At 43.7% G+C, this 70,919-nt stretch overlaps 3 protein-coding genes across 5 annotated transcripts; 1 reads left to right on the top strand and 2 right to left on the bottom strand.

The window, feature by feature from the left end:
• Positions 1 to 19,475: 19,475 nt before the first annotated feature.
• IMPA1 (inositol monophosphatase 1) lies at positions 19,476 to 31,091 on the bottom strand. 2 transcript variants are annotated; one of them, XM_066623915.1, is made up of 9 exons: positions 30,975 to 31,091; positions 26,969 to 27,037; positions 26,148 to 26,281; positions 24,873 to 24,977; positions 24,589 to 24,634; positions 24,356 to 24,464; positions 23,828 to 23,936; positions 20,239 to 20,390; positions 19,476 to 20,021 (listed from the first exon to the last, which is right to left on the bottom strand). In XM_066623915.1, exons 2-9 carry the CDS (start codon positions 27,029 to 27,031, stop codon positions 19,903 to 19,905), a joined length of 837 nt encoding a protein of 278 aa, XP_066480012.1. In that variant the 5' UTR covers positions 27,032 to 27,037; positions 30,975 to 31,091; the 3' UTR covers positions 19,476 to 19,902. The 2 variants fall into 2 exon arrangements, with proteins under 2 accessions (XP_066480012.1, XP_066480013.1); XM_066623916.1 differs by lacking the exon at positions 30,975 to 31,091 and adding an exon at positions 30,836 to 30,967.
• A 2,811-nt stretch (positions 31,092 to 33,902) lies between these two features.
• ZFAND1 (zinc finger AN1-type containing 1) lies at positions 33,903 to 42,246 on the bottom strand. Of its 2 annotated transcripts, none has more exons than XM_066625161.1 (8): positions 42,190 to 42,246; positions 39,041 to 39,083; positions 38,572 to 38,611; positions 36,639 to 36,766; positions 36,456 to 36,547; positions 35,355 to 35,476; positions 34,223 to 34,378; positions 33,903 to 34,131 (listed from the first exon to the last, which is right to left on the bottom strand). In XM_066625161.1, the coding sequence occupies exons 1-8, from the start codon at positions 42,242 to 42,244 to the stop codon at positions 33,961 to 33,963; spliced, it is 807 nt and encodes a 268-aa protein (XP_066481258.1). In that variant the 5' UTR covers positions 42,245 to 42,246; the 3' UTR covers positions 33,903 to 33,960. The 2 variants fall into 2 exon arrangements, with proteins under 2 accessions (XP_066481258.1, XP_066481259.1); XM_066625162.1 differs by lacking the exon at positions 42,190 to 42,246 and adding an exon at positions 41,964 to 42,108.
• A 4,556-nt stretch (positions 42,247 to 46,802) lies between these two features.
• On the top strand, positions 46,803 to 66,528 carry CHMP4C (charged multivesicular body protein 4C). The gene is made up of 5 exons (XM_066624186.1): positions 46,803 to 47,129; positions 61,533 to 61,710; positions 62,114 to 62,222; positions 63,785 to 63,893; positions 65,504 to 66,528. The coding sequence occupies exons 1-5, from the start codon at positions 46,925 to 46,927 to the stop codon at positions 65,566 to 65,568; spliced, it is 666 nt and encodes a 221-aa protein (XP_066480283.1). The 5' UTR covers positions 46,803 to 46,924; the 3' UTR covers positions 65,569 to 66,528.
• Positions 66,529 to 70,919: the final 4,391 nt, after the last annotated feature.

Raw genomic sequence — 70,919 nt, 5'->3', positions numbered from 1 at the left:
ACATTACAGGGTTACCTTTCACATCTGGTAACCCGAGCATGTGCCATTGACATGTAACAGGACCCAATTCTGAAAATATGTACTGTTCAATGAAAAATAATCAGTCAGCTGGTACAGAAACATAGTGCAACACAGAAAGGAGAAGCTGTCAATACTTCCCCCTCCTATTTTCATGGCAAAAATAGCTCCCCAAAGCAATGACCACTGTGGGGGTAAATTGCTTCTTCAGTGGGAATTTTGCACTTAAAACAGTGGAAGGAAGCATTAACTCCCCCTCATGGCATACTGTACTGTGTTGCAGGGATGAAGGCCCTCCCACTTCCATGGCCAACTGGGTTCTTCAAACTATGCCCAGTTCACTTTTAGGTATCTTTCCAAATCCTATCTAGAGATGCTGGAGACTGAACCTGGGACTTTCTACATGCACAAGCCATGTGCTCTACCACTGAGGTACAGCTCCCATAAAATAGTAGTGGAGATTCTTGCACACTTCTGCCTGCTGCCTGCCTACTTCTAACACTACCAGAATGGCTTTCATCCTGTGCAGATACCATGGAAATATGTTATCAGAAATGCTGAACTAAGTAGAAGATCCTTGACTTTATTTATTGAGCGTTTTAGAAGGAGTTGCCTGTTCCTAGGCAAGGTTGAAGCCCTTTAAAGATATTCTCTAAATCAGAGGTATAGAAGCAGGGAGACACAATGCTTCAGAGATTTAGCCACATCTCAGTAGCTCCAACTGGTGTAAGCCAAAACAATACACACATAAAGCGAATTGATCTGAGATAGAAAATGGCTTCACTTCCATGAGCCACTTACAGATAGATCAAAGACTGTAGTCCCCTGCTTCAAAGTCACTATGATGTGGACACCTGCCACATGTAATTAAACCTGCCAGTAATTAAAATATGGAGAGTAGATATTCCTGCTCATCACTATATGATTTCAATTATAGGAGTGACTCTTAACCCAGGAGAGCCATGGGAAAGTCTTCGGCACGGTTAATTGGAAGTAAGCATCACTGGGTTCAACAGGAGTTACTCCCAAGTAAATGTGTATATGCTTGCGACCTCAGTTTGGGGCTTACTCCCAAGCAAACCTATGTTAGAATGGAAATTTACATTCTGTTTTACTGCAAAGCCTGTTATGAATGATTCTTGAAATGTAAAAGAAAAAATGAACATATTTCTTATATTATGATATACTATACAATGATCCTATCTAATTTTGATAGGATCCTATCCTACTAGGATTTTTCCAATGGTCAAATAAGCATCTACCAGCTTCAGCAGTCTCCTAAGTGGAATGTATTATAACATGATACAGTTAATTACCGTGAGGTTAGGCAGCAGTCTTGGCATGCTCTTTCTCCTCCCTTTCCTCCACAGATCAAGTTAGGCTGCAATCTGATACCCACTTACCTGGGAGTAAGGCCCTTTGAACTCAGTGGGACTTACGTCTGAGTAGACATGCCTAGATTGCACTGCGAATATGGCAGCTCACAAACCACTGAAAATGCACATCACTGCATTGAAATATAGGTGTAGATCTCAAATTCATCTAATAGCTTGCAAAAATAAAAAATGTATTGCATTCAGGTGGGGCCTGGGGGAGCCATTCTCAGACCCCCATGGATGCCAGAATTTGCAGATAATCAAATCCAGGGGCTTCCCCAAGCCTCAGAATGCCTTATATGGCATAAAAACGATACTTTTGGTTTCCCTCGGGGAAACAGGAAGTAGTGTCTTTTTGGCCTTTGTGGCCATTCTGAAGTCTGCAGAGGCAACTCCAGTCACCTCCAGAGGACTCAGGTGGAGCCAAGTCTGACTCCATGTTGGTGGGGGACCCACACTGAGCTAGATCCACAAATGCAAAAACTGTGGATATGGAGGCCCCACCTATATATGTGGTTATTGTTGTTGTTATTTTGCTTAGTCACAGCCCATCTGAAGGTGGCTAGTGATTTCTAAATATCAAGTCCTTCCCAGGGACCAAAGATATTTAGAGGTATTTGTGTAAATTGTGTGCAGCACTTCCAATTAGAACTGCTTTTTTGCAGCTCATATTTTTTGCAGCTTTCACTTACACCAAAGATATGCAGGTGTTTGTCCACATTTTTCGGTATGGCATCTGAAGCACCCACTACTGATGGCGCAATCTTCACCTTTCTTTGCCAGAGCCGCTCCACCTCAATCTGAAGATCTTTGTACTTGGTTACCTTTTCATACTCTGTGTCTTCAATTTGCTCATCCCCAGGTGTTGCCACATCTATAATCCACATATTATCACATTATTATTAAGCAACAGAACAAAGAGTGCTTTGATTTTATGGGAGGGACCCCTATGCCAGAGAGCAACCTTAGGTCAATGAATGCCTTAAAGCATGAATGAGAATTTTGCACTTCTCTCGCAATGGCACCAAACAGATTATCCATAATAGCCTGCCAAACAGTAGCTCACTAGACTTTGACAAGATCCAGTTGATGACTATGTGAATTGCAAACATCTACCCAGTTAGAGCCACTGGGATTTCAACTGGTATCTTGTGTGTTCAGCCTATGATGAGGGCATTTGACTCCATTACCACATCCTAGGAGAAGGCTGAAGCTCAATGGGTGAGCAGGTGCATTGCATGCAGATCATACCAGGTTCAATTGCTGGCTTCTCCTGGCCTGAAACCCGAGTGATTGATTTGGCAGTACCGATCCAGGCAGCTTCTTGTACTCATACCGGCTTAAAATATCTTATCAAAGATACATTCTGTGCTTATCCTGTTTCTCATACCTACTGTGCTTCGGCTGGGTGTGGTTACAATTAGGCTAGTGCTTATATAATGATTGTAATTCTTATATATTCTTGTGGGGCTTGCGTAGCGCGTTGTGCCACATGTATACTTTTCCAAAAGATGAGTAACTCTGGTAAGAAATGCTAAGACAACCTTAAGAGCCAGATAAAATGTGACATATTTAGGAACTTTTCACTTTGGAAAGGAAATGGCCTCACTCAACTTTGTTCCTACATTTTGTGCCCTTCTGGCTCTCAGCTCTGACTCTTGCTTGTGTTTTTAATTTTTTCTCTTCTCGTTAGAGGGGAAATGAGATTTCAGTTTTACTGCTGCCCTTCTAAAGAGGAAAATGATGATGGCTATTATACTTTGAAACAAACAGCTCTGGTTGATGTGGCCCAGGGGATAACATTGTTAACAGCAGAAGTGTTCTATTTCTTTTCTGGTAGGCCCCTGAGCTTCAGGGCAGGAAGAAATTCAACAGATGACGCTTTTCCCTTCATGTAGTTGCAGTAATGGGGAAAGCTTTCACCTGCAATTCTTCCTCCTATTACAAAAATTCTAGATAGGCATGTATGTACAAATGGGCTAGCAAACCTAGGGCACAATCCTGCCTCTGGAGTAAGCCATGTTGGCACACGGAGGTGCGCAGACACATGGACGCTGAATCCAGCCTCCATGGTGGCTTCCTCCATGCGGCTTGAGTAGGCCCGGTTGGGCCAATGCAAGGCTCTGGGGTGGGTGGGAGGGAGGCAAGAGAGAAGCGTTCCTGGGCAGGGGGAGGGCAGGCAGCGGGTGGCCCTAGGGGCAGGTGGGCAGGGAGCGGGAGGTGGGGCTGGGATCCAGCAGTTATGCTGATCCTAACCCCTGTTCCCTGGGAGAGCAGAGTGGTTTCAAGCCGCTCCGCTCTCCTCAGACTTGTGGTACAGCAGGTGGTGCAAGTCTGAGGAGACCTATAGGGGAAAGGGCGCCGTACCTAGGGATAAGGGGAAAAGTTTCCCCTTGCCTCTGGCTAAGCCGCCTTGGGTCCCTATCCTATGCTGGATACAGTGCAAGCCTCTTGGCTTGCCTGTTTCAGCACAGGATAGGATTGTGCCCCTAGTTAGAAAAGAATATTTGTGCTATGTTTTCCCATATGTTACATCCTTGTTGTTGTAGTTGCTGCTTTTAAATCCTTGCCATGTCTACTTAAAACAAATTATTAGAGTTTCATCCACATGCACTTTGGTGGTTGCTAGTACAAAAATTAGTTCTTTCTCCACTACTGTTTTTCAGTGTTCAATGGTTTCTGCTTTATATCTCCTATATATCTCTTTTGCCTGGTTTTTGGAAGCGAATCTTCTGAAAGATTCACTTACATTAGATGTAGATGTCAGACAATCACAGTACTACCACCAACACATCAAGGAAACTGAGGACCTATGTTTATTACAATTTCAGGGCATGACACCTGCAGAGAAGCCCATGCTGGTGACCAGCTTCACCAGTGCATACAAAGCCACTCACAGCCCAATCCTAACTTGCGCTGGAACAAGCAGGCCAGCTGGCCTGCACTGTATGTAGTGCAAGTTTCAGGAAGCCAGAGGTTCAGCCAGGGACAAGGGGAAACTTTTCCCCTTATCCTGAAGAGAGCCAGTGAAGTCCCATTGGGGGCAACTCAGATCTGCACCACCTCAGGAGGTGGCGCAAATCCAAGCAACCTGGTATTGGCCCGGATTAGGAATGGGGTTAGAAACAGGGAATAGGGTTAGGATCCGGCATAAGTGCTGGATCCTGGCCCCGCCTCCCACTCCCCGCCCACTCTGGGAACGCCCACCTACCCCTGGGAATGCCCGCCACCTGCCCTCCCCCCACCCCGTAATGCCTCCCTCTCGCCTCCTACCTGCCCTCCCCAAGCGCCTCCTAGACCCCTTTGCCAGCTGAGCTCAGCTGACACAACTCACCTTTCCCTGGGGCCCATGTTGGTGGAGGGAGGCTGGCACTCCTCTGTGCGCTGGCCTCTCTCTCCTTATGTCGGCACAAAAGTGCTTTACGGCACTTCCGCAATAACGTTGGGCCGGCACAAGGGACTTGGGTCGGTCCAAGGGTGCCCCTTCAGAAACTGGTCTCCAGAATCATGCGGCTAAAATTCACATGACAGAGGTTTGCCTGGCATGTAAAAAGTTGAAAAGCTCCTGCCAGTGTATGGTGTCAGGAGCCCGTGCCCTAGGAGGGGTGGGAAGTCAGTTCAGTATGCTGCACACATTTCAACAGATATCAGGAGGAACACTGACCACTTCCTGAAGGACAATAGTCCAGTTACAGAGCACATGCACAACATGATGAATGTCCCAATTCAATTCCTAGCATCTCTAGGTAGGACTGGTAAAGATTCCTTTCAGTCTAAAACCCAGGAGAACTGCTGCCAGCCAGTATCAACAGTCAGGGTGGCACTGGGTATTATCATTGCCACTGCTCTGAAAGTATAGCTGCCTGCCTAGCTATAGGCATGAGCTCTTAGTCAGTACCCTCCTGGCCTACTCCTGATGCTATCTTGAAGACGATATTGAATTAGATGGAGCAATGATCTGACTCTTAGAAGGGAGTGGCATATGTTCATTTCTGTTCCTTGACAAGAAATCTATGGGCTGGAGAAGGTTGCTGCATCCCAACTGAAGTAGCTGACTTGAACCTTTTCCAGACAGCACATTTGCTGCCATTCACTTGGAGCAAATCTGCAAGCTGGAAGGGCCTTCAGCCTGCAATGTCCCAAAGGTATTTTCTTTATTTTTACGTATCATGCACTAGGGCTGAGCACTGTGGTTAAGCTGTTTTTTCTCCTTACAGCAGCAAAAAAAGAAAGGAGAGGTAATCAAGAGTTGTGGAAACTGCTGTTTATATTTCTAGTAATCCTCTAGAAATAAGAATTCACAGCTCTGTACAAAACTGACATTAACCACCCAGCAGCACCCTTCTGTTCTGAAACAGTTACAGGGAACTGCTCTTTGAGAAATGGCAAAAACACCACCAACATTGTTTAGATTGGAGTGCTATAGATCAGCTGTTTCCGACTTCCTGGTTGTCAGGATCTTATGCTGCATGTGCTTTGAACTCAGTGTTCTTGTTTGTTTGTTGCTGGCTTCCTCTTAAGTGATACAATGAAGGAATGATATAGAAAGCTGTCTCCCAAATTAATGTCTCAAGGCAGCTACTCTGCAGTTGACAGATGCTGCTATTGAACATTCACCTGGCCAATTTAACATTGACAAATGCTGCAGTGTACAAATGGCTTGGGAGCCCAACCCTACAACTTGGGATCTATGGGGACATAACTCAAGCACTTGCTTTGTATGTAGGAAGTTCGGGTTTCATCACCGGCGATGGCTAGGCAGCCTGGATGGATTCCAGTCTGATAAGTTGGCGACTACTCCTTGCTGTCATTTACGGTAGTCAAGATGGCCAGGGCAAGCCTATGCATTACTCAGAAGTAAATCCATTGAGACCATTCCTAATTATGTGTCTATAGGATTGCTGCCTGAGTTAGGTGGGTCAATAGTCTTACTCAGTATAAGGCATCTGTACATGTCCACATGACCTCTGCCACCCTGCCCTTGGTATAAAGTTATAGAGCCAATACAGAAGATCAGATGAGTCCCGTATTGTAGAGTTTTCTCATTTTCACTGAGAAATGGAGCTCTTGTCTTTTGGCCCAGATTTAATGCCAGAAGAGCACAAAAGTCAAGCATTTAAAAGTCATTTCTCCTTTTTTTCTTTCTTCCTCCCCACTCATTCCCATGACAAGTCACATGGAAGATGGAATTTTCCAAGGGTGTCTGCAGCTTATTCTGGTGTCCTGGGTACACTCAAAGGGTATAGCATAAACCATGGAACAATCTGGCATCAAATCTAGAAGATCTGCTTGGACAAACAAAAGTCTCTAGCCACAGGGCAGCAATTAACAATCTGGCTGAAAGACCTGAGCAACGTGTTAAATTATGTTTTAAAATCTAACTGTACTCCAGACACCTGACATTTCTCCAGCTTTGTATGACATCTCTTTGTCCCCTCTCATCCATGAACTGGTAAACAAGTAAAGTCAACTGGGAGCCTGGCAGGTTCTGAAAACAGGTGGAATGATGAGTCTAAAATTCTTTATTTTGAAGGGGCCTCAGAATGCCTTATAAGGGCAAAATTGTCACATCTTTTTGGCCCTAAAGACCATTCTGAAGTCTGCAGAGACCAACGTGGACTTGCACAGCCTCTGCGGGCTTCAGAAAAGCCTCCTACCCAACCAGTCGGGTTCGGAGGGCTGGGGGGGGGGAATCCCAGGTTATCCGCAGTTTCATTTAACCATTCTGGAACAGAATGCCTGTGGATACTGGGGCATGCCTGTATTTGATATTTTACTTTTTCAGCACAAGCCTATGCTTATCTACTCAGAAGTAAGTTCCATTGTATTCAATGGGGCTTACTCCCAGGAAAGTGTGTATAGGATTTCAGCCTTTGTCTCATGTTTAGGAGTAGCTTTTGCCCAAAGGAAACAAGGCAGCCTAGTAAAACCCAAAGTGATCATTACCATGGACCAAGATGTTATCACAATCAGAACAGTGGCTGTCTTTAAAACTTCTGAGATCTCAGGCTGGGCCAAGAGTTTTGAAGAAATAACAATGGATAAAAGGCCTGCCAAGGTGAATATTGTTCTCCGCACATTCTTAAAATTTGTCCCATGAGTTAACCAGGAAATTGAATATCTTGAAAATGGGGTCTGTTAATCATCAAACTGCAGTTGGAGAAAAACATATGGGGCAGAGTGGGTGATAATGAGAATTCTCTTAGTAACTTCAAGCCTAGAGTTTGTGTCCTCTACAACTTTCAATGTATCAATTAACTTCTTCATAAGTTTGCTTCTTTGTGTGTCTCCTAGAGCAGTGGTTCCCAATCTTTTAGCACTGGGTCCCACTTTTTTTAAATGACACTCTATCAGGACTCACCTAGGTTTACCAGACTTTAAAAAAAGATCCAGAAAAACATAATATTTATTTATTTATTTATTTATAATAACCAGAAAAAGACCCTCAAACATTTATCTCCCTATATTTACACGTCTTTGCAAACTGCAGGAGCTGAGCACTTTGCAGGGTAATTAGCAGCTACAGTATCTGATTTTTGAACAGCCTCAAGGCTTGAGGCAATTAGTTATCTGATCTTTCCATCACCCTTTGGGGACCCACCAATAATCAGGTCGCGACCCAACGGTTGGTCCAAACCCACAGTTTGGGAATCACTGTCCTAGAGTATTATAACAAATAATACCAATGCTCTGATTCATGTACAGAAATGGAACGGCAACCAAACTACCATCAGAAGAAAAGTAGTGGTTGGGAAGATGGTGGTGGAGAGTTTTCTCTTCCAATTGGATTCTGCAAATTTCTGTACACAGATGCATGATGCGCTGGATGTAAGGGGCAACCTCCTGGAACCAAACCCAAACCAAAGCACTGAAGATAACACCAAAGCACTGAAGATAACACAGGCCTACAAAAACAAAACAAAAAACTTTTTTTAGTTGCCAAGGATTCTTGAGCAAATTTAGGATATTTAGGGGTGCTGATTCCAAAAATTGGCATTGGTTTGCTTGATTGGCTCTAGTTTTGGGGGTATGGCATAGCCACCTTATATGCCATTTCAAGCATGTTCCTCATGAGAGAGCCAACGTCATTGCTTTCTCATGAGGAAGCTAGCAGCATATATAACTACAATCCTAAACACTTTACTGGGAGTAAGTTGCACTGAATTCAGTAGGACTTACCTCTGAGCATATGTGCCTAGGATTGCGGTATAAGGTGGCTATGCCACACCCCCAAAACTTAGAGCCAATTGGGTAAAACAGATGGCATTTTTGAAGAATAGGTCTAACATTTACGACAATAAAGTATGTGTAGGCCTGTGGAATCGCCCCATGGATACAATTAGCACCAGCATAAGATCAGTGATAGAAACAAATGAGAAACCCAGTTATTACTGTGAAGCAAAAAGATGTCTATTGATATTGTACTACCAACCTTTTTCACTTACCAGGAATGTGCCATGAATGATGTCACCAGTGCTCAATGGTATGAAAGAGTTTGAAGACAGCCTGTCTGCACATCAGATTAAGCTTTGCTATAATCTCACTGAAGCAATGGTGCTTTTCTGCAAAAAGACAAATAAATGTCCTATTGAAAAAGGGTAGTGTGGAATTTCTTCAAATGGTCGTCTGCTCACACCATCATCACTTCAACCTTAACAGCTTAGGTTGCTCAGAATGTGTGTCTCTGGAGGATCCTTATCTACTTAAGAGCATGACTATGTAGTTGCAACTGAGATTTCTGCTTAGACTTACGCCTCTTGAAACACCGTGGCCTTCACTACAGGGTCCATTTAAGTCCATTGCATACTCCATGCTACATTCCCAGCACGGGCACCAGAACCTGTGATAATGGCATTGGTTTTGGAACCAGTGTGGAATATGGAGACTGGCTGCATCACTGATTCCCCTAAAAAGCTTTGATGATGCATTTTTTAGGAAAAGAAGACGTATTGGATCTCTTCTAAAAAGCATGTGCCCTCCTCCTTTGAATGTGACAGAGATTCAGGGCACATCAATGTTCCATTGGGTGTTACTGTGATGAAGAAGAGAAGACCTATAGAAACCTTCCCCTTTCTTTTTTGGCTTGCCATGGATTCAGAATGCCTTTAGGGCACTGTAAAGTCTTTGGAGTTGTTCAGCATGAATCTTAAAGGTTCACTCATTCAGACTTACTTTTTGAGTAAGGATGCTTATGATTGTGACCTTGGAAAACCTTTCAAACCCACAAGAATGCATTCTGAGGACCAAGAGAAACTAGTTTAGTGTCAGTTGTTCTGTGGTGCACACATGAAAATATCTTTGACATAAGGATTGCTGCAGACAGAATGGTGACAAGTTGCTACAGCTTGTGCCTACATATAATCTTAAGGAAGTGCTACCAGGTTATAATAGAGATTCTCTTTGAACAATTGAATCTCCGGTTAACTAGCAGCCCAATTCTGAGCTGCCCGGGGCGCGGGTGTGCAGCTGCGCCGAAAATGGCTGCTGCCGCATCCTGCACACTTCAAGCAAGTTGCACCTCAGGAGAAGGGGACTTTCATCCCCTTTCCCTGGGTAAATGCAGTAGCCCCGCAGTGGGGCTGCTCGATTCACCGCCAACCCAAAAGTCAGCGGTGAATCAAGTGCCTCCGTGTCGGGCAGTGAGCCCAACATGGAGGCTTTGGATTCCAGTCTCCATAGGCAAAGAGAGCAATCCAAATTACATTTAGTGCTTAACAAAGCAAATGTTGCACTAAGATGCTTCTAGCAGTCAAATATCACTTGAGGTCATTACAGTCTCTCCCGCCCCAGTCTCTAGACCAGACACCCACATAGCTGTTATAGCCTGGTGCTCTGAACCTCCCACTATTCTTTTGCAAAAGGAAGATACAGAAGTTAAAACTTTGCACTCTGAATCTGCACTTTGAAACTCAGCAATAATTAAGTGGATCAAGTCTGCAAAACAAGTTTGCCTAGTTTGCAGGCATTTGGAGTCAGCATTTTCATCTCCAACAACAGACTTCCCAAGAATATTCATGCCATCAGGGCAATAGATGACATGGGCTGCTGTGTTGGAGTTAGCCTACAAAATTTCCCCTCTGGAATTCCAAGTATAGTTGCTGTAATCAGATCCCATCCACTGCCAGCTTCAGATGTCTAAAGGTGGCTCTAAGTAAACCAACTAGGAATTAGAGTTAACAGCTCTTGTCATTTACTTTTGGGTCAGCAGAGACAAGATGGAGCTGAACCTCTTATCAATTAACCATTTCAGCAATAACAGTACCTTATACAAGAAGCATTTTTGTTTGCCACCTACATTGAACATAGAAACTCTGTATGTAAAAAACGAACACACTGTTAAGACACCTAGGTCGGAACTCCATTATATGTGAGCATGCAGACATGCAAGCTCCCAGTTAACTTCTGAAACAGTACAGGCCTAATAAGGTGATAGTGTGTCACTTTCATGACATAGTGCAATCTTCTATCAGTCCCATTGAAGGGGCAAGGTCAACCGACAATTTCAGGGTACCAAGTTGTGCTGGTAAAGGAGCAGGCTGAGAAGCAAAGATGGATGTTGTATGGCTCACAGGTAGATGACCACATGCATTAAGCATGCAGTGATGTTAAGAAACACCTGCCTTTCTTATAGAATTTTCACCAATTGAAATGAAGATTTTGTTTGCTTTTTAAAGGGTGTTCACTTTTCTTTCAGTATAAGTGTTCGGCTGCATGGTGGATTTATAATTCCATTTTCATTCCTGATGCTTTAACTATCTTACCTATGAGACCCCAAAAGATGAAATGCATTTGATCACACACACCTTGCAAACTCTATGGTTTGAAAAACAAACCATAGATGCAAAGCTCTCTATCAGGAAATAATCTTCCTCAAGTATACTAGGTGTGTGTGGGGGGGGGGGGGAAAGCCTTGCTGGATCAGGCTAGTAGCCCATCAGATCCAGCAACCTGTTTCCAATCACATGCTCTGGGGAAAACCACAAGCAGGAGATAAAGGCATACCCTCCCCTCTTCCACCACAGTTGCTCCCATGCAACCGATTCACAGGCATATTTGCTCTGAAACTGGAAGTAGAATATAGCCACCATGGTTATCAATCACTGATAGTCATCCATGAAATTGTCATTCAAAGTATGAATGACAAATGAAATTGTCATTCAAAGTAGCAAAATGCTGCAGTCCAAAATGTGCATGTTTCATAGGGGTACATTAAATTTGACAAAGCAACATTGGAACCAAAAGAAACTATCCAGACAAAAGAAAATATTTCTTTACTCAGCGCGTGGTCGGTCTGTGGAACTCCTTGCCACAGGATGTGGTGGTGGCGTCTAGCCTAGACGCCTTTAAAAGGGGATTGGACGAGTTTCTGGAGGAAAAATCCATTATGGGGTACAAGCCATGATGTGTATGCGCAACCTCCTGATTTTAGGAATGGGTTATGTCAGAGTGCCAGATGCAGGGGAGAGCACCAGGATGAGGTCTCTTGTTATCTGGTGTGCTCCCTGGGGCATTTGGTGGGCCGCTGTGAGATACAGGAAGCTGGACTAGATGGGCCTATGGCCTGATCCAGTGGGGCTGTTCTTATGTTCTTATGTTCTTATGTAACCATCTGTAGAACTTTGAGCTTTTTAACCAGATATCCTGGATAAACTTCTAACATGTACAGAGATGTGATTTTTCAGTGATAATGAAATAAGAACTCATAACGCTGCTTTCTGCACTTCTCATTTTTGTAAAAACATCGACCCCAAAATCTGTGAAAAATTTTAAAAAAAAAAAAAGTGAGCCGAAAGGGGAGGTGCATTGGTAATGACTGTAAATGTGGTTTCCAAGTAGCATAGCTGGGGGGGAATGGTAAGTACTGCAGGTGCTACAATGTAAGTAGCTATTTTGGGCTGCAATGGCAATGCGAAGGAGATGCCATTTGGTTCAGGGAGTGACTGTGTTGCTGTCCATTGGCAATTGTTGGTTCCATTGGCAGTTGTGAGTGGGTGCTCATATGGTACGTTATGGTACCTGCAGTACTTACCATTTTGTCCCCCCTCCAGCTATGCTACATTTTCCTACATGCAAGACTGATTGCAATATTTTCTTTCCACACAAAAGATTCTGAATCATCTGCCCTGTGCAGGTCCTGTGAAGATCAGTACAAAGTGGGAAGGCTTTTTGTTGGAATTTTTAGAACACATGGAAGGACCGGAAGAAGCCTTGGACAATGGGAAACCCCCTTGCCTGCCACCAGCGGAGACTGGCAGACTCCATAGCCTTAGTGGCTCTGGTGGTCTTTTTCAATATGCCTTTTGAAAGCCTTATTTCAAAGAGTGATCATGCTGGAAGTATTCTTTAGAGATTATGCTGCCCTAAACCATGTCTGGCAGTCACTGCCAGATACGAAATGTCTTGGGGAGATGAGGAACTCTGCCCTTAGCCTCCCATGACCCTGCCCCCCACCCAGGGCATATTTTTGGAAAGTCGTCATTGTTTTATGAAATAGTAGTCGCTCTCAGACAGAATGAGAGAAAGAAGAATAGATGAGAGGTTCCAAAAAATTTTAACACCTTGACCCACTTCTTAAAATGATACTTCATTGGAACCCACCTAACTTTACCAGACTTTTAAAAAAGAAAAATCTAGAAAGAAATAATATTTTATTTTTAAGTAATAATAACTTGGAGAAAACCCTCAAACATTTATCTCCTGATATTTACATATCCTTGCAAGCTGCAGGAGCTGAGCTCTTTGCAGGGTCCTTAGCAGCTACAGTATCTGATCTTTGAAAAGCCTCAGGGCTTGAGACAATTAGTCATCTGATCTTTCCATTACCCTTTAGTGACCCACCAAAAATCAGGTCAGGACCCACCAGTGGGTCCCAACTCATAGTTTGGGAACCACTGGAATAGTACATGCAACTGACTTGTAGATTTTCTAGTATTTGTTAACAGTTAAACATGTTACAATGAAAACCTAAGCATGTCTACTCAGAAGTAGATTCCAGTGCATTTAATAGGCCTTATTCCCAGGAAAGTGTGCATAGGATTGCAGCCCTAGACATTGTTTACCTTCCATTGAAATGGCTAATTTTTTAGATGAAAGAATAGGATTTGTTCTGGAATCATCTGGAAGGTCTTTGCATGTCTAAATCTTTTCACTGAATCCTTTTCTCAAGCAGCTCTTCAAGGATGAGGAATGGGAGGTGGTACTAGGGAGTACCTTGTACAAGAAGATTAAAATCACACATAAACTAACTTGAGCAGAAAAAAAGCTGCCAGTCTTTCAGAAAAGTCAGCAACATTTTATTCTGCTAAAAATAATGGAAATTGTCTCACATCAACATTTTAATCAGCTTCCCTTTGATTTTGTGGATAATGAGATTTTAAAAACTGCTGGTTTTTATAGTGCAATCTTATGTATATTTACTTAAAAACAAGAGCTACTGTATTCAATGGAATACAGTACTTACTCCCTAGTACAGTGGTTCTCACACATTTAGCACCAGGACCCACTCTTTAGAATAAGAAACTGTCAAGACCCACTGGAAGTTTTATCATGACTGGAAGTGACATCATCAAGCAGGAAAATTTGTAACAATCCTAGGCTGCAATCCTACCCATATTTACCTAGGAGTAAGTCCCATTTGCTATCATTGTTAAAAGAATATACATAAAAAGAACAGGTCTGTAACATTTTCCCAAATGCGGTCACATACCATGGTAACATCAAGCCTAATATATTAAAAATAAAATATTGAAATGAATGAGGACCCACCTGAAATTGGCTTGTGACCCACCTAGTGGGTACCAACCCACAGTTTGAGAAACACTGCCCTAGTAAGTGTATCTACTCTTACAGTCTTTTAATATACAGAAATCAAAGATTTGATTCTGTGACTCTGTGAAACCTCTGTGTTTATCTGCTCTGAAATGCAAGCTTGTACAATCTTATCAGAGTTTATAGAAGAATATGCAAAATATGCATATTTTCTTATTGTTATAAGGCAGAGGTTCTCAAACTGGGGAGTTGTGACACCCCAGCCTGCCTTTGCTCCTTTAAGGGGCAGGGGTAGGGGGAAGGCTGTGATGTGATCCCCAGGAGCGCACCATTGCCAGGGCTTTCTTTTACTTACTGGAAGTAGCAGTAGCTTCATGGTGGTGTGGGAAGCCCTGCAGAAGCCTCCATAGGGCTCCCCAAGCCACGGGGAATGTAAAAATAACTATTGCAACCCACTTCCAGTTTGTGAATGCAAAACTGGGAGGAGTTGCTATCATTATTTTTTACATTCTCTGCGGCTTGGGGAGCCCTATGGAGGCTTCTGCAGGACTCCCTGCACCCCCAGAAGGTTGCTGCTGCTGCTGCTGCTGCTTCCAGTAAGTAAAAGAAAGCCCCTGGTGCCCCTGGCAGCAGTGCCATCCTGGGGATCGCATCGCTGCATTCCCCCCTCCCACACAAAGACTTCCTGAAGCTCCTGAACTCCAGGAGAGATTGGGAACCACAGTATTAAAGATGATTAAGGCAGAAGATCCAGACAAGGACCAGAAGCCAAAGAAGCACACCATTAGTTGCATGTGTCAAGGAATGTGACCCATCTCCTTGAGTAGAGTTCCTGGAGGAAGACCCTGGTTGGGCTTTGACACAGAGGCCTAGCAAAAGCCGGCCCTTTAACAGAGGCAACTAAAAGCCTGTGCTGAGTCACTCAGCAGGTGTAAAGAGTTCCACTGAGTGACCACACACCCAGCTGGGATTGGGTGGGGCTAATTAGCCGAAGCCTGCACGTACACAGGCACCCATTAGCCAGCAGAGCAATAAAAACAGAGCAGCCACCACTGGTAAAATGGGGTTGTTGGATGGCTGGAGGTGGAGCACTCTGTTGGTACGCTGCACACTTTGTGAGGTTGGCTACCTTTGGTTCCCTGTGTTGGAACCCATGCTTGTTGTCTGCTTTGTATATCTGTAAATAGAGACTTTGGTGAAGGAAGCCACTGTCTGTATGTGTTTCTTACCAACGCAAGCTTTGCAGCTGCATCCGCTACACACACACACACACACACACACACACACACACACACACACCCTCCCTCCCTCCCTCCCTCCCTCCCGGGAACTGTGTCAGGCCAAGCAACCTTGGGGAGTGGGAGTGAGCTCAGCCAGCATTTACTCAATACATCAACACTTGTGTGTTGAAGTTCTATGCACTTTCAGGCTCATGTTTCTTGAAACCATAGCAAATCACTGTTGAAATTGGGGGATTAAGAAAAAACAAAGATGCATGGCATGAGGGAAGGCTGAAGGGGTCTACTCTTTAAAGCAAAAATATCCCAAAGACCTTCTTGAGCAAGCCTGGGCTTGCCTGAAATAGCACTTTGGCTCGCTGACTATGAAAATGCTATTTGAATGAAAGAGTGTTTATGAACAGATTTATAAAAACCATTGAACTGAAATTATGTCAATAATAAAATTTGAGAAACTGTCTATTCTGAAACATTTTAGTACACTTCTAGTGAATGTATCAGTCCTAAACTTTGAGAGTCCAAAAGATTGAGAATATTGATGAAGGTAACAGCTGAGAATAGTCACAAGCAGGAGTGTAGTCAGGTGTGAGAGCAGGAAGATCAGGTGGCATAATGCCATGGAACACTTTAAGGACCAAGGGCTTTTTTTTTTTTGCTGGCTCTGCAGCTGGACAGAAGAGCCAGGTATTGCAGGTATTGGGAAGTGGGGGTGGGGGAATGATATGATCAAAGTGACAAGAAAGGTTAATGATTTTGGTGGCAGATTGCTGTGTGAGGGCAAGGGCACTTAGGAGAGACAATGGAGGATCAGAGAGTAGAAGGCTGCAGTAGTGAAAATGAGAAGTGACCAGGGCACAAATTGAGGTGATTCTCCTCGGACTTGCGCCACCTCCCGAGGTGGCGCAAGTCCGAGGAGAGAGGAGCGGCTTGAAGCTGCTCTGCGCTGCTTAGGAACAAGGATTGGGATCCGATCTGCTTAGGAACAAGGACTGGGATAAGAGCTGGGTCCCAGCCCTGCTTCCTGCTCCTGGGACTGCCCTCTTCTTTTTTCAAGAGGTATGAGTTCTGGCTGGTATTTCAGCAGTTGTAGGAACAGGCAATCTCAGTTTTTCCAATAGCTGAGCTCATCCCTGGTGTTCAACAGGTCAAACACTGAATAAGCATTGCGCTTCCTGCTAATGTTGACAATAAAGGGTAATGTTTTGCTCCAGAAGGTGATATAATTTTAACCATTCTTTGACTGATTGAAATTTCCTTTTGCTATTCTGGAGCATACATATCAATCCACACTCCAGGTAAATCTATGCACCAGATAAAATTGACTTGGTTGGGTTTTAGTTGGTATAGATGACACTTCTATGCAGTGCAATTGCTTGTGAGAGACAGCACCTGCACTGCAGCAGCCAACAGAAGAGGCTTTGCCTGAAACAATTTTTTTATGCTGGACTGCAGGCACAATCCAGAAAAGTCTACAACTAAGAGTTAGTGTAGGCCAGTGTTTTTCAACCAGTGGTACAGGTGCCATCAATGGTTCCTGAGGTAGTATCTGGTGGTACTTGCAGGACCCCTGGCCACCTGCTGCCCAGCAGCAAGACCAAGAACACGACACAACAAACAATGGTAGGAGACTTTAAAGCATGCTTTTCTATGCTCAAAAAAGCCCTCCTGAGCTTCTAACCCTGAGCCTCTTACAGGTGTTTGTCTGACCTCCCAACTCAGAAGTAACTGGCAATGATGTCATCACCAGTTATTTCCGGTGGTACTTCGAATAGGTGGTCTATGTGACCACCTATTGTATGGCAGAGGACAAATGTTGAGAAAAGCTGATGTAGGCATAACAGTGAAGGTGCTTGAAATGATCCCTGCATGGTGTCTCCTCTCAGTAGTTGCATCATGGCATTGTTTTTCCATATCACCTAGTCCTGTAGCCTGTGATGCTTTTGTTATTTTCCACCCACAACAAGCAGCTTACAAAGCAGCACGGGCTGCCTCACTTGTGGCGACAAATGCCTTTGGTTTTTTTCTTATGGATGATAAGCCCTTGGACCCAGCACACATTATTATGTAATATTGTTTCTATAAAGAACAGGTGCCAAGGCGGTGCAGACAATGATCTTATTCCTTCAGATTTCAACAGCAACAACTTGAAGGAGAGTTCAACAAGACACAGTTGCAGACATTCTAATTGTCTAGTAAATACAGAGTAACAGCCATGGTGGTGGATCAGTATAACCATAAAATAAAGCAATGTGCAGTATTTCAGTGAACTGAGTCCCTCTACTGGTTGCTGGGATAACAACTGCATACTATACCCCAGAAAAATAGGATAGAATGTCTGCTTAGTTTTTAGGGACTCATTTAGCTCAAGCAAAAGATCACGTATTTGTTCTCTTTTACAAATGGTAAACAAAAGCAAAACTACCCCCTGCACTGAATGGAATGTGTGAAAAACTGTATAGACTGCTTGTATCTGGATATACTCGGGTATACTCAGGTAAGTTTAACATGTGAACAGCCTCTTGGGACAAAAATATGGCTATTGATGGGAGATTCCACATCATACCAAAAGTATTTGACCATCAAAGGTTCAGCTAAGTAAAGCAAGCCTACAATTCAAGTCAGCATTATAAAATGGCACAAGTTTCACTTCACTCAACCCTTCAAAGCTTGGTTGCACATACCTTTTAATTTCTTTCTTCTAACAGAAAGGCCAAAATCAAATACTGTACTTTAGAATAAATAAGCCTGTTATGTGCAGTATCTACACAAGACATAGATTAGCACTCTGGTCTGGCAGATAAATCCCTGAAAGACTCCTGATGAGTCAGTCATTCTACTCTGTTCCAACACATGACACCGACCCTTATTCCACTTTAAAGATTAACAAATATATTGCAGGGCCATTTTAATGGGCCAGACTCTACTTCATGCATCTGAAGAAATGGGCTTTGCCTGACAAAAAGCGTACATTGTAATATATCTGATATATATCAGTCTTGAAAGTTCACAAGAGTGGAGCACTGACTACCTTGTGAGGTGGCAAGAGGACATCATTGCCACTTCCCCTAGCTGCTGCCTCTTTAAAAAGCTTCGACTGTCCCTGTCCCACCTCACAGTGGCCATCGTATCCCAATTTTATTTTTTTTATGTATGACTTGATGTTTTTTATTACTGTATTGTATGCTTTGATTTATGGGAGCCCACTTGGGAACCTCTGGATAAAAAAAATCTCCAAAATAAAATAAATAAATAAATAAATAAATAAATAAAATGTGGTCCCAAGTCCCACTGATTTCAGCATATGCTTGATTCTACCAGTTAAGTGAGTAGTTAAGGACTTTGAAAACAGTGTGCACTGGCACAGCAGTTAACCAGACTGTGCCTTTTAGCATCAATGTTACATCTACTACATCCCTGGTGAACAAGGAGACTTAGCAGGCCAGGTTCAACAAGAGCCTTTACATGACATATCATGCAAAATCCACTTGCATAACTTGGGGCAAACAGTGGAAACATGGGCAGAACTAGATGTTGTGAGAGAAACATCCAACGGCTGGACCATTTTTCCATCGTGATGCTATTTGCATGGGAGAACTGGCAGGGACAAGAGACTGATTAATTCTGTAAATGCCGGCTGATGTTCCCTGGGAAATTAACCCAGTGTTTTTAAAAAGTTGTCCCCACCTGGGACTCCAAAACTGGCTGTGTTTGCAGCCAGGCATGGGGAAAATGGCATGGGGAACCTTTGTAGAGAAGAATCAGTGGACACAGAAGGAATTAAGCACTTCTCCCACCTGCCAGATGATCCCTCCCTGCCAAGTGCTTCTTCCCTTCCTGTTGTATTGACAACATGGGCTTGTGACCAAGTGTTTGCCAAGACAGCATCTAATCTGGGCCTCAGTTTATAGAGTCTTGGTTTCATCTGTAGAGCTCTGAATTATAAAACCATGTTCCTCCTCCTTGGAGAATTATTTGGGGCCCTGCTTTCCAGTTCAGATAATGTTGTTTCATTCAACTACTCCCCCATGGATTTCTTCTTTACCGTATAATCCTTTGCAGCAACATTACACCAGAATGTGGAGAGAATCATTTATTACACTCAGCGTAGCTGTGAGTTGACTGCCTTGTACTGAAACGATCCTTAATCATCATTAAGATCCTTAATCATCATTACATTACAGATGTACTATAACACAATACAGCACATACCATATCCTAAATCTCAATGAGTTATCCCTACTGCAGATATTTTATTGTCAGAGACAGAAAAAAGAAACATTTAAGAACCACTTTCCAAATGTTTATATGCCATTTTCAGAAAAGTTGGAGTGGGAAGGATTTAAGCAGCAGGATTTGAAATATCAGGACATTCATCACCACACTGATACTTTCCTGAAACACTACTCAAAAGTAAAGTATGTGTTTCACATGAAGAACTATTTTTAAGTATGAAGACCAACTGACAGCAATTGTCAATTACAAAGATAGGCCGAGTGCAACATTTAATTTTCCGCATCATCCCTTTGAAGAGGAATGATCTGCAGCTCTTTGGCTATCCGCTTTGCTAGAGCTTGGCTATTTGCAGCAATTATCCGTCTTGACATCAAATCAAACGGTCCCCCTAGGAGGTAAAAAAAGAAAAGGGAATGATTGGTTTGTAGCCTGAGATCTGACTGGATGTTTTTAGAGTAAGATTGCAGCATCTTAGCTGTAGTTTTCAAAACATGGTGGGCATGTCCTATCATACAGTTGGAAAGAAAGCTCCGGAGACACTCATGTGAGGAATATTGACTTTTGAAAATCTTGAAAACTAGGGTAGCATTTGTGACAAACTTTACCTGAGACATCTAGCAACACTCCACCAGCTTCAATAATGATTATTCCAGCCCCTGCCATATCCCAGCAATGAATCCCCATCTCATAGTAGGCATCTGCTCCTCCTGTTGCCACCAGGCACATGTTCACAGCTGCTGTCCCAACCGCTCTAATCCTAAAACAGAGAATGCAGATGGTTGAACAGAGATAAATAATTTATAGTCTTATGTTAGTATGTGCCAGCTAAGATACTTCCAGAATAGGTACAGCCTAGCCACAGTTACCCATGCTCTGATTACTCTTGGACCAGGGGTTCTCAAACTGGAGTGTCATGATGCCCCAGCCTGAGAAGCCCAGTCTCTGGCCCCTTAAGGGATGGGGAAAGAGGGACGGCAGCAATGCAAACCCCAGGATTGCATTGCTGCTGGGGACAGGAAAGGTTTACCTGCAGCCAGCACTGGCGTACTGGGAAGACCAGGAACCTGGGAAGACCTCCACAGGGCTTCCCACACCTCCAAACATCTAACATTAACAAAAACCGAGCTCTTCCAGTTTTCATTGTGAAAGTGCCAATTTTTTTATTTTTAGATGTTTGGAGGTGCAGGGAGCCCTGAAGAGGATTCCCTGGGTCCCCCCAGGACTCTAGGGCTGTCTGCAGGTCAGTAAAAAAAAAACTCTTCCGTCCCTGGTAGCAGTGTGATCCTGGGAATCATTTCGCTGCCTTTGCTCCTCCCCCCACACACACTTACCTCAGTTCTCAGACTCCCAAGGAGTTTGAGAACCTCTGACTAAGATCAAACTAACATGCTGAGTTAAGTGAGACTGCCACAGAAGGCTGTCTGGAAACCACAGGGCAGTCCCAGGATTGCTAAGCGTAATCCATTGTAGGGACCGTCTCTCACCACTACTCAAGCAGCTTAACTAGTTTTTCATCTATTTCTGGGAACAACTTAAGGATCTAGCATATACCTTTAAAGTCCTTCATGGTTTGGAACTGGGGTACCACTCCATCAACCTGTTTCTGGACTTAGAAGGGCATGGGAGGCCCTCTTCCAGATGCCCCCCACTGTCACTTGAAGTGAGGTGGTGAATGACAGGCTCAGTTATGGCATGTTTAAGGTTCATGGAATACATTCCTTATGTTTATGGAATACTCTCCCCAGAAAAGCTCAGCCAATGGCTATCTTACAGGGTGAGTCATAACGGTCTCTGGAATTTTAGTGCATGGGATTTTATTGTAACGGAAAGGGATATGGTAACGTAGTTAATGGTAATGGATAGAGAAATGTTCAAAGTTTTTTACAGACCTTATAAATGCTAGATGTGTCCCTTTGTGACATGGCAAATGTCAATCCTGTAATTCAGCTTAAACTCATGCCAGCATTGCCTGGTCCACCTGAGTGACAGCCATGGTAATGTGTTTCACTTCCATTAAATCTTGGGATGGGACAGTACAAACACTTTGTCCTTAAAAAGTAACCAGGGGAAATCGAGCAAACAAGTGCTATTGAACTATGCCAAAGGACTCTTTTTCACATACGTACTCCAAAACACAGTAAGCCTTCCCTATGCCTGATGCCATCCTGATTGACAGGAACTCCCCCAAACAGCCAAGGAAGCACTGATTCCCTCGTGTGCAAGCATACAAAAAATGGAGACTTTCTCTTTCTATCACCATGTGCTCTGTTTCTGTATCCCTTACTATTATGGTGTTATGGTTCACCAAATTCCCAGAGACCATTATGAGTCACCCTGTATTATCACCCTGTATTATCCAGTTATGCCGGATCCCAACTCCTGTTCCTGTGGAGAACGGAGCGGCTTCAAGCCGCTCCACTCTCCTCGGACTTGTGCCACCTCCAGAAGTGGAGCAAGTCTGAGGAGACCTATAGGGGCCAGTGGCCCTCACCCAGGGTCAGGGGAAAAGTTTTCCCTTGCCTCTGGCTAAGCTGCTTCTGGTCACTATCCTGCACTGGATACAGCGCAAGCCTCTTGGCTTGCCTGCAGGATAGAATTGCGCCCTAAGGGAGACTTGGACCGATGCAAGTCCCTTGTGCTGGCCCAGGAGTGTCACAAAAGTGCTGTGAAACACTTTTGTGCCACTTCTCTGGGAGACAGAAGAGCCCTGGGCCCTGAGGATAGGGCAAGTCGTGTTGGCCAATACAGAGGTCTGGGGGGCATGGGGAGAAAGTGGGAGGGAGGTGTTCCCAGGGAGGTGAGCAGGGAGCGGGACACAGGTCCAGGACCTGACAGTTATGCTGGATCCTGACACTGTTCCCAGGCAGCAGAGGGCAGTCCTGGGCTGCTCAGATTTGCACCACCCCTGGAGGTGGCATGGGTCTGAGTAGCCCCATTGGGACTGCAGTGGCTCTCCCCAGGGTAAGGGGAAAAGTTTCCTCTTGCCCTTGGCTGAGCCTCTGACTGCTTGAAACTTGCACTGGATACAGCATAGGCACGCTGGCCTCCCTGTCTCCAGCACAAGTTAGGACTGCGGTCTAAGAGCACAATCCTGAGTTGCTCTTCAGCCAGTGCAAGTCCCTTGCACCGACGCAGGATTGTCACAAATGTACCATAAGGCTTGTTTGCACTTCCAGGAGAGTCAGCTGGACTAGCACAAGGATATGCGCTGGCCCGCAGAGGCCACATCCATACTCCATGCCAGCCTGAGCAGTTAAGGTTGTGCTGGCCTGGGGAGGCTGGCACAGGGTTTGGGGAGGGCAGAAGGAAGATGTTTCCAGGCAGGGGGAGGGTGGGACAGTGGACAGACCAGGTCCAGGAGGTGGACGGAACCAGCCTCTGGCACTTCAGCAGGATCCTAACTCCTCTCCCGAGAAGCCTGGCATTACACTGGGCTGCTTGGAACTGTGCCAGTGATATCACTGGTGCAGATCTGAGTAGCCCCATTATAGTGGCTGGGGCATTACTCAGGGTAAGGGGACATGTCCCCTTACTTTGAGATGTGCTCCTTCTACCTCCTAACTTGCATTGGATATGGTGCAGGACAGTTGGCCTGCCTATTCCAGTGCAAGTTAGGATTAGGCTGTAAGGCTGAGATCCTATACACACTTACTTGGGAAAAAGTACCACTGAACACAGCAAGACTTGCTTATGAATAGCCATGTGTAGGACTGCTCTGTAACTTATGGTGTAAAACACACCATTTTAACACGTAGGCCTCACACTGTCATTTGTGAGCAAATAACTGCACTATTGCACAGGCCCCTCTGCAATAACGTCCATTCCAGTCATACCTTTCCCTCCACTGCTTATTTCCCAATTCCTATCGCTTGTACTTCTCTTCTTGCTCCTGCATTATTGCCCATGCCTTGAAGAAGCCACACAGTTCTTTGTAACCCAAGAACCAGTAAACATTCTTCTTTCCCCTTTCTGGTGCTTGCTTTTTGATCTTTCCAGGTGGGAAAAACTCCCTTCCTTCTGCAAACAGCTTGTTTAATGGAAGGCCAACATTGGGGGTAAAGAGAATGGTGTCCTTTCTTAGGACCTGGGAATAATCTCACTGGGTTTATGGGCTAGATCTATTTGCAGAGAGGCACTTGACAAGGACACTACCAAGAATGAAACAAATGAAAGACGAACAAGAAGGTGACATACCCATGGATAGGAATGTTGAGAAGTTTCCGCATGTTAGAAAGAACAGTATTTAAAACCTCTGGATCCCGGTTAGATCCCAGCTCTGTCACTAAGAGTGCTTTTGTAATATCTGAAAAGTACATAAAAAGAGGTTATCAATTGTACCTGTAACAATAATTTATATTCAGTCACTGTTGTTCAAAGGAAACAAAACCAATAATGAATGTTTAACATTTTTCATTTAAGAAGTACAGGCATGCCTCCATATCTGTAGGGAATTCATTCCAAGGACACCCCCCACACACACACAGATACAGAGACCACAGACACAGGGAACCCCTCCTCCATGTCCCCCATGTGCCCTCCCATGTGCTCATTAATATGATTTAAAGGTTTACTAGATGAAAAATATTCTTCCTTACACAGGTCACTGTAAGCCTACAGGTTTATAAGTCTGTCGGCAGCCTGACCACTTAAAAACACTTGAATGAGGTTAACAGGAAGCGGTTAACTTACTATAATACTATATAAATGCAGAAGAAGCCTTACCTTGCTGCTTTGACACTTGAAGCTTTTGCCCATTGCAAAATGCCCCCTTTCCTTTCCTTCCTGTGTACATTTTATCTTCTACACAACTATAGACAATTCCAAATTCCATCTGCCACCAGGAAAATACAATGTTTTAGTTTTATAAATAAATACACAAGGCAACATTCTGGAAAGAAGGTGTGATGAAAGTATTTTGCTTTATAAATGAATATAAAAATGAAACTGGAAGTTACCTCTTTCTTCACAACAAAGCCAATTGAAACTGCCACAAAGGGAAACCTTGAAAGCAAAACAAAAAACAAGCATATTGCACCAGTAAACTCAGAGGCATAATTTAAAATGATAAGGAGTGATTGCATAAGAATTGCCTAAGTGGAGAGTAGAGAAATACATCTTTGGAAACTACTCCTAGGCTAGTAAAAGACAGAAAATTTACAACATAGCTTGGAAAATCTTGCTTTAATTTCAGAGAAACAAAACATTCAGATATGAATCCAAACAAGGAGAAGATACATACCTATGTACAAAATTAGTAGTTCCATCAATTGGGTCAATAATCCAAGTGGGATTATCTGACAAGGTACTTCCTGCACCAGCTGCAACAGATTCTTCTCCAATAAAACTAGGTAAAAAAATATTTTTAAAAAATATATTAAAAGCCTCTGTATAGCAGAACAATGCAGATTTTTTGAGCTAGTCTCCAATTTATAATAATTCATAATCACTGTAACTCAGAAAAACTTGCTAACTTAAAAAAGTTAGCAACTTCACACAACTGATATAATTCAGTATCCCAAGCTGGATCCTCTCAGGACATTGGCTGGGTTCAGATACAGTGTGAACCCATGGTTTGTGCTACCCATAATTAAGAATTCATACCATAGTTAGAGCTTGACAATGCAACTGTTACCCTGCACATGCCTGATCTTGTCTGATCTTGGAAGCTAAGCAGGATCAGGCCTGGTTAGTACTTGGATGGGAGACCGCCTGGGAATACCAGGTGCTGTAGGCTTATACCATAGTCTTTCGAGACTGAAGGTTGCCAACCACTGACAACACATAAACTGTTGATTAGAGCAGCCTTCTGTTTCCCTTCCGCTTGGAACCCAGCTTCATAAGTTCAATTCTCTGCCTGGGGTACAGTAGCACATTTGAGACAGAGCAACAGCCAGATGTGTGGTTTGTCAATGGTCTGTGAATTCAGGTATTACCTGAAACCATAGATAATCAAACTACTATCTGTGGACAGGTTAAGGTTCAGATGCGAAAAGAAACTATGGTTTTGTCTGAAACTAGCCATTACTGAATCTTCTGTGGTTCCTGAACCTGGAATATATTAAATGGAGATTTGTCCTGTGCATCACCACTGAGCACTGGCCAAGGGAGGGGCTGCAACAGTAAATATTGCAGGGGGGAGTGTGGAGATAGGGAGACCCTATCTCCCATGTTGGGCTGAAAAGTTGACCTGAAAAGCAAAACCACTGGCACAGACTCGTGTAAACCCATTGCAGGGCCTGTGCGCTTTCTTGGGTGAAGGGCCTCTGCGGGGCTGCAGGATACAGTGGTCACCATTTTGGTGCCGTTGCACCTGGCAGTTCCACCAGGGATAGGATTGGGCTGTCATTGAGCTAGGATATTGGAACACTGAGGGGGAAAAAGCCTTGACACAAAATGAGAACAACATCCTTTAATGTACTGGCGCTTTGTACTTGATTTCCACCATGGCTTCACAGTGGGCTTGAAGATGTCTCTCCTCAATGCCAAAAAGCATAAATTCTAAAATATGCCATACCTATGAGAAGGATATTTTTCTGTTATAGAGGAAATAAGCATGTTTTCCACTTTTTGATCAGTAACCGTCACAAGATCAGATGGAGAGCTTTTAGTCATAATAGCTATGTCCTTTGTCAATGCCTCCCGGATGACCTGTGAAGAAAATTTGAAAAACCATTAATAAAGTAGGCCAGTATACATTCTGTATATGAAAACCTTCTGAGATTACTTACAAAGTTGACCACGTCTTACTAACTTTACCCTTAATTTTATCTTTTAAACTGCATCTGGCTTCCTTACTTGCTTTGTAAGTTCCCAGCACTTCTTACTACTTAGCCATGTCTACACTTAGAAAACAGGACAGGTAGGACTATGGAGGATAGGTGTTCATAACATCTCATCTGAATGGCACCATAGTCACCTTAAAACATTCCATAGGGCCCAATCTTATCCCACTGTCCAGAGCTGATGCAGCCGCAATGCAGCCCCAAGGTAAGGGAACAAATATTCTCTTATGTTGAGGAGATCTCCATGACTGCCACCCCAAAGCAGGATGTAATGCATGTTCCATTGGCACAGCTGCATCAGTCCTGGAATGTTGAATAAGACTGGGCCCATAATACAGATGGCTAAAAACATAATTCTGTTTCTTTTTAAATATAGTTGAAATAACCTTGATTCAAATAGCATGCTTAAATGCTTTGTACCAGTAATATAGAACCCTGTCAAAATAGACAGATCTGCAAATGAAGCTCTCCTAGATGACATATAGGAGGTTTCAGAATAAATAACATGCTTAATAAATTAAAAAAGGATATAAAACAAACTAGGACTACATACTTCTCCAGCTTTTCTTGCCAAAGTAACTGCATAGTCCATGCATTCTTGCCAAGGATCAGCCATCTTTCCCTAGATAAAGAGTACATACTTCACAATGTACACATGTTAAAAGATCATAAATACTGTATGACTGTGATGTTGTAATAAAAAGAATTAAAATGTGCCTAAATACTCCCTATATGGAAATGGAAAAGGTGCAAAAGAGAGCGACTAAGATGATTACGAGGCTGGGGCACCTTCCTTATGAGGAAAGGCTATGGCGTTTGGGCCTCTTCAGCCTAGAAAAGAGACGCCTGAGGGGGGACATGATTGAGACATACAAAATTATGCAGGGGATGGACAGAGTGGATAGGGAGATGCTCTTTACACTCTCACATAATACCAGAACCAGGGGACATCCACTAAAATTGAGTGTTGGGCGGGTTAGGACATACAAAAGAAAATATTTCTTTACTCAGCGTGTGGTCGGTCTGTTGAATTCCTTGCCACAGGATGTGGTGCTGGCGTCTAGCCTAGACGCCTTTAAAAGGGGATTGGACAAGTTTCTGGAGGAAAAATCCATTATGGGTTACAAGCCATGATGTGTATGCGCAACCTCCTGATTTTAGAAATGGGTTATGTCAGAATGCCAGATGCAAGGGAGGGCACCAGGATGAGATCTCTTGTTATCTGGTGTGCTCCCTGGGGCATTTGGTGGGCCGCTGTGAGATACAGGAAGCTGGACTAGATGGGCCTATGGCCTGATCCAGTGGGGCTGTTCTTATGTTCTTATATTCTTAACTTCAAAAGAATTTGCTGTGTTCTGGCTCAGCTTTTATACACATGCTGACATGATAGGCAATTGTAAACTACCATTCAGTTCTCCATACAGAGTCCATTCCAGAAAATACTTACTATGTTGCCTTACTGATACCCTTGATGACATATTAAATTTTAATGTTTTAATTGTTCAATATGAGTTTTTCTCAGAAGTTTGAATCAAGGTTGCACTCTTGGGAGTAAGTTCCCCCAGGAGTAGGCACTCTTCTGCACTTGGGAGTAAGTTTCCCTGAGACAGTCAAACTTACTTTTGAGTACACATGCACAGAATCAGTGCTGTGTTAATATTATTATTTTGTTAGCTATATCTATCTATAAAAAGATCCAAATGGTGTACAGATACACACTATTTAACAACTTTATATAATCACAGAAATGTTTAGGCTTCTTATTAAATCAGAACTAGTAAATTTCGTTATCAGTCAGAAACAGAATTCCAGAAAAGTACTCTCCTAAGCAAATTTGCTCAGAATTCAGTGGTTCCAATATTTGGTTTTCCACCTTCTTTTGCAGAGGTTTTGTACAGATGAAAAGCACCGAGTACAAAAAAACCTCTGAACACTCTTCTCCCCAAAGAGATACAAATGCAATTAAGATGGCAGCTCAGATAAGGAGACTGACAAGGCTTATGTACAGTGATGATGGATTTGCAATGGTGGAGGAAAAGATGTGCTGCAATTTGCCTTTCCTCAATCCAGCACAATGTGTAATCCTGGGTTACAAACTGACTTCTCTATTTCCCATCTTTCCCAACCTGCACACTGCAGGACAGAACAAATATGTACTGCTGTAACTGTGACAAGAGAAATATTCCTGTCCATACACTTGAAACTGGCCTGTCTTGTGATAAGATATGATACTAGGTGTCAGGCTATATTTATAAAAGTAAGCAAGAAGGGGGAAAACTTGGAGTGGGGTTTAAAAAAAGGTGGGCTTTCTTGTAGAATACTAGATGGTAAGCTTCTTAAACAGATCTGTTTGTTTTTTAACATCATTTTCAGTTGTTGAGAAGACATACACATTTATTGAGAAGTAAATCCCATTATATTCAATATTTCTATAAGAGAGAAGTGTTAGAGGATTGCACCCTTTGTAGAGCACATACACCCTGAACACAATCCACGATAAATGCACTCATGAATAATGAGACTATGAGTAGTTCTTACCCATGAGCTCCAAAAGTGCAGCCCTCATGCTCAGAAGTAAGTCTACCAGAGCTTTCAAAAGGTCCAGGTAATCAGTTTATGGTGCTACCCATTAACAGCCCTTATTCATTTACTGTGGAGGATCCAGCACATCTGTTGTGTGGATGTTTCATTTTCCTATCAATAGTTTCACTCAACAGCAATACTCTGCTTCTAGGAAAATCTGTCTCCCCCACCCCAAACCCATTAACACAGGGGCGTCAAACTCGTTTCATACAGAGGGCTGAAGTTAGCATTCAGGGCTCCAGCTGAGGGCTGGAAGTGATGTCATTAAGCAGAAAGTGACATCATTAAGCAGCTAATGGCCAGAAATCAGACCCTGTTCTCATATAGAAACTCATTAACTGCTAATTACAGAAGAGAAAGTACGCAAATCTTGATCATATTTCAAGATTTGGGAAAGCCCAATTATCATGTGGGCTGCCATTACGGCTGTAACACCTCAGCAGCTGAGAGCCTGAGGGCCAGATAAAAAGCTTCTGGGGGCTGCATCCAGGTCCCGGGGCCTTATGTTTGACACCCCTGCATTAACATGTCAATAGCAATAATGAGTTCTATGTGCAGTATGACAGGGAGCATCAGGGCACTTAATATATTCTTGCACCCCTCCTCTACTTCTACACACGTGATATTCAAAATTGTATGTATATATGTAAGTATGTTTGTGTTCAAAAATGTATAGTCTCAGGGGTCCTTCACAGATATTCACTATACAAAGCTTGATTGCTTTTGTGATTGAATTCTTATATATGTGCTATGCTACTATAAGATCATTATGAGATTTTCACACAGACAGGTGTTATCAACTGGTTTGTTTTACCCAGATATAAGTCCTTCCCCAGGACATGGGATGCCTGACTTTTATCCTATTTCGCTGTTATAAATATTGTCCTCAAGCTGGTCCCCACAAAGCTGCTTTTTGTAGTTGGTGGATGGTAATTTCTGGGGCCCCTATGCCATCAGATGCTCTTCAAGATGTTTTGGAATTGCGACGAGGGTACTAATCACCACTGGGATTACTCTGGTCTTCTTCTGCTACAACCTTTCAATTCCTATTTGTAAATCTTTGATTTTGTTATTCTTTTTTCCAATTTGTTTTCCTGTTACCTGGTATTGCTACATCGATTCTTTTGAATTGTTTTCCTTTCTTCTCATAAGAACATCCCTGCTGGATCTGGTCAAAGGCCTAACTAGTCCAGCTTCCTGTATCTCACAGGAATGACTACACTCACAGGCACACTACATGCTTCAGGAAGCACTGAATACAACAAAAGACCTGCAACCTGGTGCAACCTGCAATCTTGTCAGCTGAATATAAGATCATCAGAAGAGCCTCACTGGATCAGACCAAAGGTCCATCTAGTCTAGCTTCCTGTATCTCACAGTGGCCCATGACATGCCTCAGGGAGCACATAAGACAGCAAGAGACTTGCATCTTGGTGCAACTACAGTTATGTACAGTTACAGTATATAACTGCAGTTATGTCCGGTGTATTATGTGATCGATGTTAGTCTGGAAATTCCATATATTTTGGCATTCTCATCTTCAACAACCTTTCCAATGTTGTGGTCCCACCAGTTTTGGGTTGATTGTATATTTTTTTACGTATGTCCCAGGGTGCCACTGTTGCGACCTTGTCCTTAGGATGCGCCAATGCTTTTGGGGTTGGCACAGGTGGTGGGAATGCACAGGGACTGTGCTGCTTGCAACCAACCGAGGCTCTTTCAGTCCAGGGCTCGCCCCTGAGACTGGCATTCAAGGGGCCTGAGATCTGAGCCAGAGGCAGCCCTGGAACTAACCCTAAGGAAGTGCCCCCTGGGCATGGGCAAGGTGCGTGCTCACCTGAGCGTGGCCAGCCAAGAGGGAGGGAGGCAGAGGCACTGGACTGGCAGGCAAGGGCAAAGAACAGCCGCACCGGAGCTGGAGCAAAGCCTATGAAGTGCCTGCAGGCGCACCCCCCCTCCTGCGGCCCGGGGCTTACCGTCAGGACGTCCAGGCGCTCTGGCTACACTGTATCTCCAGCGCCGCATCCGCCTCTTGACGACATCAACGGACCTACTGCGCAGTCTCCACGGGGACTGAGCTTTTTGCACTCTCGCTGCTGTCACGCTGTTGCCGTTATCGCGCCCGCAGGCACAGAGGGAGCCGCGCGCTCGCGCCATCTGCCTGCCTGCCTGTCATTGGCTCTGGCGTGTCCTGCTGCTCTGGAGAGGTGGAGTCAGGGCTGGCCCGAGGGCAGCGAGTGTCTTGCAATGGAAAGGCGTGGCGTGCGCGCGCTGCTGGAAAAGGGACGTCGTTCTGGATGAAGGGGGAATCGATGCAGCGCTGTTGACCCCACACAGACGGGGCTGTGTGCAGGCAGAAGCTCGCGTGGGTTGTGGCATGCTCGGCCTTTGCACCTCCATGCTCTTTGCAGAAGTGTGCCTGAACATCGAGCACTTGTGCTTGACGAGGCTTCGTTCCTGTGCATTCTTTCCTGAGAGTAAGCCCCATTGAAGACAATGGGACTTACTTCTGAGTAGCTAAGCATAGGATGGTGTCCTCAAGAGGCTGCCACACCACCCGCGCATTGTAATGCCTGGAGGTGACCACGAGTTCCTCTACCTTTTAGCACCAGGACCCACTTTTTAGAATGAAGAATCTGTAGGGACCCACCGGCAGTGATGTCATAACTACAAGTGACATAATCAAGCAGGATAAATTTTTTAATAATCCTCAGCTGCAATCCTACCCAGGAGTAGGTCCTGTTTACTATCATTGTTCAAAGCATATACATAGTAGCTTGTTAAAAGTATAGGTCGGTGACATTTCCCCAAATGCAGTCACATACCATGGTAGCATCGAGTCTAATATATTAAAAATAAAGTTTTGAAATGAATGGGGACCCACCTGAAATTGGCTCACAACCCACCTAGTGGGTCCCAATCCACAGTTTGAGAAACACAGCTTTATCTGATCACTGTTATGTAGAGTGCCAAGCCTGGGGGGGGGGGGAGAAGAAGGAAGAGAACCCCCTGGGTTGCAGGAGGCAGCAGCAGGGTTGTGGGGGAAGGGGGTTACATCACCCAGGCCCTTCTCCCCACAGTCTGGGACTCTCAAAGCCCCCAGCTGCTTTGGCTCATGGGCTAGCCAGCATCTGCTCCAGCCAGTAGCTTAACCAGTTCTGCCTTCCTCCCTGGCTGGGCTGGGCTTTGTGCTGGAGACCAGCACCCTTTAGCTCCCTTCTTCCCTGTAACAGTTATAATGCTGGCCACCTGAGCCTGCCTTCCCTCTTCTCACCTGTGCCTCTCCCTCTTACTCTACCTGCCAGTCAGGCTGCAGGGACTGTTTCCCACACCCTCACCCCTGGCAGGGACTGTGCCATTGGCCAGAGGCCCACCCAGCAGGTCAGGGACTGGCTTGGTCCCCCACAGCACCAGGCTCAGGAAAAGGCCAGGTGTACCACTGAGTGCCCAGTCGTGGCTCACCATAGCTTGCTCCAGGGAGTCCTCAGGCCCGTCCTCTCTGGCCTCGCTACCGCCCTCCCAGCAGGAGTGAGGTTCTGCCAGTGGCAGCCCTTTGGCTCCATTTCCCCTGCAAGCCGCAAGGGCTAAGATAGGCTATCTCCTCCTCCTGCTGCCCAGCCTAGGGGCTGGCTCCTGGGTGGCTCTACTCCCAAGTAAAGTCAGGATTCCTGACATAGAGATGGGATGGTTTCAGTATACAAGAGTAAGAAATCGCTTTAATTCACTTGTCTTCCCAATTATTCAAGGCACTGAAGCCCTGTCCTCCTCTCAGGCTGTGCTGGGTCACATTTCCCCCCCTGCTTGGTTTTTCTTTCTCTCTTTGCCACAGATGACATTTCAAGGAGCATTTCTGCTGGTATGTTATTAAGATGTTTCTAAATTGTGTGTTAATCTCTGTTGGAAGCTGCCTTGAATCACTGGAGAAAGAATCTATAAATCTTTCGAAATAATAAAAAATAAATAGCACCTGAAAATTTATTTTGTGTATATGGACAAATGTGTCATACACCAAACTACCTAAACTGCAACCCACCATTTGACCTATCAAAACATTATTTTATTCTACTTATGTATATATATGACAATATAAAAGTATCTATAATTAGTTAATTAGCACATTCGTTGATGCCTTCACCAGAATTGGCCTCTAGTGCAGCAGCATCTTGACTCACGTATGCCAGTCCTGCCCCCAACTGGGAGAAGCGAAGGTGAGCCCTACTACTAATTAATCAAAATGGATCTGTGTGTAAACTGATGAACGTTGGGAGGCAAAAACTGACAGACTGCAAGATAGCAGGCAGTATAAAGTGTAAAAATTAGTTCTGCTGCACACAACCCTCCCATGCTGTGCCATAGCATGGTGATGTCTTCCTGGAGGTTCTCAATGACATGATGATGCACACCTTAAAGGGAACACCAGAAGTAGTGGGAATTGATGAAGTTCGCATAGGTGGCATTTTGGAAAATGCCACCTAGTGTGTCATGTAGAGATGCAGCAGGCAGATATTCATGAGAAACATCTCTTGACTGAGGAAGCTTTAACTGTTGAAATTCCTTCCAGCCTAATATTAAGTGGTAAGACTAAGACTAATTAATGTTTTAATGCCTTGTTGATGCTTTTTACTTGTTGTGATATTTTGTGCTTGATTATAAAGCTTTGTAAGCTTTGTAAGCTTTGTAAGCCGCCTGGGGCAATTGCATGGGAAAGGCGGGGTATAAATTTCTTAAAATAAAATTAAAAAATAAAATAAGACAAAGTGAAGGCACATGCAGCCTACATTGTAAAGTGAACAAAATAAATATGCATTATTTACTGCTTACTTGACACTGAAGTTAAGCCCCTCATCTTAACTTTCAATTTCTCATACGTTTTGGAGCATGAGGGAAAATTGCCTGTGGCTTAATTCTTATCATGAACTGATTTTTTTAAATTTTAATATAATTACACGTCCATCTACATAATTACTCTAGATATGAATTTGCATCTTCTAAAAACTGAATGTCATTATCAAGGTATTCCAAGATAACATTTCCACCATTGCATAATGGGTATTTTTCTTTGGTTATCCAAGATGCTAGAGTTTGGTCCAAAGGCAGGGCTTCACCAGATGCTGTGTGACAGAGCCTTAATTTCTGAAAAGTAATAACAAAAACCTGTTATTTCACTCACTTCTAGACAAACACAAATATTAGCCCAAAAAGAGAGTTGCTTCAACTTGTTTACCTTGGCTGTGGTTTTGTTATTGTCATTTTTAAGGTTTGCTATGGAAGCTGCAAAATCTATCACTTTGCCGATGCTCCAAGTACTACAAAAGAACATGGGTTTACTTTTCTCTTTGCTTCCTTTTGGTAAAAACACTTGAAAGTAGATTCTCTCTGTCTACAACAGAAAAAGTCATATATGTGGTAAGTTCCTAGCGACATACTTCTGTTTCTAAAAGCAACTAAGTATTAAGGATCTGTGGGTCCAATTTGATTGAACTTTCCAGCCTTGATGCAGCCATGACAATGGGGTATGTGCTGCACACTGAAGTGGAGGGGCAGACACAGAAGCCTCCTCAAAGTAATGGGATATTTATTCCCTGACCTTGGGGCTGCATCAGTGCCAGAACGTTGGATAGGTTTGGCCACTGGGTCTGTTAACCCAGAATTAACAGGGTAGGCAGATGGCGGAATATATGGATCTATTTCAGGGAGTTCTATCCTAGGTCTACGTTTAATTTGCACAGATAAAGCTGCACAAGGCTGTAAGTTTGCTTCTATGAAAAGCTGAGCGTTAATTCAAAACAAAGAATGAGGCTCCAATTCTCACTGCTACAAAGAAATGTTTGATAATGTTACTCACTGCTTCAGTCTCAATTTCTAGTGCAGTGTTTTTCAACTAGAGGTACTCAACACAACAAAAAGAAAAGGGAGAGGGTTATTAATACCCACACACACACAACTGGAACCCACTTCCTATTTTCCAGTCAAAGCAGGAAGTGGGTTCCAATTTTTAAAAACTTTTTTAGAGGCTGCAGGAAACAGGAAGCACCCCCAGGAAGTAGAAGCTGGCTCAGGTAAATGAAAATTGGCCCTGATCAGTCCTGGATGGTGCTGCTTCCTTTGCCCCACCAGCACACACACTTACCTTGGTCTTCAAACTCCTAAGGAGTTTGAGAACTATGGTTTGTAAGAGTAAGGCATATTACTCTTGTTTTGTACAGATGATGGATAAAAGAGAGAAAAAGGAGGAGAGGGGAATTTAGTTCATTGACCTTATACTCCCTGTCAATTTATAATCTCCTAAAACATAGTAATTTTTGCAGTAAGTTACAAATGTGTATGCTGTTAGGAAATAAGTGAGTGTGACCTACCTGTGGCAAAGACTTATCGCCACACGCATGCATTTTCAGTTTCATTAGGATCACCTTGGCTGCTGTTTCACTGTTCTTGGCTCCTCTGCATCTTTTATTCACGGTGGCTTCTTTCTTAGATTCTGACATATATGGCATATACTGATTTTAACAGGAGTCACTTATTCCCCCCTCCATTTTGCTACAAAAGCAATGTAACATCAGCAAGAGTTCTCAAAATGCTCAATAACTGGCGTACAGGGAAAATGTGTTGGCCTCCCTTAACTTGTACGCAAAGGTTTCATCCTCTTCTCAAGTTTTTAATGCTTGCTAGTATTCTACGTGTGGAACAGAGAATGGACAGCACAGTAAACTGGAAGTAGATGTTTTCAGGGAAACTCTGATATGAAAGAAGAAGCAACTTTGCATCCAAGGACATTTCTAGGAAGGAGTGGCATCAAGGGTTGGCCAGGTTGGGTGCTTGCCAGAGGCCAGGATGGCCCCCAAACACAAAGTGCCTATGGCAGTGGTAGTACCCAATGCACTGATAGGGCAATTCACAGAGTTGCCCAGGGCCTGTAGCAACCTGGCATTTGCACCAATTCCAGATAAGGGTTTCTTAGTGTAATAGATACACAAATGATGCTCAGTTGTTGTGAAGGAAACAGTGGTCTCTGGCTTTCCATAACATTTTCCTAGCGCTGGGAAACCATAATTCATTATGGAATGATCAATTCCCACACAGGCTCTCCATTTGGAAACAAATCAAGAGTACTGTACTACAAGATAAGCTTACCAACAGGGAAAAAAACCAAAGGAAACTAGCTATGACATTGTCTATAGGAAGTTAGGGATCCAGCTTGATTTTCAGCACAGCTGAAATATGCAGAACACACTGTATATGATGTTTTCCACACACACACACACACACACACACACACCCATTTTATTTTATTTTTAACAGAGAAAGGCTGTTAGGTAGATGAACATCACAAAAGCAGGGACTGTCAAGACAAATAATATTTTTTTCCCTTTAACATTCTTGGATTGTCCTCTATTCTTCTGTTTAATCCCAAACACTCTGCAGTAGAAAACATTATTTACTAGTCATATTCTACTTGCCTACAATATCTTTAACAAGCTGCTGGGTGGCAGCCATTCGAGGTTTAGGAGCTTCCAATTTCTCACATTCATGGTCTGATTGATGGCGGTGCCTATGAACAGAAGAGGAAACATGTAGTACATATCTCACAGGCAAATACACGGACATAAGTATGACATTGTTAGATGTACTCCTTAGCTCACCTTAGGCAAAACACCTTTTCACAATAAGGACATAAGACTGGTACAAGTTCTTTCCCATCACAATTTTTGTATGTGCACAAGAAATATCTGTGATGATCTGGTTTCACATCCTCCCTTTTTAGATTTACCTAGGTTAATTCAAAACAAAGTGCAGATAAATTTGTTGTACAAATGATTATGACTTATAAATACTCACCCTGAATTTTACTTGAGGCAATAAAGCTATGGAAACAGTATGTTAAGCTTTTATTCAAACCTGACATTTTCTCAGTCACACATTCCACCAATTTAGTAGGTCTCTCTGAATAAAAAGTACTCTAAGAATATACCATCTATGTTTTGATTTAGATCTTTACATAGGAATGCTGTTGCCAAAATACAAAGGTTATAGAGAGACTGGTAAATTAAAATTATCTACAAAAAATAACTTTAGCAAAGCCTAGTGGAATAAATAGGGGGAGAAGCCAATCTAAAAAAAAAAAAAAAGTAAGATTATTGCTGCTCATGACTATGAAGCCACAGTAAAGTATACAACTTCAAGCACATCAATAACTTGTACACAAGGAAAAAGGATACACACAAAAGATGAACAGCTGAAACCAAACCATTCATAGTTCAAACTAAGTAATAAATATTACCTAAGCAATTTGAGGAAAAGACAACAGAAATCAGACCAGAATTTAACTGCCTGATGCAGTTACAATGAGAAATCATTGTTTCCTGCTATGAGAATAAACTTTCTGTTCCTTTTCCCATCTCTTTCTCTTTCATACACAAAAGGAAGAGATTTAAATCTGCTCTTCTGGTTTAAAGTACACCAATTTTTGGTAGCATACGAACTGCTTGTTCATACTCTGCTTGTTTTCCCTAATTGTGGTTTGAACAAAACCAAAGTAACCCAAAGTTCACGCAGTTGCACAACTACAGATTTGTTCAAAAGTGGAAGTTTTTAAATCTTCTTGTCTGATATGCAAAAGAGAAAGAGCAAGGAGGAGAAAGTGTGTGGTTCTCCAATATTCTTCCTGCCTAGTTCACACAACTTAAATATACAACCATGGTTGTATATTTAAATCTGAACTAGGCAATGACTGTGCATTGCAAACTGTCACCAGGCCACAAATTAACACTAGACAACCAGCATGACATTTTAAAGGAAGTATTTGAAAGAATGCAAATTGGCCCATAATTAATCCATACGTTCCCTTCTGCATTCAGGATTCTATGACGAAGTTAAGTGTGAACTGGGTTTCCCAGAAGAAAGATTACTGTCATTTTCATAATGCTGGAAGCAGTGGCGTCACTAGGGTTTGCATCACCCAGTGTGGGAGACCAGCATGCCATCCCCATGATGGACTTCCTCCCATGCAGTGGGTGGGGCAACATTCTGGGCAATGGGCATGGTGATGCACCATCACCCTGCCCCACTGGTTTTTGGCTACAACTTTTCATAGAATAGAGATATTTCAATGTGGTTTGTTTCACTGCATTCTGCATGAAAGTATGCATCAAATGATATACAACATGATGGTATTAATCAAAAATACCATGATTTAAAATTTTTTGGCTAGTAGCAGTATTACTGCCTCTGTGTGTGTCACCCAGTACAGCCTGCAACCACTGAGTGACACCACTGGCTAGTAGCAGCTGTTTCAGCCACAGAGATGACAGAAATGGCTACAGACTTTATTTGCAAACAACCGATTCACACTGAATTGTATTCACAGGATCCCACTCCCAGAATAGATTGTGTAAACTAAAAAAGCAGCCCATTGGCATGTGTAACCTGTACAAAGGCCATCATCTAGAGTAGCATAAAGTAGCATATAGCAAGTATTGCTTACAAAAATATTGGAAACAGAGCCAAAGGAGTCTTCCTCACTAGACATAGTATAAGAGTTTTAAGCTACAAACTAGTTATGAATGATCAACTAACCTCAGAACAACCATGAGCAGCTCGGCTTCTGTGCTGAAGACTTATGGTTCCATAAAAATAAAGATAGCACATAAAATTAATGTGTGAAATAGCTTGAGAATATAGGATTACTGGGGAAAGAGACTTTGCTAACTTTTCAGTGAAGCATATCAGCTAAATTAACCTGGTAAGATCCATTTTAAATCAAGCAAATCAAACTCTTATTATATACAATGAGCATTTATATTTTGACTCATATTGACCCTTTATTTTCCATACCCTTCCCAATCCTACCTTCTCTTCCTTGGTTTGTAAACTCTGTCTCTCACCTTGTCTCAACTGTATAATTTATTTTAGACAATAAGCAACCCTTAGAAGCTGCTACCATTTCTTTTTGCTTGTGTTGAATAGTAACACCAAGAACTCTGATGGCGCTCTCTCTCTCTTTTTATGCATGCATATATGTAAACAGCAGTAGCAGGTTTCTTACCAGAAAACTCCTGAACAGCCATCACACACAAAAGGCAAGAAGTCTGAAATAAAAAAAAACTGGCAGTCAGTGGCATCGCTAGAGGAGTGCAGGGGGTGCAGACCGCACCGGGTGACGCGCTGGGGGGGTGGTGCACCCTGGGGGGATGATGCACTAAAATTGTGGCTTTAGGAGCTACCCTGTCATGCCATGCACCGTTGGATGTGGAATGTCCAGCGGAACGCAATGCAAATAACCAGAGCGAAATAGCTCCTTTCCTTCAAAAGTTATGGCCAAAAAACCAGAAAGAAAAAAATGCATGGAGCCCTATGGAAAGCAAAAGTAAGCCGTATCGCACGTTTACTGGCAAGCAGGTGTACTTTCCATAGTCCGTTGGAAAGGGCAGGCTGAGAGGAATCCAATGACACCAGAATGGCCCTGATCCAATGAATGCAGCCCCTCCAAAACACCCGAGAAGGAGGTCCCTCTCTCCCAGCGGCAAGTGTATTGAGCCCGAAACGAAGCCACATAGCTGCGTTTACTCGTGAGTAGGCAAACTTGCCTTAGTCCGTCGGAAAGTGCAAACTGAGAGGAATCAAACGACGGCAGAATGGTCCTGATCCAATGAATACAGCCCCCCAAAACAACCGGGACAGATGTCCCTCCCTCCCACCTGCGAGTCTATTGAGCCCTATGGAAAGCAAAGCAGCCTCACGGTCGCATTTACTCGCAAGTAGGCAGACGTGCCTTGGCTGGTGGTCAGGCCAGGCAAAGGGGAATGTGAGGACACCAGAATGGTCCGGATGCAATGGACCTGGAGCACAACAAATGCTCCAGAAGGCAGCCTCTCCCCCCTTCCCCACTAAAAAGGACAAGAAAAAGAGGCTTCAACTGATAAGGGGCATGTTTTCTATTTTGCACTTGTAAAGCCAGGTGGATCTTTATCTTGATATGCTTGAAATAGAAGAACTTGAAACTGGGCACTGGGGAGGGTTGGAAATCTCACTGATTCTTTTTGGGGGGTGTTATTGCAGGCAGACTACAGAGAAAATTCACTTGGTGGAACAGGGCTGGCTCCCCCTTATTTAATTATTTCTTTTATTTTAATTTAATTATTTATAATTATTTATTTTAATTTGCTTGCTGATGTCACGTCTGGCCATGACATCACTTCCAATGGGTCCTGGACAGATTGTCATTCTAAAAACTGGGTCCCAGAGCTAAAAGATTGAGAACTGCTGCAATAAGGTGTTAGTAAGTTGACAAGGTGTGTGTGTGTGTTGTGTGTGTGTGAGACTCTGCAAGTTTTCAAAATCACTAAAATCTGAATTTGGAGGAATAATACCATCATGTTATATATCAATCAATGCGTAATTTCATGCAGAATGCAACGAAACAAACCACATTGAAATATCTGTGTTCTAACAAAAGGTACAGCCAAAAAACCAGTGGTGGCGGGGTGATGGTACATCACCACGCCCACCACCTGGGGTGTTGCCCCACCCACTGCATGGGGCGATGCGAATCCTAGTGACACCTCTGCTGGCAGTTATCACCAAACAGCAATGCACTAAATGCATCACAACAATTCCTCTCCCCTCAATATGTGCCAATACAGAAGGGAGGTAGAATAGAGGCTTTGGGTCCAGAGTGCCCCAGATGCATTTCTGGGGTGGACTGGGAGAGGCTCCTGTAGAAACCCTGGAGAACCACTGACCATATTGGCAACAAGGACATATTAAAGCTGCAATTTCCTGGGAGTAAGCCCCATTGAATACAATAGGACTTGCTACTGAGTAGACATGAAGAGGATTGTGTTTTGAATTAACATGGACCAGTAGTTTGCCTCGGTATCCTCAGCATGAAGGTAATTGGTTTGACATCCAAAGATGCATGGGACCACAAAAGCTGTTGCAGATGCAGAGCTTCTCCATAGGCAGACTTTATTTGACACACTTGATTGATATCACCCCTGAGGAGAGTCTGTGAGGATGGGAATGAATGAATGGAATGGTTTTGGATAGGGAATGACTGCCTATCTGTTCATTCACAAGATTAAAGAGCATGGATTCCAGGGTGGATGGAGGGCAGGCTACTAAACCTTTGGTTAACAACACCATGCAATGACTCTGGCTGCCACCAATTTTGTTCTGTTAATTTCATTCATGGTTGTGCTGCTTGTTGTTTTATGTTGCTTACAAATGACTTCTGAATACAGTACATTTTGCAGAAAAAGGGAATGGAAAAAAAAGACCAGTGGATCCCAAACGTTTTAGCACCAGGACCCACTTTTATAAATGACACTCTGTTGGGACCCACCTAGGTTTACCAGATTTTAAAGAAAAAGGACATCTAGAAAGAAATATTTTATTTATAAGTAATAATAACCAGAAAAAGATTCTCAAACATTTAGCTCCCTATATTTACACATGCTTGCAAACTGCAGGAGTCGAACTCCTTGCGGGGCAGTCAACAGCTACAGTACCTGATTTGTGAATAGCCTCAGGGCTTGAGGCAGTTGCTTATCTGATTTTTCCACCACCTTTGGTGACCCACCAAAAATCAGGTTGTGACCCACCAGTGGGTCCCGACCCACAGTTTGGGAACCACTGAATAGCCCCAGCGGCTGGGCAGGCATGAGCTCTAACATACCCCTTTAAAAAAAACAGCTCTACATTACCTTATCCTTTTGCCCCTACAGTGATAACAACCATAAACCAGGCTAAAGGTATTAGCTGCTAAGCAAGAACCTGCAGGTGCAAACCGCGCCCACTTGCATGAAGCCCCGCCCCTCCCTCAGCTTCTCAGTGATCCTCCCTCAACAGCAACCAGAGCGGCCCAAAGAGTTAAAGCTGCAGTTGGAGTCGTTCAGCGTCCACTTCCGGTTTCGATTGGAATGGCGGCCATATTCGGGGCAGGAAGCAGAACGCAGAACTCACTCTACCTCTTCCTGTCGTACTCCTATGACGGCTGCATCGTCGACACTTCCGGTTCTCAGCTGACCAGCGGCTGAACTCTTGGCGCGGCCCGACAGGAAAGCGACAACCGTCGCCGCCCCCCCCCTTTCTCTCACCGCAGCCTTCCCATTCCCTCTGGCGGATTCTCTCCTCTCACATCTTTCCCATAGGAAGATCGACACGGCCTCTCCTTCCTCCCTCAGGGGATCTTACCGAGCTGTCCACAGCCTTCCACCTCGCAGTGCTGTCCCAGCTCCAACTCTGCCATGTTCAGCTGTGCGCATGCGCAGGCAGCCGCCATGCGGTTGAATGGGGAGGGGATGCTGGAGGAGCCACCTGCTGAGAGGAGGGCTTTTGAACTGCTCCTAAGGGCCCGATCCCGTCCACACTTACCTGGGAGTAAGCCCCACTGAGTACAATGGGACTTCCTTCTGAGTACACATGCATAGGATTGCCAGGGAGTAAGCCCCATTGACTATCATGGGACTTACTTCTGAGTAGACATGCATAGGAAAGGGTCTAAGGCTGCAATCCTATTCTCACTTTCTTGGGAGTAAGTCCAGTTGACTATAATGGAAATCAACATTGACTATACTGAGTAGACAGGCATAGGATTGGGCTCTAAGCCCCACTGAAGTTAATGGGACTAGCTTCTGAGTAGGCATGCATATAAATATGCTTAGTAGCAATTTAAATTAATAATAATAATTAATAATTAAATTAATAAATAATCAAATTAATAATAATTTGACTTAATGGGGCTTACTTCTGAATGGATTTGCATTTACTGTGCTGCCAATGCCATGACAAAACCACCAAGCTGTCTCCTCTCCATAAGAACATAAGAAGAGCCCTGCTGGATCAGGCCAAAGGCCCATCCAGTCCAGCCTCCTGCATCACAGTGGACCACCAGATGCCTCAGGGAGCACACAAGACAAGAGACCTGCATCCTGGTGCCCTCCCTTGCACCTGGCATTCTGAGGTAGCCTGCTTCTAAATTCAGGAGGTTGCACATACCCATCATGGCTTGTAATCTGTGATGGACTTTTCCTCCAGAAATCTTTCCCCTCCTAAAGTCACCCAGGCCAGACATCATCACCATGTCCTGTGGCAAGCAGTTCCACAGACCAATGACACTCTGGAAATATTTCCTTTTATCCATTCCTCTCCCACCCACTGGCATAGTCTTTGACATGCTCATATCCCACTTTGTGGAGTGGTGAGAGTTTCTAGAACCTGTATCATAACCTGGGTTCAGCCTTTGGAGCCTCTCCATTCTCACATGGCACAGAGGCTCACAGTAGCGTTGTGAATTTACCATATGTTATTTGCTCTCAGCAACTCTGATAGGTAGATCACATCACATCTGTTGTAAAGTTTTATTCCTGAACAAGATCTCATATCTCAACAAAAGATGCTGTTGACCACACCATACCATGCTAACAAAATCAATGGCTATTTATGTTTATTTACAACTTTCTAATATTTCAGGCTTCTTAGTACATCAATTTACAACACCACCTTGTCCATATTCAGCAAGAAGACCCACAAGGTGGCAGACTGGTTTGAAGCCCACTCTGAGGAGTTGACACCAGCCATTGAGGAAAAGAGGAGAGCTCAAGCAGCATACAAGGCCTGTCCCAGTGAGCGCAACCTGCAGGTCCTCCGAGCTGCTCGCAGCAAAGTCCAACAGACTGCCAGGAGATGTGCTAATGACTACTGGCTCCAGCTCTGTTCCAAGATACAGATAGCAGCTGACACGGGCAACATCAAGGGGATATATGATGGTATCAAGCTGGCCCTAGGTCCAACACAGAAGAAAATGCCCCTCTGAAGTCTGCCGCAGGCGAGGTCATCCAGGATCGGGCGCAGCAGATGGAACGCTGGGTGCAGCACTACTCTGAGCTATATTCCAGAGAAAATGTAGTCACCGAAGAAGTGCTGAACAACATTGAGTGCCTGCCTGTGCTGGAGGAGCTTGACAGTGAACCAACCCTAGAAGAACTTCATGTGGCCCTGGACTCCCTTGCCTTTGGCAAGGCACCTGGAAAAGACAGCATCCCTGCTAAAGTCCTAAAGTGCTGCAAAGAGATAATCATCACTGAGCTGCATGAAATCCTCTGTCTTTGCTGGAGAGAAGGTGGAGTACCTCAAGACATGAGGGATGCAAACATCATCACGCTGTACAAGAACAAAGGTGACAGGGGTGACTGCAACAACTACCTTGGCATCTCTCTCCTTAGCCTTGTAGGAAAGCTGTTTGCCCGAGTTGCACTAAAGAGGCTCCAGGTACTTGCAGAGAGCGTCTATCCAGAATCGCAGTGTGGATTCCGAGCCAACAGGTCCATCACTGATATGGTATTCTCCCTTAGACAACTGCAGGAGAAATGCAGGGAGCAACGACAGCCATTCTTTATAGCCTTCATAGATCTCACGAAGGCTTTCGACCTGGTCAGCAGAGACGGCCTCTTCAAGATTCTCCCCAAGATTGGATGTCCACCCAGGCTCCTCAGCATCATCAGATCTTTCCACAAGGACATGAAGGGCACTGTTGTCTTCGATGGCTCCACATCAGACCCCTTTGACATCCGAAGCGGAGTGAAGCAGGGCTGTGTTCTTGCACCAACCTTGTTTGGGATTTTCTTCACTGTCCTGCTGAAGCAGGCCTTTGGAACTGCAACAGAAGGCATCTATCTCCGGACCAGATCAGACGGAAAGCTCTTCAACCTCTCCAGACTGAGAGCAAAGTCCAGTTGAAATGTCTGCGTGACTTCCTCTTTGCCGACGATGCAGCTATCACTACCCACTCTGCCAAAGATCTCCAGCAGCTCATGGATCATTTTAGCAAGGCCTGCCAAGATTTTGGACTGACAATCAGCCTGAAGAAAACACAGGTCATGGTTCAGGATGTGGACTCACCTCCCTGCATTACAATCTCTGCGCATGAACTGGAGGTTGTCCATGACTTTGTGTACCTTGGCTCAACGATCTCCGACACTCTTTCTCTCGATACCGAGCTAAACAAGCGCATCGGTAAAGCAGCTACCACATTTTCCAGACTCACAAAGAGAGTCTGGTCCAACAAGAAGCTGATGGAACATACCAAGATCCAGGTCTACAGAGCTTGCGTCCTGAGTACACTTTTGTACTGCAGCGAGTCATGGACTCTTCGCTCACAACAGGAGAGGAAACTGAACGCTTTCCACATGCGCTGCCTCCGATACATCCTCGGCATCACCTGGCAGGACAAAGTTCCAAACAACACAGTCTTGGAATGAGCTGGAATCCCTAGCATGTATGCACTGCTGAAACAGAGATGCCTGCATTGGCTTGGTCATGTCGTGAGAATGGATGATGGCCGGATCCCAAAGGATCTCCTCTATGGTGAACTCGTGCAAGGAAAGCGCCCTACAGGTAGACCACAGCTGCGATACAAGGACATCTGCAAGAGGGATCTGAAGGCCTTAGGAGTGGACCTCAACAGGTGGGAAACCCTGGCCTCTGAGCGGCCGGCTTGGAGGCAGGCTGTGCAGCATGGCCTTTCCCAGTTTGAAGAGACACTTGGCCAACAGACAGAGACAAAGAGGCAAAGAAGAAAGGCCCATAGCCAGGGAGACAGACCAGGGACAGACTGCACTTGCTCCCAGTGTGGAAGGGACTGTCACTCCCGAATTGGCCTTTTCAACCACACTAGATGTTGTTCCAGAACCACCTTTCAGAGCGCGATACCATAGTTTTTCGAGACTGAAGGTTGCCAACATGAGTACATCAATAAATGAAGCAACAAGCATCCAAACTAGGTATTTAGCTCTGAGCAATAGCAGATTCAGGGTCCAATCCTATTCAACTTTCCAGTGCTGATGGAGCTGCAATTCAGCCCCCCCCCCTTTAAGGGAACCAATATTCCATCACCTTGAGGAAGACCTCCCTGTCTGCTGCAGGATGCAGCACATGCCCTATTGACATAGCTGAATCAGTGCTGGAAAGTTGGATAGCATTGGGCCCTCAAATCCTACATAGACTGCAATCCTATACACACCTGGGAGGGAAACAGCACTATCCTATGCATGTTTACCCAGAAGTAAGTTCCACTGCGTTTAATGGGGCTTACTCCCAGGAAAGTGTATGTAGGATTGCAGCCTCACAGCCCAATCCTAAGCATGTCTATTTAGAAGTAAGTCCCATTGCAGTCAATGGGGCTTACTCCCAGGAAAGTGTGGATAGGATTGGGCTGTCAGTCCCATTGAATTCAAAAGGACTTACTGTTCTGAGTAACGTGGGGTTAGTTTTACCCTCAGTTTCCTGTCTGTAAAATGGGCACAATCAGCAAGAACCCTATTAAAGGGGATGAGTAGATGCAGGGCTGTGGCTGCCTGAGAAGCTCCCAACTCTGTTCAGCACTGCGTTGAAGGGCAGATGAGGGAAGGGCACACGTTTGGGGGGGGCAGGCGGAGGGGGGAAGCCAGGGGTGGCTGGAGAGTGGCCAGGTCTGGGGATCGGGATGAGACAAGCTTGATCAGAGCCAAGAGCGTGGATTGTTCAGTACTTCAGCTCTACAGGTGCAGCTTCTGGGGAGCCCAATGCAAGCCTACTCACAAGTAAACCCTGCAATGCTCAGTGAGACTTCCTGCCAGGGAAGCGTGCACGGTATCTGCGGCGCTGACCTCACAGGCTTGGCAGTGGCTCCTGCTGCGTGCCTGGGGGTGGTGCACATTCCCAGGTGGCACACCTGGGGCAGGTGCGTGGCACTCACGTGGCCTCGTCCCTGGGAGGCGCCGCTTCCTTCCCTCCCGGCGTTTCTTGGTTGCTGCGACCGGACGGAGCTGGGCGATGCAGTCCCGGCCGCCTGGTGTTTGTTGTCGCTGCTGAAGCCCCGGAAGGAGCGCTTGGGCCGCGCCAGCCTTTCCTCCGGGAGTCTTCCAAGCAGTCCAGCCCTGGAAGCGCCGCGATGAGCAAGATCCACAAGTTCTTCAAGGGCGGCGGGGGCTCCGGCTACTCCAGGGGCAAAGGCAAGGGGGGCCCCACGCCCCAGGAGGCCCTGGCCCGGCTGCGGGAGACGGAGGAGATGCTCACCAAGAAGCAGGAGTACCTGGAGGCCAGGATCGCGAAGGAGCTGGCGCTGGCCAAGAGGCACGGCACCAGGGACAAGAGGGGTGAGTGACGCTGGATGATCATCGGGGCTTCGCCTTGAACTGGGCCTCACTCCGGGAACTCCACTTGGGATAGAGCTTTGGATAGAGTTTTGGTTCTTGGCCTTGGAGCAGGTGCTGCTAGTTAGGAACCCAATCCTATGCATGTCTACTCAGAAGTAAGCCCCATTCTAGTCAATAGGGCTTACTCCCAGATAATGTGGATAGGATTGTAGCCTAAGAGAAGGTAACTCTGAGCGCGTGCAAAGTGCCCACCTTTCGACAGTGTCTAATTGTGGTTAGGGGGCAGTCCAAAACCGTCTGTCTGTCTGGTGAGCAGATGTCATAACCCCACATTACCCCAAAATGTAGGACATTTGAGGAAAAATGTAGGACACGGCAAAATAAAAGCTAGAAGCGCTTGTTTATTGATTCCATGTGGTTAATTTAAACCATTTCTGCCCAAAGTTGTATATGCACAACAGGGATCGAATGTGTACACCTGTGGGCTGGGCAGAAATGGGTTTAAATATACTATTTATTATTAAATTTTAAACTATTACATATAATGTATTAATTGCAAGAAGACTGTGCACTGCTTGCTGGGGCCACTCACAGGAAAAGGAGGACATTGGAGTTCTTTTCCAGGACAGAAGGCTAAAAAAGAGGACATGTCCTATACATATAGGGTTTTCACTTTGTTTACATCAGCTTGAAAGTCACAGTTGTCCCTTGCATTTGTATCTAAGGCAACCCCCTTCCATTTGTAATCCTTGCATGTGATTATGCAGTAGCAGGATCTGAGTGTCTTTTCCTATGCAAAAACATTAAATTTTTCTATTTCCAACCAGTGCACTTGCGATTCTCCCTTCTCTTTCCCCTTGCCTGTTCTCCTCAAAGAAAACTCTCTCTGCACAAAATTGGGACCTCTGCAATCTCTGCATAGGGTGCTCCATGTTTTCTAATCAACTGTAGCACTGTGAACTTTGCACCCATTAACAAGTTTGATACTTTTATCCAGTTGGCTTATAAATAAACTAAACTTTGAACTGGTTTAAAGTGTTTTCAGAATCTGGTAGTTTTAGCATGGTATCATGTCCAGCAATGCTATCAATGAAAGGTTTCCTTAAATGACTCCCATGTTATTTATTGCTGTTGCTGTGCAGGAACTGACACCTTTTCTCCATACCTCACCCTTTTCACTTCCTTATATAGTGTAGTTCTGGAAGTAAATCCCAATCCCATGGAAGTAAACCCCTTTGAGCTTGATGTAATAGAAAAAAAGTTACACTTCTTTTTGTCCCTCCCCTCTCTTCCTTCAAGGAATTCAAGGTAGCACGAAAAATTCTCCCTCTTCCACTTTATCCTCACAATAATCCTTTGAGGTAGGTTAGGATGGGAGGTAGTTGCTAGCCCAAAGTCACTGAACTTCATGGCTGTAGTGATGATTTGAACCTGTTCTCGCTGTCTGTTGCTCTAACCACTACACATACTGATACTGTATGGTTCTTTTAGTAAGTACTTTAGGACCAAATGATCTTCCTGTTCACCTGTAATCCAACTTTAAATAGGGTGTGATTGTATTTGCCAACATTCTTCTCTCCTTTGTCTGCCTGTCCTTTCTTCTGTTACTTTCTTACTGTTCTGGATTGCAAGTTCTTTGGGAGCAGAAACTTATCTGTAAGACTCATGGGACATTAATAGTATGATATAAATATAGTAATACTATAATGGTGTATGCTTACACATCCTTTACAAATAGCACATTGATTACATCACTGTTATGATTGTGTTAAGGTGCCTAGAACTGTTAGTACTAATGGTAAATAAAGCTGCAATCCTAATTGCACTTACATGGGAGTAAGTGCTATTGAATTTGATTGGACTTACTTCTGAGTAAACATGCATAGCTAGCTCTGAACCAACCAAGGTTAGTAGAGATAGAACAAAACCTTAAGATTCCTGATGGTTTACCTGTTTAAGTCCATCCACAAGATGCAAACATTTTAAAAGTGGAATATTTTGGTGACTGCCTGATTCACATTTAATTATAGTTGTGAAGTATATAATGAACATGCTTCTTTTTCAAGTTCAGGCATTTCCAGGGCTGTGTTTTAAAAATTAAAGAGCTTTGCATGGCTTAAGGAGCAGTTGTCAGATGAAAATATGTTCTTGGATTTGTTGTTGGTCTTTAATGTACGTTTTTAGGATTGACTGGAATCCAATCTAGAAATAGATGAATATGTAACAATGGAAGTGTTATTTCACATCCTTGGACCTCCCCTAGCTACCTCATAAAAACAGCTGCATGAAGTCACAGGGGTGTGTTCTGAACTTATATAATAGTTCACTGCAAGAATGGCTCTGTCGGCTCATGGTTCAGCTTAACTTGGGGTTGTATGCTAACAAAGAATAGGGCTGTAATCCTGTGCATGCTTTCCTGGGAGTAAGTAGCATTGAACATAGCTAAACTTGCTTCTGAGAAAACATGCTTAGATTGTGCTGCATGTCTGTGATTGCATACAGGATAGGATACTAGAGGAAAGGCCCCATGGAAATGAGTCACATCCCACCAAGTTCATTCAGAGTAACTGTGCATAGAACAGGGGTGCTTGTGACCCTCATTCATTCTTCCTTTCCTTTGCTGAAAGCTCTGCTTCCTAGAACCTCTTAAACTTTGGTCTGCAGCACCAGCACTTTGAAATATCATGCATTGTGCAAACAGCACTGATAGGAATCCAGATACCTGAATATCCAGATTTCAGTCACTTTCAAAAGTTCTGTGTGGGGTTTAACTTCACATGAACTTGGAAGGGAAGTTAACTTGTTGGCAACAGTGTAGCCAAATGTGGCAGTGGGTGTTGTGAGTTTATAAACTGTACACTTGGACTTTATCCCAATAAAGTGATGCCAGACTAGGGCTGTCACCTTGTTAATTGATTATAGTACTTGACAAGGATTTCTTTTAAAGTAACCTACAGGTTTAAAAAAAAAAAATCTGAAGCAAGAGGCATACTTTGTACATAGGTGGGAATATAAGGAAAGCCTGACTGGATCAGGCCAAAAAGCCATTTAGTCCAGTGTTTATCCCTATGATCCCAAGTTGCCTCAGGTCCACAAGCAAGAGTGAAAGTCATGCTTATCTCATTTCCTTGCTCCCCTGCATCTGAAATTCAGCGGCTTACTATAGCTGAACCCAGAGGTGTAGCACATAGCCATTGACTGACCTGTTCTCTGAATTTGTTCAGTCCCAATTTAAATAATCCAAGCTAGTGACTATCATCACATGTTGCGGCAGTACATTCCCCAGACTAATTGTACACCATATAAGTGCCTTCACACATGATGCACTCCTGCGATAGCAGACATCATCTGCTGAGATGATCTGTATGAGAGGAAATGGGGACTGCCTTTTAAAATGGTGCTTGCTGTGTGTGTTTTTCACAGTATTAAATATGTAATTAAATATATGTATTTTTAAAATCTGATGTCCAGTTTATTGGTGGTGCCTCTTTAGTAGATTCATTCATTATTTTTTAATGAAACTGATTGCAGTCCTATGCTAAACCCATACCCAAATCTCTACAATGCTTGCCTTGTTAAGGTTTTTGTGTTAAAAAAATTGTCATTGAACGTTTTATTGAAATCTTGATATTTAATGAATTGATTTATTATTGAGTTGTTGACTGAGTTCGGATCTGTAGTATTGATTGTGAAATTCTGTGGAAGTGTGCAATATTGTCTATTTTGTAACATCAGGCAGTGTGCCCCCTTTGCACCTGCTTACTCACTGAGTAGGGCTGTTAGGCTTCAGATTTGGTAGCTTGTGGATGCCATCTGAAGGCTTTGATTCTCAATCTCTGTTCTTGTGCAGGTCTTACAAGAAAGATCTTTGTGGCAATGTAGCAACCTGTAGACCACTGTGGATATCAGGTTTCAATGGCTCCCAAACTTATCTGGGTCACAAAGCCCCCACAGCCTCTTCTCAATTGGATGCTATCATCTTGGATCTCACAAAACTCAGGTTTTCCTACCTATTCCCCCCCCCAGGTGCCACCATTTTGAATCTCACAAAGATGGCATCTGGGGGAGAAAGGTAGGAGGGGTCACTGGAGCGTCCCTGTGAGTGTGCTGTGATGCCCTAAGACAGTGGTTCTTACACATTTAGCACCGGGACCCACTTTTTAGAATGAGAATCTGTCAAGACCCACCAAAAGTGATGTCATGACTGGAAGTGACATCATCAAGCAGGAAAGTTTTCAACAATCCTAGGCTGTAATCCTATCCACACTTACCCAGGAGTAAGTCCCATTGACTATCATTGTTAAAAGCTTATACATAGTACCCTGATAAAAGTACAGATCTGTAAAATATCCGCAGGTGCAGTCATGTAGCATGGTAGCATCAAGTCTAATATATTAAAAATAAAATAATGAAATTAATGGGGACCCACGTGAAATTGGCTCACGACCCACCTAGTGAGTCTCAATCCACAGTTTGAGAAACACTGCCCTAAGGCATTTCAACGCACTCTTTGAAAACCCCTGGGTTAGATGATGGTATAATTGCAAAGGAAGGGTTTGGAGTGGGGGTCCAAAACATATGCAGGCAATGTTGAAATGGACAGTCATGCACACAACTGTAAAAGCCATCAGAATCTTCAAGTTCGTTCTCTTCAGCCATGGGTGCTATAATTATTTAATGCCAGGGTCATGCTGGCACATATTGTCCATTTGTATGATGTGCCAAGCACAGCTATTGGGCCACTTCAGGAGGGTTTTTTGCTGGGAGGTGGACAGAGGAAGTCTCCTTTCATGTGCAAGCTGTAGATAAGGGAATTTCTATTGTACTAATGGAAAGGAGTTGGAAGAGAGCAATGTTGCGTGCATTCTGTGTTTATAGTTTTTTGGATGCAATCCCATTTCAAAATAATGAACGGAACATCTAACAAATCTTCTCCCCGCTATACATATAATGTATCACATGCTGCTCCAATTGTTTAGCAGCTTTTGCATGCTCCTTTCACAACAGTGTTTTCAATGACCACATGTAATAACTGACAATGGTGATTGGAAGATGATTTGGCTGTAGAAAGGGGACAGCTGACTTGCTGTACCCACCAGCCTTGTTATTTAACTCTGCCTGGATAAGCACTTCTGGACAGGAGAGACCTCCAAAGAATAAGGGGAAGGGGGAATTCTCAAAGAAAATGGCAAAGTGTTGGTTGATTATCTTTGCAGCTGTTGTCCTGCTGTTCCACTTTTGAAAAGAAGAAAGCCAGATGAGCTTCCCTGCACTAGAGTTGTATAGCAGGTGAGAATTAAACATCCAAAGAGTTAAAAATTAAACTGAAAAAAACAAACTTCTGCAGAATTGTGCAAAACATGGTGGAGAGTTGTTTGCAACCAATAGCATCAGGAACAGCGTTGAAGAGCGGCTTGTGACACCCGTATAACCACATTCTTCCAGATCAGGGAATGTTGCTTGAGAAAATTATTGCATTTTACCAGTCACCAAATATTATCCCTTTGAGTACTCAGAAAATGTCCTTCTCTGTCCTACCAAATTGTCATTGTTAAACTCTAGGGAAACGTGGGATAAATCTGCGCAGTTGCTAATAGAAGTTTAACACATGTACTGTTGGTGATGTTGTGTGTCTCATGATGATGAGCTGTATTCCTTGTGTGTGACTTGGATGTCATGACTGTGCCGTCCTTTGAAGTCCTATGATGATGCAAGAGTTTCATGTTACCACAGAACAAGCCTAGCAGCTTATTCTTAAGAGCACTGAAGTGAGCTGCAGAGCTGTCTTAGAAAAATATTTCCCAATCACTATTTGTTTCTGTTCTCAGAGATGGCTTGTGAATTTTAATTTGCAAAAAAAAAAACCTAACAGGAGGAAATAAGATACTAATTGCTTTATTAGAAAGGATACGAATGCAGTGGCGAACCACCCTGGCCCCACAACCTGGGGCAAAGGTTCACAATGGTGCCCCAGTGGGCTGTTGCCACCCCCTCACTCACCTGAGGCTCATAGAGCCTTGCACAACCTGTGCCGGCGTCGGAGAAGCCTCCTGAAGGTTCCCCAATGCTATAAACTGTGTTTCTAGGAACCCTTTGCCCCATAGACTGAATGGGAGATCCACACCTGTACAAATGGGTGTCAGCTTTTGACATCGGTTAGTCCAGCTCAGAATTAAGCTAAATTGGGGAAATTACACTGCATTTTCACCTCTTGCATTATATAACAGTTTAGGAATTGTTGCCTGGATAGTGGAGTGGAGCGAACAACCTCAAAGTGCTTCCAGTTAGGCTACTTGTAACCATGAGACACCCCAAAATATTTTTATTAAGAGATATATATAATTCATCAGTGGAACTCCTTGTCACAGGGTGTGGGGATGGCACCTGCCCTAGATGGCTTTAAAAGTGGATGGGACAGATTTATGTAGGAAAAGTCCATCATAGGTTACAAGCCAGATACAAGAGAGTACAGGATACAGGTATTCTTGTCATCTTGTGTGCTCTTTGAGGGATCTTGTGGACCACTGTGAGATACAGCAAGCTGGACTAAGGGGACATTTGTCTTGATCCACGAGGGCTCTATTTATGTTCTTAGAAACAAAAAAAAGCAATGCTTCCTTGGAGAATCAGTTGTGCAAAGATTTAAGTGGTTATGGGTGGAAGAGTATTGGTAAATAGCTCTGTTTGGACAGGCAAGGTGGGCATGGCATCATTAATTGAAGGCAGGAAAGAGGCAGGCTGCCAGCTGGGCTGAGCTTCCTCTGCCAGAGATGAACCAGTGGGAGAAAAGGAGAAAATTAGTGGGAGGTTTAAAACAAGCACTGGGGAATGGAGGCTTTTAGTAAAAGGGAGGCAGAGTTATTATCTGGGCTGGAGGAGAAGTGAAATTACTTACCCTAAATCTGTTGGGTAGTGTGGGGTATGAAGTCCTTCTGTGAAAGAAGAACCTGGCTGCATCACCAGAGGTATGCAGTCAAAAAGGTGTCCACAGTGGGCAGAGAAAGTAACTCCTCTCAGGGCAGCTACTGAAGAAAGAAGCTTTCCATGCAGGAAGGACCTTGCCATAACTGGACAGTGGGGATGCCTTCAGTAGGGCAGAAAATGCCACAAAAATGGTGGAAGTTTATATGGAAGAGGCTACCAAAATGGCATGGGCACCTTCAGTGCATGCCAAAATTCTGCTCCCAAAGCAGAGTTAGTTATAGGACTTTCATCAATGGATACAAAGACATTCCTGGGAGAATGATGGTATTTGGAACATTTCCTGGGTATGCAGTCAAGAGTTTTCTGGGCTTGGTTGAGTTGAGGTGTGATCTTCCAGGAGTGTAATTGCACTCCGGATTGGAATATTTCCTGAAGGAACAAAAGGTATGGTAAAGTGTGGGTTGCATCTATGCTTAGATTGTTGGCAGGAGAGATTTCCTAGAGAAGGAAGCTGAAAAGAATGTCCAGGTGGCCTGGCTTAATTTATACAACAGGACTTGTGCTTGCCACTGATATTATGCCACCTGTATTATGGAGAGCCTGAATTTGCAAGACCTAAGACACACAGATACCCTGCAGTGCTACAGCTTTCGATTCCAATCAGTCATTCCAGTAGGTGGCCCTTGATTAGCCTGATCTTGATTAGAATGAACCTCGCCCCCTCCAGGGCAAAGTCCTGGATGACTCTTAGGAATGTTGGCTAAAAAACCAAGATGGAGTTAGGAGACACTATGCAGGTTTTAAAAAGTGACTTCATCGGCAACAATTTTAGGGGACAACTTGACTTGAGCTGGGAGATCATGTATAGTAGTGGCAGCTATTTCTTTAAAAGTGTAGTAGAAGCCAAGGGGGGAAGACTTAGGTTAGTAGTAAGTCTTTTGGTACAGGGAGGAATACCCCATTCTCTCAATTAAAACTGCCCACATGTGGTGTTATTTGTCCTTGATTGTATCTTGTGGAAACTGTATGTTTTGCCTGAGTAGGGCCAGCCCAGCCATGAGATGAGCTGGGCTGCTTTGGGAGAGTGCAGGTGGCTTCCTGTATCCATTGGCTTCCTTGCCTAGCACCCATTCTTCCCTGCACATCTGCTCAATGTTTTGAAATAGCAGCACAGCAGGGCAGAGTAAGGAAATTGGGAGAAGCACTGCCCTACTTCCACACGTAAGCAGGCAGGGCCTGTATCTAGTGCCATTGGGTGAGGCTGGGAGGAGCAGCAGCAGCAAGAACATAAGAAAAGCCTGCCTGGATCAGGCCAAAAGCCCATCTAGTCTGGCCTTCTGTATCTCACAGTGGCCCACCAAATGCCTGAGGGAGCTCACAAGACAACAGACACAACCTGCGTCCTGGTGCCCTCCCCTGCATCTGGCATTCTGAGGTAGTCTACTTCTAAAATCAGGAGCTTGCACATATCTATCATGACTTACATAAGAACATAAGAACAGCCCCACTGGATCAGGCCAAAGGCCCATCTAGTCCAGCTTCCTGTATCTCACAGCGGCCCACCAAATGCCCCAGGACTTGTAACCTGTGATGAATTTTTCCTCCAGAAATTTAGGTGTCTTTTCCCCTTGGGCCACATCAGGTCCTGAGGGGCAGGTAGCACCTGGGCATTTGTGTAGTTTTAATGTAACAAGAAGAATTTACTTCCACCCTCTCCAATTAAAAAAAAAAAGTTAATGCCTTGAATTTGGATACCCATTCCACAGCACATTAATTTCAGAATGAACAGAAGTGATGATGAATGAGGCCCATTTTAAAAAACAAATGCATGTATCTCTCCAGCAACACTTTTTAGAGAAAATGGATCATTGACCTCTCCTCCTGAAAGGAGAACTGCTTGCACTGAGGCAGTGTTATGATGCCTGTTGGTGAACTGTCACCTTCTAAAATGTGAGGGCAGCTTATTTTGGTCTTGCAGAATATCCAGTACTGGAAACAGGTTTGCGTGTATTCTGTGACTTGCACCAAGTATACAGTTGGGAATGAAATGATTGTCAAACTCAACAAAGCCCTTGAAATATAGGATTCATAGTCTGTGGACAGGTCACTAGTTCGTCTCAGAAGTTATGGATTTACATTTATCATTTGTTCAGGATATGGCTTTAGTTCAGTTTATGATTCCTTACCCCAGTGGTTCTCAAACATTTTACTGCCACGACCCACCTTGTTGGCTGTGGCGGCCATGTCACACCCCAGAATGCAATGCTGCAAGGTATTCTGGGGCGCAATGTGGCCAATGAAATTGGTTATGTGCCGGCGTTACGTAGAAACTGCAAGGCATTCTAGGACATGGCGTGGCCCAGAAGGCCTTGTGACTTCCATTCCGGGTTGCTCTGGCCCTGCAACCCATCAAAAATCAGGTCACTACTTTATCCTATTCCATGTGTGTAGAGAGCACAACAAATTGTGTAATGTAGACAAGTACACATGATGAAAATGTAAGTATATCCTTTATACAGGTCGTAGGATTCAGTATTTGTTGGCGTAGAATTTATATATTTAAGCACAATGTCAGTACAACTCTGTTAAAATGGTCTTTCATTTTGGAATTCAACATGGGCATTCAGTTATTTGGTCCCCAAAATCTGCACTCCCAGGAATGATCTTTTAGCCCACACGAATGCTGTGACAAGCACAATGTAAAACGCAGCATCAGCAATGTGTTCTATTTTACCACAATAGTACTTTATGGCAGAATGCTTTATATCAGGGGTCTCTAAACTTTTTGGCTGAAGGGCCACATCAAATATCTGGCAGTGTCGAGGGCCCCCCCCCCCAAAATAAAATTGAAATAAATACATTAGAGATGGAACTTAGATGAATGAATGAATGGGCTCAAATGTCCAGGATTTCTCTAAGCACCAACACAGCCCAAGAAATAAAGCACACACACAAAAGGGCCCCCATTCCCCCACCCCATAAGCACAACTCTGGTTGTACTTGGTCAACTGTCCACAGGCTCTCAGAAGATCAGAGGCTGACCACAGGCCAGATAGAGACTTGCTGTGGGCTGCATCTGACCCCTGGGCTGGGGTTTGGAGACCCCTGGTTTATACTAACACTAGAAGCAATTTTACAGCATTTGGACACAGGCAGAGTACACGCCTCTAGTGAAAGTCTTCGATTGTGTCTCTACATTTTGCCTATTTTCCACCTTTGCAGCTTCTGTGATGCCCCAGCATACTCAAGAGGCTATTGAGTTATCTGGATCAGGGATGATCAAACATAAGGTGCATAGTCCAGACATGACCCTGGAAGTTGTTGTTCAGCCCATGTGATTTGGGCTGTCCCAGAACTACCCTTTTAGCAGTTCCACTTCTGCCAGAATTGTGGGAGGGAGAGATCAGAAAAAGCCATGGAAGGCAATGAACCCAACAGGGGAGGGGCAAACCCAAGTGGAATGAAAGAGAGAGACACTGCTGGAAGTGCCAGCATCCCATTATCATGTAGGCCATCCTTTCAGCAGGGCTGCCTCTGCTGAGATGTTACTTTGCAGCGCACCTTCAGCTGCTAAATTGGGAGGTGATGCCTCAGCAAAAGCAATGCTGCTGAAAGGTTGGCCCACATGGTAATTGGGCTCTGCCATAAGAACATAAGAGCCCTGCCAAGGACCCATCAGGTCCAGCTTTCTGTATCTCACAGTGGCCCACCTGATACCTTGGGGAACACTTAAGGCAAGAATTATCCTTATCCTTTGCCACTGTCTTAGATCTGGCAGTCAGATAGTCTACCTCTAAAACCTGGTGGTTGCATAATGTTGTTATTGCTTGTAATCTGTGATGGTCTTTTCCTCCATAAATCTGTCCAGTTTCCTTTTCAAGGCATCTAAGTCAGGTGCCATCACCACATCCTGTGGCAAGGAGTCCCACAGATTAATTACAGTACTTTCTAGGTAAAGAAATATCATTTGTTTGTTGTAAAAAGTACCATCAGCACCTCCAACAGCTGTTGATCTGTGTAGTGACTTCTCAGCAGAAGTGGCACTGCTGAAAGAGCAGTTTTGTGTGGTGATAGAGCTATCCCAAACCTTAAAAATCTTATCAAGATTTACATATTTACTCTTCTGTCATTTGCTGCTAATGAGCTCCTATGTGAGAACAAAATGCTTATTTCTGGCTATCAGCTTAATGATGTCACTTCCTGAATTATGTCACTTCTGGTGCACAGCAATTGCCATAACCCACTGTATGAAAAAAGTTTGACACCCCTGGTCTAGAAGCTGTAACTATTCTTCATTTTTGGCTGTTGTTCAGCATCGTCTTCTTCTCCAACTAACCAGTAAGCAAAGAACCTGACTCTTATTGACTGGTGAACCCCAAGGCATCTGTGGGGTGGTGCCACCTGGTGTGTCGCTTACCTGGAGAAGCTTGGCATTCTGGAAGTTTGAGGGTGATGTAATGACATAATTATGTTGCCCCCGACCTTCTGGGCAATGCATTGCTTTAAACTGGAGAGCGGAAAGCCCTGCGGTTCAGCTATCTTCGGCCTGCTCTGGACCCAGTCACCTTGTGTTCTTGCTGGCAAGTGATGAAAACAAGATCTTTGGTGAAAGCATGAGATGGCTGGGCCCAGAGCAAGCCAAAGATCACTGAATGGAGGTTTGGGTGGTTTAGTGTCACCCTTTCTGGGGGTAACACCGTGTGTAGTCTGCATTCCCCTTGTGATGCTACTGGGTGAATCCCACCTGATTCTTAAGAACAGGAACTTCAGGTCCCCAGTTAATTTCTGCTTCTCGCTCCCCCCATATGCAGCCGGACAGATAAAGCACGGTTAATGCTCCCATGCTGTCTAAAGCAGGAGCCTCATCTACAGTCCTAGTGAATTACCCTGGCCTAATGTCAGAAGCATCTGATGCTTTGTGGGAGAGGCTTATCTACTGGCCCCGCTGCAAGTGTGAATGTTATGATTAGGAGTTTGGAACAGCATGAGTAACTAGGGTAGGGATCACATCCAGCTGATCATGTTGGAGATTTTTATTTGCTGTTTGCATTTTAACTTCCTTGCTTCCACTCCTTCCCCCCCCTTGTCTAACTTGATCAGTGCCTTGCTTTCATCTTGTACCTTTTTCATTTGTTGCTCTGATTTCTTCAGCCTTTTAATAAACTACTTGTATTTTTACTGTTCTACCTGCCTGGTCTCCATTTGCTCAGGAGATAATCTTACTCTGCTATTGCCTGTTTTTAAGGATCCCTGGATTAGGGGGCACTCTGCCAAGCTGGCTTCTTTCTGTCTGAGCTTCCTAGCTTTGTGTGGTGGCAGTGAAAACCTATCTATTCCCAGTTTCTCCTGTAGAAGAGTCAAGCAGAGATCTAGCAAGGCTGAAGGGTGTCCTTGCCAGGCACTGCACCTGGTTTGCTCTCCATCTTCCCTTGCAGCACTGCTTTCAGGATAGCAACCTGTTGCTTCATCTTTATCTCAATGACAGCAGAGTGAGCTAGTCCAAAAGGCAAGCTAAGATGAGAGAAACTATTCTTCCTTTTATTGCACAAAGTTTCCCCAGAGAGTTTAGTAACAAATACTTCCTCGAGTGACTTGGTTTGTTTTTGTATTCCACAATCTAGATTGTTCCATATAACCAAGTTACTTTCTTCTCCAGGGTGATCTTCCAAATTTCTGATTTGGTGCTGAAAAAAAGAGAAACTGATTCAGAATTGCCTTTGAACCTAGAGTATGAACATATGTTTATTCCTCAAGCTGTTAATCATCACACAGTTAATCCCATTTTAGCCATGTAAGAAGCACAGGTTAGGTGCCTCCTAGTCCTGACATGTGAGTTTAAAGCCCTAAAGATATAAATTTCTCAAATATTTCTGAATGGACTTCCATTCATGTTATAAATGTCAAAATGATCCATGACATTTACTTGCAAATGTTTGGTAAACCTGCAAAATAGTGATTCTCAAACTGTGAACTGTGACTCCCTGGGGAACCACAGAAACCAGACAGGGGAGCCACAGAATTGTCATGAAAAACCTGCCACCTTATACAATGTATAGGATTGTAGCCCTCATGGGGAGCCATTGCCACCACCCAGTAGGTCAAGAGAGCCGCCAGTTGAAAAAGTCTGGGATCTGCTGCAGCAAAAGATTTACTTACAAAGGGAGAACTGTGAACTTTAGTTGTACCAATATACTATACTCACAAAAGGATAACTTCATTTTGTCTCATATGAAATTGACTGTACAGATGTGGATATGTTAACGATGGGGATATGTTCTCTGTCTGAATGTTTAATTGTTCTTTAAAACTTGTACAAAAAGGAACCTTTGAAAATGGGATCCAGGTGGTGTGGGAAGCTGCAGCTCGAGGAGCAATTGGAGAGCATGTTACTACATGAATAGTGTGACTTTCATTTGCTTAAAGAACTTTCTGGATCCTGCCCATTATTTATGACCCAACCATTGTGTGTCATAGAAATAATTTTGGCCTAATGCATGGAATGGTGGGTGAAGATACATACATTGTTTTGTTTCTAACTTGATATATTCAAATTAAAACAGTGGTAGTTTGGCTTAGTAGGATCTAAGTTTGCTTGCTGTCCATATTTATTTTTAAAGGAAGTTTCCTTCATTTCAGAAGAAAAACTATATAGTATGTAATGAATACATCTGTACTACAGCTCTGTAGAACTCTGTAAAAGAATCCAGGTGTGTCTCTTCTTGTACAATTTTGTCAGCTCTCTTAGAATCATGGTGGTGCAAAAGTAAAGTTGTTTCTATCCTATGAAAATCTATAGTGACTTGTGATCTCTTTGTTTTTCTCAGATTGCTCTCTGATTCTTCTTATCTGGCTCTCTCCCTTTTCTTCCTGAAATCTTTGAAATGGGGATCTTTTTCCAGTCTGTGAAGTAAGTTGATCTCCTCTACTGTGCAACCTTAAGGTTAAGGCATGTTGACTGCACGACGGGTGTGACCAATGGGAATTTAATGGGGAACCCCTGTCCCCTCAGCAAACATTGACTGCATTAAAAACTAAGTTGGGCTCATGATCTGCCTTGTCTGATTGGTAGCTGCTCTGAATCCAATTGCCTAGATACTGGCCAATCTTTCTGGACATTGTTAATCTGTTCAGTTTGTTCTGCGTTCATGAACCTGGAGTGTTCCCCCAAATCAGTCTTATTTAAAATGGCAAGCATATATATTTTTGTTTGTCTGATTTGCATTTAATTAATGCATGTTCTTTGACCAAAACTCGACCCTAGTGGTTTTTTTAAATTGATTTCTTCATTTTTTCCCCCTAAAAGTTAAGTGGTGGCTTTCTAAGACTTCTTCATTTTTCTAGGAAGTATGTACTTTTTTCAAGTTTTCCATCTTGCTTTCTTCCTTCCTGACAGTCTGTCTCTCTTAGTGCTAAGCACTGCAACAACTGCATTGACACTTAGTTATGAAATGGTATGTTGCTTACCTTTCTTATGTACAGCGGCACTGCAAGCACTGAAGAGAAAAAAGAGATATGAGAAACAGTTGAGCCAAATCGATGGGACGCTTTCCACAATTGAATTCCAGCGTGAAGCACTTGAAAATTCCTACACTAACACAGAAGTATTCAAGAACATGGGCTATGCAGCCCAAGCGATGAAAAAAGTACACGAAAATATGTAAGTGGAACATGTGGTCAGTGCTTCATTTGAAAATAACCCCTCCCACTTAAGGCTGCATCTGGTTTCCATTTAGGTTACCTCGGATAATATTGTGGTTTGCAGCCACAGGCACAATTATGGTGGCTTGACTCTTCTGCTTCATGGCCAAGATTCAGTTCTGTGGTATTTTCAGTTCCTCCTCAAGATTAACATGCCTGGAATAGATGTTAACTGCAGTCTCTGCTATTCAGAGAGAGAGACTATTTAACATGCCTTCCTTCAACTATACTGAAATATTGCTGCTTGCAAAGTCTGCTCTGCCAGTGAAATATGAACTGCATCTTTATCGTTTCAAGTGGTGACTGATGAGGTGTTTTTTAGAGAGGGTAAGCAAAGTAATTTTATTTTATTTCTTCCCCAGGGACCTAGACAAAATAGATGACATGATGCAAGATATAACTGAACAGCAAGATATAGCGCAGGAAATCACGGAAGCGCTGACAAGAAAAGTTGGGGACGATTTTGATGAGGTTAGTCATGAAATTAATGATGAATGGTGCAGCCTAAATGTTGACTTTTTTGTGCTTGATAACATCTTGTTGAGTTTCTTTCCAAGCACATAATTTATTTGTTTAAATATACTTAATATCTCAGATGACAGAAGCTATATCTGGTCAAATGATGGGAATCAACTGGATGGAGGATAATTTTAAGACAACTGGGCAGGGTACCATCTCAAAAATATGTTTTCCTCCCCAGGGAGTTTTTTTTTTTTTTAAAGGAAAGGTATAACAGGATGTAATTCTGTGATTTGTTTGCAAGGTGGTCAGACTCAATAGTGTCAGTTCAGTCAGATTTTATCTAGACCAGGGGTGTCAAACATAAGGCCTGTGGGCTAAATGCAGCCCCAGAAGCAATTTATTCAGCCCCCTTTATAATTGGGCTCTCCCAGCTTGATGATATTATTTTCAAGTTATAGAAGAGCAATTTGTGTACTTTCTCTTCTGTCACTTGCAGTTACTGAGTTTTTAATGTGAGAACAAAGTGCTTATTTCTAGTTATCATCTGCTTAAGATGTCACTTCTGGCCCTCAGCACTTACCATGAATGTTAACTTTAGCCCTCTGTATGAAATGGGTTTGACACCCTGATCTAGACAGTCTGAGCCACAAATCAGAACTTTCTCAGTTTCAGTCTTGCATATACCATGAAATTGCCAGGTAGCCTTAGGCAGGCCACTCCCTCTCGACCTGAGTTCCCCAATTCCAGAATGGGGACAACATTCCTTATTTACCTTATAGGGTTGTTGTAAGGATGATATCAAGATAATAGATATGAAGCTGTCTGCACGATCAAAGTGCTACACAAGTACTTATTAAGTGTATGGAAAACCTGAAAGAAGCACTCTCGGTAAGCCCAATCCTGAACTGCCCGTGGCACCCAGGCTCGGTGGCACTGAGAAGGGTTGCCGCCAGATCCTGTGGCTCCCGGGCTGCCTCAGAAGGGGACTTTTGTCCCCTTCCCCCGAATAAGGTAAGTAGCCTCACAATGGGGCTACTCACTTTACCATCAACCAAAAGGTTGGTGGTAAGGTAAAGGCACTTGTGTAGGGCGCGCAGCCCTACAGAAGTGCCTTGGATCCAGCAGAGCTGAGCTCCGCAGACCCGCCTCCCATCCCTCCCCCAGGGTCACGCCTCTGCGTCACACCTCCTCCACACCCATCACCGCTGGCCTCCCCCTCCTAGAATGCCTCCTCCTGCCCCTGTTCCCGCTTGCTGTGTCGCTGCTTGGCGGTTCGGGAGACTGCTGAGCCGTGGAATCTGGGCAACTGCCCTGCTCTAGCCCAGCACTGGCAAGAGCCCAGCGGTGAGGCTGGCAAATGTACTTTATGGCACGTTTGCGACAGTGCTCAGTGGCACAGAGCTGTGGATTGGGCTCTTAGTCTGCAGCCACTTTGCTGCTTAGTAGCCTTGAGTCTTGCTTATCCTGGAAACCAGGCAAATGATGGTTTACCAAAGGTGCTGACATTGTGGGGAGAGAGTCTTGCTATGCTTGATTTCTTGGCATGTAATGTGTCAATGTTCTGCTTTCAGGATGAGCTGCTCGCAGAACTGGAGGAACTGGAGCAAGAAGAACTTGACAATAAAATGGCAAATGTCCGATTACCAAGCGTGCCAGCAACACGACTGCCTTCCCAACCTGGTAAACTGTCAGCTATGTTAATGTTGCTTGTTAATAGTGTACATGATATAGAAATATTGAAGGGAAAGAAATGACAGACAATATAGACAAATCTTAATTTGCTTGATGTCACTTCCGGCTATGACATCACTTCTGGTCCCAGAAAGATTGTCATCCTAAAAAGTGGGTCCCATGCTAAAAAGTTTGAGAACCATTTTTTAGAACCATACACACAGGAATGCATTTCAAGCAGCAGGGCAACAATCGTTTGTTTGAGTCTGTACTTATGGGAAATGCTGTTTCCCTGTTGCACTGTCTGCTAGTTTACAGGGGCTGCAAGGCACTAGGGAGCCGTAGCAATAAACTAGCCTGTTACAGTCACTATAACATGGCAGAAATCCCCAACTTTCCCCCCACCTGCCCAGTGTCTCCACTGCTCTCTCTCTTAGCCCATGAGGCCCATATTTTTCAGGGAGATGCCACAAATGCATGTATGATGTGCACACAGGTCAATGTGTGTATCTGTTACAAAGACCTTGGATAGGAACTACACTGCTATTGGGATTCACTGTATACCAGCATTAGCAACACTTGCAGTTCCTGGGTACCAGTCAACATTGAGTGTGTGGCTAGTTTGTGTCACGGGTGCTTTTTGAACTTCTGTTATTGCCAGCCCTCATTTTTCCAACTATTGGACTCCTGTCTCCTGCTACACTCCCTCACCCTCCAATGTTGCTGAAATTTATCATGCCTGGGCTTGTGATAGCTACTGTCTTGCCACATGTTAGAGGACATGCACTGGTGACATGCATCTTCTGGAGATATGGGGACAGGAACCCTGCACAAAGCAGCAATACGGCACCCAAGTCTCTGAATTATGTCTGATAATTTGGATGCAAGGTCTTTTTCAGATCAGAGGTCTGTGTGCAATTCTAGTAGACCTTCTTCTGAAGACCTCCAGGATAGCAGGTGAGGCCAGTGGGTGCACTGGCCCTCCGAAAACATTGCTTTGCATTTTTGGTAAAACTGGCTTTTAATTTGTGAAATAACTTTTCATACTTTAAATGGCTACTGTAAGAAGATCACAGTGGCAGCTGGTGCTGTGGGGGAGGTGCTGGAAAGATGCTGCACCACTCTTCCCTCTCTCACTACTACTTCTTCTCTTTCCTCTTCCTTCTGAAATCTGTGTGGAGGGGGAAGGATGGTGAAGAGGTCTTGCCTTTTGGTGCATCGGTGGGGAGCCCTCTCAAGAGTGGCCAGCTGCCTTTTGGCTGTTCTGCCCCACATCATGGCATCAGTGCTAGGTTATGGTGTTAGGGTTAGGGTGCTCCCAATCCACCACCTGAAATGACCACTGTGTCTCATGGGTGGGCCAGCCATAAAATAGCTGATTCATGTATTTGAAACCCCACCTAGAAACACAGCAGACTTGCTTAGCACAGAATGCTGGTGACAGTCCTGCATGAGGCTGGCAAGTGTATCTTTCAGTTGATAGTACTGGAATTGGATCAGACAAATTACGGCCAAGGTTACAATATATGGAAGTAGTCCAAGACCTCCTGTTGTGTCACCACATTTGTATGACATTGTTTCTATATGGCTGAAGAGTTCTTGTCCTGTTCTTGCTACAGCATCTTCAAAGAAGCGAGTGGAAGAAGAGGATGATATGAAGGAGCTGGCAGCGTGGGCTTCTTAACACCAGCCTGCAGATTTACAGCAAATGCCATAGAAGAAGTTTATGGAACTGTGTTGTGTTTTGTACACAGAGTGCGGCTGTGTTTGATGCGGACCAACATCGGTCCCTAGTCGGTGTTTTGTATGTACATTTTTTTTAAAGTTAGGCTTACCTGCAAGATACTTTTTCTCCAGATGTAGCCTGGCTTTTTTTGTATTTAAGAAACCAGGCGTTGCATGTAACAATTGGCTGTGTGGTCTGTAACTACAGAGTACTGTCCTATGACAGTGAAAGTGTGTGTTTGTGCAAGCATGCATGTAGGTGATTTAAATTCTTTTAAAGAAAGAAAGTTCAGTTCTTTTAAAACAAGACTGCAATATTTGCCTTCTTAGGGTCCCAACTTAACTATGATTGCATAATGCTACTGTTTTTCCAGGCCTTACACCAATTTTGCACTATCAGATTTCTTTGCTTTATATGGCATTCTTGCTTACTCATGGTCTAGTGTGGGAAAACTAAAGAGTCCTCTGGCACTTAAAGACTTGCACACGAAGGCTGCAATCCCAATCTATTTTAACTTGCAAGTGTGATGGGAGGATGATTGACGATGACCGACCTTCTTCACAAGACTTTGATAAATTGGGGTTGAGCCCCCAATACAGTAAACTGAAGGCTGTAAACAGATTTAACTCTAGGCTGGATTATATTCTAGGGCAAATAGATGAGAGTATCTGTTCCTCTTTCCTTGCTTATCTTGTGTGCTGAACTGTTCATGCTGAGATTTCCTAGCACTATGCCATTTATCAAAAAGGATAAATGGTTTCTCCTTTTTTGAAATGGTCAACTTACATTTGTTCAATTTCCTTTTTCTTTAAATGTTAAATTATTCCAATTTTGTAATGAATGTGATTTTATGTACCATATTTCAGATGTGATTATTTTTTTGACTAAGGCGATATAAAAAATATACATGTGAGTGGATATGGGAGCTAAATAAAACATGTAATGAAAATAACTCTCTAGCTGACTCTGTTTTAGTGTATCTTGGTCAAACACAGTAAGCTAACTGCTTCTACTGTGCCAAATTTTTTTGGTTAAAAAGTGGCATTGATCTAGTTTTATAAATCAGTTTGATTTATAACTGGTGGCATGAGGTCCATTCGCATTCTGCAGTTTGGAGGCTGATGCTTAATCATCACTTTGGGGTGCCTTGATGAAAATATTTTGAGAGCCAGAAATGTTAACCACATGCAAAAGAGCAGCACACTTAGTGGTAGGTAATGGCACAAAGACTTAAGATGACAAACTATGGATTTTGAAGCAACACTAGACCATCCAAATTGCCAAAATAGGTGTAGTGGGTGTAACATGCAGGAATCTTATATTCTGGCTGTGCAGGCCCTGGTGTGTATAGATCTGTGTCAGCATTGCTGTAAGAGGTTCATCTACTTTTGCATGGCAGGTCCGAAAAATGAGAGCATACTATTTGGGATACTTTTGCTTCAAACTTATAGTCTAGCTGGGTTGGTAAAATGTGTGTGAGCCTGCTATTTAGGCAAAAGAATACTAGCCTACCTTCAGCTTCTGTCCACAAGTTGACATTTTAGCCCCCTTCAGGAAATCCATACCTGTAGATACCTTTCTAGTGGCTCACCATCTAGGGCACCAGTTCAAAGGCAGCCTGGAGGATCTTGTTGCACCTCTTCCTACTCCCTAAACACAGTGCCATACTCCAAGTTGAGGCATGTAAGCTGTCTTTAAATCTGTTATTACTGAACCACATCTCCAGACAGTATAAGTTTGCATGTTTGTGTAAGGACCATGATGGAGAATTGCAATTTTCAAGGTCAAACTTTTGACATCTTGAGTCATTTACAACTCTGTGTGAGAGAGGAGAAACAAAGTCTGAAAGGAGGCTACTGAAGATCTGAAAGCCTCAGTCAAAAAAGAAAAAAAAGACACCAGCATATTGAGGGGGGAATCATTGTTCTCCCTGGAAACACCCTTTGAGTATGAAAACCTAAAGAAAATTTCATTTAAGTCTACAATGAATAGATGAAGCAAACACTTCTAGGGCAGGAGGAAGAATGAGTAAAGAAGTCATCTTGGACAAAATTGGTGTACTTGAAAAATTGATTAGATTTTGATTGTAGTTGAGTACTTCTTCCTGTTCTGATGGGAGAATTCCACTCCACGAGAGTTCCCATATCTGAAACTTGATTAAGATGCCATTTCAACACAGCTGACCAGACTGGCATGCGATGATTATTGCACATACATTTCAATTTTTGAATTTGATAACTGAACATGTGATATTGATGAGGTCTAAGATCTGTTTATTTGCCTGAGCCTATTGTATTTGATATCCTATGGTTATACATTCTATAGGGAATGATTTTCACTGATTTTGTCAACTGCTACTGCCTCTCCTTCCTTTATTCAGTTCTCTAAAGCTTTACTTGTTGGATGGATTAAGGATCCAGACTCCTGTGTGTATGCAGGAAAATTTCATAGACTAGGAAGGCTTGCCAATCTTTTTCCAGGAAAATATCTGAGGGAACTTTGTGTGGATTCTGGGACATTAAAATATACAACCAGGAGAGCCTAATGAGCTCCTGTACATATGTAACTGCAACCCAGCCAGGATCTGAGCCAACAGGCACCTCAGTATATTATCACAGAAAAATCTTTCTATAAGCACAACTTTAGATACCCTACCTATGGGATGGTAAGATTCTTTCAGCCCTGTACTTTTAGGGCTGTTGTCTGAATGGCTTGCATCTTGTTTAAAAGCTTAGTGTCTTTTTGTGATAAAATAAAGTGTTTGTACATTTTACTAAGGTTCCATACCTATATGAATTACAAATATTCTCTCTGGCCAGAGCCTTCTGCCATTGTGTGTTAAAACTGCAGATAAATTCTGGCTAGAAAGAACAAAAGAACAGCCCCACTGGATCAGGCCATAGGCCCATCCAGTCCAGCTTCCTGTATCTCACAGCGGCCCACCAAATGCCCCAGGGAGCAAACCAGATAACAAGAGACCTCATCCTGGTGCCCTCCCTTGCATCTGGCATTCTGATACAGCCTACCTCCAAAATCAGGAGGCTGCGCACACACATCATGGCCTGTACCCCGCAATGGACCTTTCCTCCAGAAACCTGTCCAATCCCCCCTTAAAGACGTCCAGGCGAGTCGCCATCACCACATCCTGTGACAAGGAGTTCCACAGACCAACCACACGCTGAGTAAAGAAATATTTTCTTTTGTCTGTTCTAACTCTCCCAACACTCAATTTTAGTGGATGTCCCCTGGTTCTGGTGTTATGTGAGAGTGTAAAGAGCATTTCCCTATCCACTCTGTCCATCCCCTGCATAATTTTATATGTCTTAATCATGTCTCCCCTCAGGCATCTCTTTTCTAGGCTAAAGAGGCCCAAACACCGCAGCCTTTCCTCATAAGGAAGGTGCCCCAGCCCCGCAATCATCTTAGTCGCTCTCTTTTGCACCTTTTCCATTTCCACTATGTCCTTTTTGAGATGTGGCGACCAGAACTGGACACAATACTCCAGGTGCAGCCTTACCATCGATTTGTACAACAGCATTATAATATTAGCCATTTTGTTCTCAATACCTTTCCTAATGATCCCAAGCATAGAATTGGCCTTCTTCACTGCTGCCGCACATTGGGTCGACACTTTCATCAACCTGTCCACCACCACCCCAAGATCTCTCTCCTGATCTGTCACAGACAGCTCAGAACCCATCAGCCTATAGCTAAAGTTTTGATTTTTTGCCCCAATGTGCATGACTTTACACTTACTGACATTGAAGCGCATCTGCTATTTTGTTGCCCATTCTGCCAGTCTGGAGAGATCCTTCTGGAGCTCCTCACAATCACTTCTGGTTTTCACCACTTGGAAAAGTTTGGTGTCATCTGCAAACTTTGCCACCTCACTGCTCACCCCAGTCTCCAGGTCATTTATGAAGAGGTTGAAAAGCACCGGTCCCAGGACAGATCCTTGGGGCACACCGCCTTTCACTTCTCTCCATTGTGAAAATTGCCCATTGACACCTGCTCTCTGTTTCCTGGCCTTCAACCAGTTCTCAATCCATGAGAGGACCTGCCCTCTAATTCCCTGACTGTAGAGACTGTAGACTGTGTTGAACGCCTTCTGAAAGTCCAGATATATAATGTCCACGGGTTCTCCCGCATCCACATGCCTGTTGACCTTTTCAAAGAATTCTATAAGGTTTGTGAGGCAAGACTTACCCTTACAGAAGTCATGCTGATTCTCCCTCAGCAAGGCCTCTTCGTCTGTGTGTTTTGAGATTCTATCTTTGATGAGGCATTCCAAAAAGCATCGCTTTTTGAAGAATTTGCAGGCTTGCAGCAATAGCTTAAAGTTACAAAGCAGTCCTTTGAATGTTTATGTAGAAGTACAACTGTAGAAAAGTATTCAAAGTCCTGGCAGTCTTCATTTCTATGAATCTGTGTAAAAGGCCCCTTTTCACAAACAGTTAGAAAACTGTTCAAAAGCAGCTTAGTTCTGTTTGCTTGGACAGGTAGAATTAGGGGAAAGCTTAATTCATCATTGGATTGCACCTCAGGGAAAAATTTTAAGATGCTATGTAACACTAATCCATGTCGCCTAGGCCATATGTCCATCAGTGTTCAGAAATCGGTCTCTAAGAAGAATATACTGTACATTTAAAATTCGATCTCTTCAAAGTAGTTAAAGTTTTTTAGCATGCAGAGGTATTGATGATCCTAAATGAATTTGGTACCCCTTTCTGTTAGGCAGTGAAGTTCTTCCACACCTACTAAGTGGATTAGGTAACTGAAGGTGGAATGATTTTTGCCTTGTTAAAACAAGGCTGAACCTGTTGGAATTAAGCAACATTTCAGTGGAGGTGGTAGTTGATGAGGCTGTTAGTTAAGCAAGCTAAACCAGAGGAAATCTTTTACACTTTTACCTGTAGTTTTTTTACCAGCAGAAAAAGATCAGTGCACCCAAACTTTAGATCTTGTAAGAGTTTTCAGTTGTTTGCAATGCTTTGTTAAAACAACCCATTTTTCCTAAATGTTAGTCACAAGCCGAATTGATCTGTTCACACCTGTTCAGCCAGCAAGTAACTATCCATGTACTTTGCATCTATTTCTGAAAGTTAATTAGAACAAGTAGAAAACCAGTAGAGGTTATTACTACTAGAGTCTTGGCTGTACAAAACAGGAATATGAGCTAGAAATTGCATCATTTTTCCTTGGTGGATCAGCAATTAGGGATACACTGAAGCTGTCATTCTGTTAACTCAGTTGGACTTGTGCCATATGTGCCTCAGACTAAAATAACTACTGGGGAGAATGTTTGAGTT

The sequence above is a fragment of the Tiliqua scincoides genome, chromosome 4 (assembly GCF_035046505.1).
Source record: "Tiliqua scincoides isolate rTilSci1 chromosome 4, rTilSci1.hap2, whole genome shotgun sequence".
In the NCBI taxonomy this organism is placed as follows: Eukaryota; Metazoa; Chordata; class Lepidosauria; order Squamata; family Scincidae; genus Tiliqua; species Tiliqua scincoides.
Note: the sequence above shows the minus strand (reverse complement) of the source record. Positions and strands in the feature narration are given on the sequence as shown.

Excerpts from the sequence above, each read along its gene's own strand:
- IMPA1 (XM_066623915.1), bottom strand. The coding sequence starts at position 27,031 with ATGGCTGATCCTTGGCAAGAATGCATGGACTATGCAGTTACTTTGGCA. Across the intron at positions 24,635-24,872 it reads ACTACTAATTTTGTACATAG|GTTTCCCTTTGTGGCAGTTT; the intron begins GTATGTATCTTC and ends TTTGCTTTCAAG. Across the intron at positions 24,465-24,588 it reads GCTTTGTTGTGAAGAAAGAG|ATGGAATTTGGAATTGTCTA; the intron begins GTAACTTCCAGT and ends TCCTGGTGGCAG.
- ZFAND1 (XM_066625161.1), bottom strand. The coding sequence starts at position 42,244 with ATGGCAGAGTTGGAGCTGGGACAGCACTGCGAGGTGGAAGGCTGTGGA. Across the intron at positions 36,767-38,571 it reads CTGCTCATGGTTGTTCTGAG|GTAAATCTAAAAAGGGAGGA; the intron begins GTTAGTTGATCA and ends GAATTAACCTAG. Across the intron at positions 34,132-34,222 it reads ATAACAAAACCACAGCCAAG|AAATTAAGGCTCTGTCACAC; the intron begins GTAAACAAGTTG and ends ATTACTTTTCAG.
- CHMP4C (XM_066624186.1), top strand. The coding sequence starts at position 46,925 with ATGAGCAAGATCCACAAGTTCTTCAAGGGCGGCGGGGGCTCCGGCTAC. Across the intron at positions 47,130-61,532 it reads CGGCACCAGGGACAAGAGGG|CGGCACTGCAAGCACTGAAG; the intron begins GTGAGTGACGCT and ends TCTTATGTACAG. Across the intron at positions 62,223-63,784 it reads TTGGGGACGATTTTGATGAG|GATGAGCTGCTCGCAGAACT; the intron begins GTTAGTCATGAA and ends TTCTGCTTTCAG.